The sequence below is a fragment of the Tribolium madens genome, unplaced genomic scaffold (genome assembly GCF_015345945.1).
Source record: "Tribolium madens isolate multiple individuals breed KSU strain unplaced genomic scaffold, Tmad_KSU_1.1 Scaffold_71;HRSCAF=194;Tcas5.2_LG6, whole genome shotgun sequence".
NCBI classification, from domain to species: Eukaryota; Metazoa; Arthropoda; class Insecta; order Coleoptera; family Tenebrionidae; genus Tribolium; species Tribolium madens.
Window position 1 is genome coordinate 1338933 of NW_025401041.1, and position 72089 is coordinate 1411021.

Here is a 72089-nt window from a genome sequence, read left to right on the forward strand (position 1 = left end):
GTAATTTAACTGTTTGATAGTTGCTAAGGTAGCGTTGATTTGATTGGTGTTGCCATGGTTTAACTGAGATTTAAATTTATCTCTCTGTTAAATATGTTTTCAGAAACCGGGCCTTAATGATTTTTTTCGCACTAGAGAAAAATTACAAATTGTAAGTTTTGTTTAGTGCTGGTTTCAGACGAAGCCTAACTCTCTGTAAACACAAACATTATATTCATACCCGAGAAACTAGTAGGGTCCAAGAATGTATAGTAGACTACAAAGATGTACAAGATGTGTATTTAATTATTAAATTTAAATATAACGTTATAGTTTTCTTACTGAGATTTTATTTGTGGAAGTAAACAATTTTATATACATTGAAGAGGTGTTATAACAACCTTTTTTTAATATTAATATGTACAAACATCACATTCAAAGTGACGTCAAATGTGAATGATATGTTTAAATGAGGAATCACCAAATGTTAAGTTTAGGTCATAACCGAATGATATTTTTGACTTTGCGCATGTTCTCCAGTCGAACTTCCAACCAAACAAAGGGAACGACTGCTGTCAAAAGGAAGAAGCCCAGGGCGTAGAGTTTGTAGTAATTGCAGAGGACCCCATGAAACGCAAACGCTATACTCAACCCCAAGAAACGGAAGAAAGCCGAATTGGCAAACGCAGACTCCCAGTTGTCGCTGTAGAGTCCAGTCAAAAGAGCTACGGAAAAACAGTTATGTACTCATAAGAAGTTTTATTTAGAGAATAAATAAAAATAAAGAATTTTTTTTTTGAAATAACAATAGTTATTTTTGTATTAAGTGTGTGAAATGACTGTTTTTTAACGCGAGAACATTATAATACACAGTTTCGTAAATACAGGGTGATCCAAGAGTACATGCAAGCTCTATAACTTTTTTTCTATCTAAGCTATAGACTTAATTTTTTTTTAATTGTAGGTCCGATAATGTAGCATATTTCAGAAATATTTTTATTTAATACAGGATGCCTCAAAATAAGATACAGAACTAAGTTCTGTTTTTTTTAAATGAAAACCCCCAATTTTTGTTACATTTTTGAATTTGCCACTAAATTGTCGATATAATGCATTTTGTTTCTTAGACTTATCTGTAATAGTTTTTGACTTATGTCAATTTCTATGTCAAAATAATGTCGTGCATAGTCCCACGGAAAAATACATAACCAATCGATTCCTTAAGCTTTGGTGCATTTTCTGAGATAAGGGCAAACTCAAAGTTGATGTTCCATCGCTTACTACGATTTTTTGAAAATAACAAACTACAAATGACAATAACTTGACTTTTTCTAATACAAAATCCTATATTTTATTACATCGTTGCGTAGCATTTTTTATGACCTTTTTGCCAATATAAGTTTGTGGGATCTACTTTGTAAAATTTGTGAGATTTTTGTAAAATAAAAAATATTGAATCTACAATATGTCCCCGGATTGAGTTTACAAGAGGAAAAAAAATCTTTCATTTTACGCTAAAACTGCAAAGGAACAACATTTTGGCTTCACCTGAAACGAGCAAATTTGTAATTAAAATTTCATTATTCTGATTCAGTGAAAAGACAAGTTAATTTTTCTGTTGATTTTGGACTTTTTCATTTGGAATTTTGTGTAAATTATTTAATATCTTGACGAACACCACTTTTGTTATTATTATTTTATTATTCATTTCACATTTTTCTTAGGTTACAAAATCATCTTTTTGTACCCAGATCACCTGGTGACTTAACGCACACTGCGTACAATAAATGTCGGTAAATTGGTCTATTTTGTCTGATTTGTCACAAATGATTCAGGCATGGTTGCTTATATATTGTCATTCTTATTACAAACACTAACAATTACAAACACTAACAATTCTTGACTATGTGTAATTTTTGTGGTCAGTAGCGTCGAATGTTTGTGGATAGGGATTAATTTATCCCCATTATTTTCGACCTAATAAAAATGGGTTTTCCGGACTTATTGAATCCTTCTTTGTTGGCAGGTTATTTCGGGACTATCCTGTATAAAATTACTATTTATTAGAAAATGAAGAGCTTTATAGGATGAAGAGCTATATAGTTTTATTCAAAATTTACGACACACCCAATATTTAAATAAATATATTATGTAATATGCATACCGTTACAAGAAAAAATGGGTTGATTTTAAAAAAACTGAAAACTACCAACTAGAAGTTGGTGAATTTTTTTGTACTAATATTCTTAGTATTCAACCATTATAGGATTGTTCAGTTGGGGATACCAATCAACAATTCTTGATTTTGGATAACATTTTCCGGTGAGTTAATTGTGTGACTAATTGAATAAATTAAACTTAACGTTTGCATTATAAATAAATCTTTTTGTTTTACTAAAATAGATAGAAGGAATTTTTTTAAAACAGCGATCTGCAAATTTAATTTTAAAAGTAAAAAAATAGTATTTTACTATGTTTACAGATGAGTCAGTTTCTTTTTTTATGTAATGTTAGTATAAGGTAAACTAGGATGATATGGTGAACAAAAAATTTAGCCCTGTAGAACACAAGAAATTGTTTATTTAAACAAAATAAAATTATTCTTTCATAAAATATATAGTTAACGACTTAACAGTGTCATAATCTCTTAAGGACAAAACAATAATTTGAAGAAAAAAAACAATATTTGTTTTTATCAAATTCACCATTTCACCCATGCATATGGTGCCCGAGTTCACCATTTCTCCCACTGGCCAGGGGTGAAACGGTGAATAGTGCAACAAGCAGTTCAAAATACTAGAGGCAACGAAGTCTAGCTTATGTAGTGTATAAACAGTCTAAAAAGGCAGAACATATCAAAAAATACCTCGCGGAGTAAGCTACCTGAAGCAACATCTACAAACGCCTGCACCGTATAAAAATTATTGAGCATCGGAATCAGTTTTGTACAAATTACTTACGCTTTTCAAAACGGGACTGGTTTTCAATAGGTGCTCGCTGCACAAATGATCATAAAGAACTGTCATATAGAATTACAGAGAAATTTCTCTGCCCAAAAAAGAAATAGAGTAAGTCACCATTTCACCCGATTCACCATATCACCCTGGTTTACTCTACGTCTTATTAGTAGAACCCGACGTAGAACAATTTTTTTCTACGACTATTATAGAATAACATAATATTCTTGGTTGATTTTTAATTATAGAATACTCATTTTCTCTAACACTGGCTAGAATTTTCTTACACTTGTGTTAAAATGGCCACAGGTAGCGGCTATCTTAACAGTTGTTATAATTTCTAAATTTTAGTCTGTGATTTTAGTCGTAGAAAAAGTATAGTCTCGTTTAGAGTAGCATATTTTGCACTCGTAGAACCGTAACACTCACCTTCGGTTGGTGAGACAAACTTTTCCAATTGTGCGAAATATTCCATATGCTAAGCTTGTTAATTCTGTATATTCTGTACATACTATTTTTAGTATAAAAAAGTGCAATGCATTTGTACATAATTTTTAAAACATTTTCAACATGTTATAAACAATTTTTATTTAAAATTACGGTCCTATCAATCTTATCGATATTCGGTGACTAGGAAAATTAGTACCAAAAACATTCATTAGCGCCTGCACTATTAGGAACTGGAAAGTGTTGTTTTGTCAATTTTGGGTTCTGAAACTTTAAATTTTGTTACAAATGCATCAAAATTCTTGGAACTCCTATATGATAAATTGCTACATAAAGCACAAAAAGCATAGGGAAAATTCTATATTCTATTGTTGGCTAGAATATACTAAGAGTCTTCATTGACAACATTCTCGTTAACATAATTACCACAATAGTGTATCATAAAACTGTTCCGCTAATTTTGGGACGATCTGTATAACATATCAAGTTGCAAACATTAGCGCCTTTAGAAAAATAAATAAACAAAGGTAGTATTTTGTTTCACAAATTAAAATTCTTATAACTTTTTTATTCCCAACATGCCAATAATGCCTTTATATTAGTGTCCTTTTTTTGATCACATGCTTCATTCGGTTTTGTATTTTATTTCTTTTGATTTTTATTGTCTTCTTAAATGAATTCAATGCTAATCTAATTATAATATCATTCCGTTCCTGTTTTCGTTTCCTATGAATAGTTTTCTAAGTTTCGCATTTTCTTACTTCAACTTTTATTTTCCAGATCGCTGAACAAAATTACTACCATTACAGTTATTATACTTGCTGTTAATCATAATAATAACAATTTATTATTATCTTATGTTTATTCCTATCTATTTGTTAAGTTTGTATTAAAATGAATGAAAAAGAGTTTAAGTTTTACATAGTTCCGGTAAGTAACTATTGTTATAAATAATTGCACCAATTTACATATTATTTCTTCGTATATAATAACGAGCCAACAAGGTTTTTCAAAAGTTGTCTCAGTGACTCTTAATTTTGGACAACAACTTTTTGCATTTCTGTATAATGACATAATCGTTAAACACATTGCAAAAAAGAGCAATTGTAAAGCAATTCCTCATAATGATTCCTGATCTTACTGACTAATCACATTAATTAATATTAATGTTAGCAACTTAACAATCATACACCTGTTAGGAATGTTAATCAGATCCGCAATAATTATCACATAAATCGATCAAATGAAAATTAATAAATGACTTACTGAAGTTTAACATTTCCCAAATGGCATTGCAGACACCCCAAGCCGCTGAGATGACATAAAAAAGGGCAGGATCATCTTCTATAGGCTTCCATAGTATTAGAACCATCAATAAACAAGCGTGGAACGTAAAGCCTACGGCTAAGTAAAATGTTGGAGATGCAAAACCAGAATAAAGACATCACCTACCCACGACGTAGTATCTTCTAATGGTTCTCAGAAGCATACTAAGAGTGCAAGCAGCAATAGATTGCAGGAGACCCATTGATAAGAAAACCAAGTTCAGACGGTGGATGCCCAAAGTGCAAACGACATAAGACTGAAAAAAACATTGTTTTGACCACGCCCAAAGACATGAGACCTTCATGGTGTTTAAATTTTAGATAGCGTGACAAAGATAATGATAAGGTAATTAATAAATAATTGACCGTATTATTCATATTTATTTATGTACGTAATTTAATACCTTAACTTGTTTATATGGTAAATAATTTTGATAAAATATTCTGTAAAGGTGCTAAGGGTAAAAATTTTAATTTATGTAAATTTTGTTTGAATTTATTACCTTTTGACGTAAAAGTCGAGGTCACCACTTGCCAAAATAATGATCAATTAGTAAAGCTTAATAAAGTTTTTTTTTTAAACAAAAAAAAAAAACTTTTTGCATCAAAACTTACTGGACCGGACAAAATGGAAGATTACCACTTGCAAAAAGATTCAGATAAGTCATTAGTGTTAATTTTTTATTTGTTTGTGTTTCAGTTAAGAAGAATTAGTAAATATTTCAAGGTTTGAATTCAAATAAATTTGAAAAAGTTAAACTATTCTGAGCTTCATAAAATTTTGATTTAATTAATGCTTTTTACAATTTGAATTAGATTTATTTTTGTAATTTTTTTTTTAATTTTGTAACAGCGGAGACTAAGAAAGTGTCATATGTACTGGATTATAAAAATTTTAGACTTGCAAAAAAACATTTAAAAATTTCTTAAAGAAATGCTTAAATTAAAAAAAAAGTCAATCGAAACTTTTTTTTCCTACGACCATATACGAAACTAGATCATAACGCACAATTACATATGCGCGAAAATTGGCAATATCGTKCGAGGTCGAAAACCTGTGCGATTTGTTTTCGCACTGTGTGTTAGAAATCTAACGCACAATTCACACTCGAATGTTTTGTATTTTTTCATTTAACGTATTTTTTTTGTATCCATTATAAAAAATAAATTGTTATTCAACGTATTTTTGTATCCATTATAAAAAATAAATCGTTATGAACAAAAAAAATATGTTCGTAAGAAAAAAAATTATTTATGGTCGTAGGAAAAATAGTGTACAAAACTTGCAGGAAAGTGTCTAACGCACTCGCGGTATTGCCTGCACTCGGCTAACGCCTCATGCGCAACTTTCCCGCTTGTGCGTTATTTATCACTTTCCGTGCTCGTTATGTAATATACTATAAAACACCGTGTTGCAAAAGACAGTGGGGAGACTAAGGAAATGTCTAGAAATACCGGTTTAAACAATATATGGACTTGCAAAAACGTGTAAAAATATCTCAAATATAAATGCTCGAATTTAAAAAAAAAGTAAATTGAGACTTTTCAAAATATAGTGTTACAAAAGACAATTAGGGAGACTAAGAAAATGTCAAGAAATACCGGCTTAAAAAAATTCTACACTTGCAAAAAAACATTTAAAAATTTCTTAGAAAAATACTTGAATTGAAAAAATATTAATCGAGACTTTTTTAAAACGTCGTGTTGCAAGAGACAGTGGGAGAAATTAAGAAAGTGTCTAAAAATACTGGTTTAAACAATATCTATATTTGCAAAAAGAAACGTTTAAAAATTTCTCAAATAAAAATGTTCAAATTTTAAATATGTAAATTGAGACTTTTGAAAATATCGTGTTACAAAGACAGTTGGGGAGAGTAAGAAAATATCAAGAAATACCGACTTAAAAATTTCTAGACCTGCAAAATCACTTATAAATTTCTTAAAAAAATGCTTAAATAAAAAAAAATGTAAATTGAGACTTTTCAAAATATTGTGCTAGCTTTGATGTAGTCAAATTCTGTCGCATTTGACTAAGAGTTCCATTTTTATTTTGCAAAGTGATAACCCCAAGAACCCCAAAGACCGAAAAGATATCAAATTTGATAATAAATCAAATCGTAATGTATCGCGAGCTCTTTGTAATGAATTCTATAGAAACTATAGAAATAACTAAAGAAATCGTTTAAAAAAGTACTTTCGATACGATTAATCGTGATGAAAATTCAACCTTCATAATCACCATGCAAAAATAAATATATTTTAATACAATGTTAACTAGAATAAATAAAACATAGTTATTTTCTACTCAATGTTAAAGAGTGATTTTATCAACTAATTTTAGTAGATAAAGTATTCTTTTATCGTCTAGTAAAAAGTAAAGTAAAAGTAAGTCAGTAAAAGTAAGTAAGTAAGTAAAAGTAAAAGTCATTTTTAACTACTGTTTATATTTTATCAACTAATTTCAATAGATAAAATAGTCTTTTATCGTGTTGTGAAATAAAGTAATTTTTATCTACAGTTTATATTCAAGAAATTCTGGTAGGTGAGTACAAAATAAAACTAAATATTATACACGACGATAATAGTTATTTATTGTAAGAGTGTGTTAGATAGCATTTTATCCACGCAAGAATGTTTAACTGCGAGAACGTCAGTTCGAGCGGTTAATTTTCTTAAGTGGATAAAACGCGACTAACACACGACAGCAATATAACGTTTTTTCCCCAATCACAAGCCCAAATTATTCTAAACTTAATTAAAAATTAAACTGACATTTAAACGTCACGCCAAATGTGCTTTCGGCTAAACGTAGTAAGCTGTTACGCGGTGCGCTGGTTACTAACAGTGGAATAAAGTTACTTTATTCCACTAGTGGATAAAGTGGTACTTTATACGCATCTAAAGTGTGGAATAAAACCTATTTATAGAGTGATTGTGGATAAACATTGTTTATCTACTCGTGAAAAAAGTCCACTAAAATTAACCTTTTCACTCATAGATAAACAATTTCTTCATCGTCGTGTATAATAAATAACTATTTCTTGAAATATAATTTTACCAATAAACATAACAAAAATAATGCTTCAGTTTCTGGTAATTAATTGATTTTTGAATTCCTCTCACTTTAATAAACTTTGTAGATAGATAAAATAAGAGTCACAGTAAACAACTTTTAGTCGTATATCGAACGTCTAGTACAAAGTCCAAAAATTTTAACTTTTCCATCATTGATTATAATCTTTTTATTATCTAATTTGAGTCACCTTACTAACCTTGCTAAAATCTGCATAGATAAACGCCTGTTCCAACCCGATGAATAAAGCCAACGGTGCTGCCATTTGCAGCCTCACATCTTTGAAAGATTCCTTCACCGCTCTTAAGGCCGCTAATCCTTCTGGTCTTTCCAGAGGATCTTGATAGACATAGATTCGAATTCTGTCCAATCCTACAGCACTGGCCATCGCCGCAACGAAGCATAGCCCTGCGTACACCACAGCCAAAACGGTCGAACTCTTCTTCGGTAACACATGAAAATAACTTTCTTCCGACATGTTGAAATGGAGAAGAAAATTTGGAGGACACGCCTGAGCTCCACATAGTCTCGTCCCTTCGAAGGTGTCAAATATGTCATCGAGGAAGGCATTGTAGTCGTAGATGTTGTACGAAAGAGAATTTTTGTCCCTGGAATAAATGGTTTTGGTCAAATACTTTCTTTCGGTCGACCTTAAACCGGCTGATTTTGTGCAAGTTGCGTAACAAATTTGTTCAATTTTCTGTATTCAACACTTGGATGATTCTCGAAAAAAATAGTACTACTTTACTTGTTCCCATCGAGTCGCCTTGAGTACTTCCGAGTGTTCAATCGTGCGTTGATGATCAGACGAATTCAATTGTCAATCGAAAATTAATAACAAATACAGGAAATGGATTCGAATGTTTATAGCAGTACACACTCAATGGGGTATTAGAAAAATCTATAATTATTTCTACAAATACCAAAATTTGCATAATTTACTTAAAATATTGTATTACATTTATTAAAATCGAAAAATTAAAACGTTAATATTTTTTGGAAATCAACAAATGGATTTTTATTCTCTTTTGGTTAAAGCTATTTTAAAACGAGTAAAAATTAATAGAAAGTTGTTTTATTTATATGTTGAGCATACGAAACAAAATACATTCTTAAAAATAATATAATTATAATTTTTATTTTAGAAAAGACTTTAGTACTTTTTTCCACCAAAAATCAAGTTAAATTTAGTAGTGTTTCAAAATATACAGGGTGACCCAGGGGTGCGTTCAAGCTCCATATCCAAGTTATTGACTTGTTTTTTTTAACGGTAGGTCCTATAATAATGCACATTATAGAAATATTTTTATTTTTATTTATTGCACAACACAAGTTCTATTTTTTTTTTCTTAAATAAAAACCCCCAATCACCCATTTCGTTTTTTAGAATTATTTAGAACTGTTTTCTAGTCGATTTCCCAAATTTTAACGCATCTTTTGAGATAAAGGTAAACTCTGAGTTGATGTTCCATCACCTACTACAATTTTTTAAATATGACAAATTACAAATGGCAATAATTCGACTTTGTCAAATACAACACCCTATATTTTATCGCATCATTGCATAGCATTTTTTTATAAACTTTTTTTGTCGATGTAGGTTTTGTGAGGTCTATTTTGTAAAATTTGTAAGATTTGTGCAAAATGATTTAATGATTTAATGATTTTTTTTTAAAAAGGAATCGAGTAGGCCGATGTAAAATTTGACACATCCATTCAATTTTGAAAAGAATATGTTTCAAAAAATAAAATTGTAATAGAAACAAGAGTAAATCACAAAGAAAACAATTTTAATAATCTTTACAAGAACAGGAAAGGAATAATTTTGAGAAAAGTCTACTTATAGAAAATGCTCATACAGGGTTATTCATAAATATGAAGCAATATTTGAACCTCAAAAATGACCTATAAAATGATGTTAATTTAAATAATAACTCGTGTCCTATCTCTACTGATAAGAATTTTACAGCCCTCGGAATGTGGGTATGGAAATTTGATTTTTTTGTAATAARTTTGGAARTATTTGWCCAAATATTATAAAATTTMMAACATTTCCRTGTGACAACATACCRTTTGAACTGGTAATCATGAAAACCGGATACATCCACTCAATTTCCGGTTCCAGCAGTTGCAGGTCACATTTTCTGTGTTTTTCCATTTTTTTGCTCTTTTAACACCAATTTTTTATTGTCCAAATAGATAGAGTAATCAATTTCAATTAAAAAACGCATATCCTTTAATACCCCTAAAATGGACCGTTTCAAAGATATTTTAATTTAAACTGAGGACTGCACAACGCTGAAATCAAAAAATAGGGATTTTGAATAAATGGTATCCACGGCAACCAATGACCATGGTCACATAAATCCGTGCCAGGCATCTGTTAACTTTGACGATAAATTTTTGTGAATTTTTTATGAATTAAATGCTAACTGATCCATTTGGATTTATTCTAAGTTATGTTTGGAATCTGAGGTAAACTCTTTTATTAATTATTTTCGATTAATAGTCTAATAATCGTCCAATGTCAAAGTTGACAGATGCCTGACAACGATTAGTGAGACCATAGTCATTTGTTACCGTAGATATCATCCATTCAAAATCCCTACTTTTTGGTTTCAGCGTTGTGCAGTCCTCAGTTTAAATTAAAATATCTTTGAAACGGTCCATTTTAGGGGTATCAAAGGCTTATGCGTTTTTTAATCGAAATTGATTACTCTATCGATTTGGGCAATAAAAAATTGGTGTTAAGAGAGCAAAAAAATGGAAAAACACAGAAAATGTGACCTGCAACTGCTGAAACCGGAAATTGAGTGGATGTATCCGGTTTGCGTGATTACCAGTTTAAAGGGTATGTTGTCACAGGAAAATGTTCCAAATTTTATAATATTTGGTCAAATAGTTCCAAAGTTATTACAAAAAAATCAAATTTCCATACCCACATTCCGAGGGCTGTAAAATTCTTATCAGTAGAGATAGGACACGACTTATTATTTAAATTAACATCATTTCATACGTCATTTTTGAGGTTCAAATATTGCTTCATATTTATGAATAACCCTGTACTAGATTCAAGATCAGAATCATTTTTTGAATAAGAATCCTTATTAACAGGTGGTGAAATCTGTTTGATTTGGTTTGATGTGGCTTGACAATTTTCAAGACCATCCAATGAATATTGTAAAAAACTAGAGGTTGCTTGTTGAGTTTCATCCTTTTTCGTTGTTGATGTAGCAAAGGGGACCAAAACCCCTTTTCTTAACCAGTTTTTTTTTTCCAACAACAGTTGGTACCATCACGTAACATAAAAAAATTCCGTATTTTTCGATTTTGGAATCTTCAGCTGATTCAACAAGAATAATTGCTTCATATTTATGAATAACCCTGTATAAGTCACCATCATGTTCCACACAAGCTGCTAGTCTTCTACTAAATAAGCTCTGAACTCTAGCAAGCGTTGTTTTATTAAGTTAAATGGAAGGTTTCCGCCAAATTTTACGACAGCGGCCTACTAGATTTCTCTTTTTTTTCGAAAAAAAATCAAACATTTTTTATTTTGCAAAAATCTCACAAATTTTACAAAGCAGATATGTACCACCAACTCTATATTAGCAAAAAAGCTTAAAAAAATGCTACGCAATGATGCAATAAAATATAAAGTGTTGTATTTGAAAAAGTCGAGTTGCCATTTTTAATTAGTCATTTTAAAAAAATCATAGTAGACAATGGAACATTGACCCTAAATTCACCTTTGTCTCAGAGGATGCGCTATAACTTAAGAAATCAACTGGAAAAAGTTGGTTAAGTTATTTTGAATGGTTCTGAAGTTATGAATTTTTTTGTGGGTCTATGCACGACACTATTTTGACACATAAATTGACATAAGTCAAAAATTATTGTAAATAAGTCAAATAAGTCTACGAAACAGGATGCGTTATATCGGCAATTTAGAAGCGAATTCAAAAATGTAGTAAAAATTGGGGGTTTTCATTTAAAAAAACAGAATTTAGTTGTGTATCTTATTTTGGGACATTCTGTATTAAGTAAAAATAATATCGGACGTACCATTAAAAAATTAGTTAGAAAAAAAGTTATAGAGCTTTCACGCACTCCTGTGTAACGCTGTATGTGTGTTACACATAAAGTTCCAATACTGTGAGAAAAAAAAAAACAAACAAGAAGAAATTAATTTTCATTATTAGAGGTATTTTTGAGATTTTAAGTTGACAAAGATATCGAGAGATCAATATAATTTGTAATCGAGTCATCCTTGGATCCGAAAACGTATGTCTGTGAAACCTGTGAAAGTCGAAAGGGAAAATACCATGATCAAAAAGATGACTATTTTAATAACTAAATTTATGATTCACTATCAAAAATGAAAGGTCATATTTCCTATTATTATACCGTGAGACCAAAAATTATCTTTGTCAAGGGTGGTCATGGATTAAAAAAAAATTGTTGTAGGTTATGTTATCGACGCTGTCAGTAAGTCAAACATTGATAGAATTATTTAAAAAAGATGATATAAGCAACGACAGACGTTTTCCATTCCTTGGCCAAGATAATTTTTGATCTCACGGTACCTGGGCGACTAATTTCTGCACATTTTGCAGTTTTACCTTTTGACTTGTCAATTTATTTGACGTTTCACGTTCATTTAGTTCAAAACAGACCAAAGATGACTCGCTTACAAATTATCTTGATCTCTCGATATTTTGTCGTTGTTAAAATGCAAACAGGTAGCTAGTGAATAGTATAATCTTCATTACCTAATAAACATGACAGCCACTTACCTTGTGCAATTTATTTCTAAAGTCAAATTACTGCAACTTTCAGTTTGATTTTTATCCATCACCGACGTCGAATTATCGAAAATATCACCATATTCTTGATTGTTAATATTGACAGTGTAAGTAATAAGTAGCGCAGATAAAACTGACCCAACTATAAGTCCAAAATCGTGAGCAGCTTGGAACGCCCGCGCTAATCTCCTTATGATACACGTTCTTCTTAACGCTTTCGAATCATCATCCTCTTCAGAAAACATGTAATTGATCTTTGCCGAAAGCGTCATCAAAAACGTAATCTGTGACGAAACCAAAGGCCCTAGAGCCAAACCGAGTAGTATAGCGACGGGAATAAGAACATACAATGACGGATAAAGATGTGAAGCGTAAAAAACCACAAACACGAGATACGAACAGAAGAAAACGACGTTAGTTCCTAGTTTTTGCACGATAGAAGGACCAAAGATAGACGACATGGCGGCGAAGAAGTGAACGATGGCCAGTAGTATAGATCCAATGTTGATATTGATGGGTTTGAAGTAATGCCCTAGAGGCATCGTCCATACCGAAACACTTGTTTGAAGTGCGAGGAAAGGCAAGAATGCGGCAGTGATAATCAGGTGCGTTATGCACAAAACCACCAAATTCGATAGCAGAAGTCTGCGGGAGTACGGTGGACCTTGTCTCGTCTGGGTGTTGTGATGGGTGTTGGAGCGCACCACGGCGATCAAACGACGCACTGAAGTTGCCCCTATAGAGCTGTTCAATGAGTCGCGGCGTCTGATGTTGTGAGTTAAATTCCGAGTTGATCGGTTGGAAATTGGCGAATATGTGGCCATATGCTGGAAAAAATTCACAAAATGAAAAGATTTGTTCCGATATAAGCATTCATGTCTTCAATTTGACAAAAAAATGTTAAAAAAATTCTATCTATAAACATTTCGAAGTTATGAGAGTTTAAATTTTGTACTTTGCTTCTATTTATTTCTGTTGGAAAAATAATTTTACAAGTTTTTTTGCTATTAGAAAAGAAAACAAGGAAGATGTATCCTAAATTGTAACTCTGTTTAATGTTATTTGTAGCTTTTATTGGTAAAATTTTTGTACCTTTACTAAATAATTATAAAAAACATATACAAGATCATCAATATCATTAAATAGACATAAAAAATGTCAAATGTCAAAAAATAAATGTCAATTTTTTTAACAGATTGAATTTTTTAAACATATTTTTCGTGTTCTTGGTATCTTATTTTACTTGAATTTTTTCTCTGGGGTGCGAGTTCTGACACACCCTGTACAGATACATAAACAAGATGGTACTTACATACAAATATTGTTTGAAATGTTACTATTAAAAATATTATAAAAATTTTAGTTGAGCCATTTATGTACACTTCTATTCAAAAAAAAGCGTAAACGTATTGAAGACTATTGTAAATAGGATATATTAATTAATCGTTTCCAAGAAAACGTATTACTGACATTTTGTATTTTGTTTTTGTTGCTTGATTGACTCTTTGATCGCACTGTATGCAGGGTCAAAGATTGTAAAATATTTAAGGAGGTAATAGTGTGAACTAAAATAAACAAAAAAGTCTTAATAAACATGGGTCCGCAAAGTAACGGTTTTGGAGATATCGAATGTAAACATTTTTAGAATTCTTACTAGAACTTCTCCTTTTTTGTTTAAACAGATTGTAAATAAATGTTTCAAAAAACGAAAAATTTTTGATATCTTTCAAACCCTTACTTTTCGAACCCATGTGTATTAAGACTTTTTTGTTTGTTTTGGTCCATACTATTACCTCTTGAAATATTTTACAATCTTTTTTAACACCCTCTATACCTAAGACCAGCAGATCATGGCCATGAAGTATGTTTAAACTTTAAAGTCTAACTCCACAGCTGACGGTTTTCAAAATTTCCCCGGGGTTATAATAAATATTTAATTTATTAATTAAATTATTAATAATAATAGTAGTAATAATTATTGAATTCTTTAAACTTAAAATCTTTACCAAAATCTCGATTAAAACTACAAAAAAAACAGATTTTATAAGACTAGTATTTATTATTATCAAAAAAATTTAACTTAACTATTGCATTATGACAGATGACCATTTATTTGAGTTTATCTACTGGTTGATTTAGAGCTCGCGCCCCAGAGCAAAATGCTATTAAGAATCTTACCTTTTTAGTAACATAAAATATCAGAAACATGGAAGTGTTTTAAACATTCTCTGTCAAGAAATTTTGTTATCTATTTATTTTTGAAATTTGACTTTTTGTAATATATTTTTAAAAAAAGCCACAAATAAAGTTAAACATAGTTATAATTCAGGATACAGCTTCTTTGTTTCTTCTTCTAATAGCCTGCAGCAAAAACATGTAAAATTATTTTTAAATAGAATCAAAGTCCAAAATTTAAACCCCCATAATATCGAAATTTTTCCATGTTTTTGGTTTCTTACCTTATCTTTTTCTCTGAAATGCGAGTTCTGAAATTTCATAAGAATTCCGTTTTTCATTATTTTTAATTGCGTTTATTTACGGCATATTTTATGAGCCTAATTGTTGACTAGGCTGGTGTTTAAAAAAAAACTACAAAACATACAGTTTTGTTCTTTTTCTATATAAAATTAGCAAGGATCAATATTAACTTTTTGTCTTAAACTGAAATGCAAGTCCTAGAGATACCACAATTATTTGACAATTTTAAAAACCCTAAAAGTTTTCAAAAACCTTAAAAGTTTTCAAAGTAGCAATTAGTGCCATTTGTTTATTTGATTTTATGAAATCAAAATGCGTTTTCAACTTCTTATGTTGGAATAGCCCTTAACAGCACGTGATACGTAAACCTTTTTCGTCTTACTAAATTACTTATTAAAAAATACTTAATTACCTAATGTGTTTAGAAAATAAAATTTCCTACTTGAGCAATTTAAAAAACAATCAAAAATAAATATTTAATTTATTATAATTTAGTTTTTTGCTTATGAGTTGGTGACGGGGTTAAACTGTCACTATCACTTATAGAAAACAATCGTTTGTCTTAAATTCACAATGAGCGATAGTGAAGGATGCTTACCAACAAAAGTTTAAAAGGCATCCCAAAGAAAGCAGTTTTCTATCTGCTACCTAAAAAAATTCACTGGTTTTCTTTATCTCAACCGTAGTAATACCAACTTAATAAATGTCCCTACACTGCAAAGTATATAAAAAAGATCGCAGTACGGGAAATGCTTGTTCCCACACGTTGAAGATAATCGGGAAATAACTACCTAAAAGCTATAAGTACAAAAAACTATTTCAAATTGATCAGAATATATCTTAAATGGTAAATATTTCATTCAACGCTTAATATCTACAAAATAAATTTTCTTACAGTGGGTTTCTATACTGGATGCGCCAGAACTTGCGGTCCAGAGAAAAATGTCATATATGATAGGTTACCAAGAACGTGGAAAAAATGTTTAAAAAATTCTATCTATAAAAATTGCAAAGTTATGAGATTTTAAATTTTCCACTTTGACTTTATTTATTTCTGTTGGACAAATTATTTTCCAAGCTTCAGGCTAGTTGAAGAGGAAACAAGAAACTCTGTTAAAAAAGTTATTTGTGGCTTTTATTGGTAAAATTTTTGTACCCTTATTAAATAATTATAAGAAAAACATATACAAGATCATCAGTATCATTAAATAGACATAATAGTTATTTATTCGACGAGTTTGAGTGTAAATCAGACTCTTTATTTGACCGAGTGGATTTTTAAACCACGAGTGTAACGAGTGGTTTACCATCCACGAGGTGGAATAAACACTCAAACGAGTGGAATACAACATTTTATTCTTCGAATTAGAGTCAACAAGGTTTAAACTTGCTTTAAATCTGTTAAAAATAATTTGACGTTTTGTATTGAGAAATGCTAAACAGTTGTCAAAACTTCCTTACACGGAAGAAAAACCGTAAATTTTGACAGTGTCGAAGATTAAAAAGTTTTTTCATGTTTCTGGTATCTTATCTTGCGTAAAATTTTTCTCTGAAGCGCGAGTTCTGACACACCCTGTATTATCCAAAAATTTCATCCAACTGGGAAATGCATTGTGCATTAATATTACAAAATTATTATAAAAACTAAATTTATATTGTTTTTAATATATGAAAATTTTATTAATAATAATAAAATTTTTTAAATAAACCTACTGAAAAAAAAAATAATTATTTCGGATAAACAAAAAAATTAAAAATACTGACATAATAACAATAATTGTCTCACCTCTAGCATAAAGTCATCGCAGACTATTTTGGAATCGTTGCCGTTGCTTCTAGCTTTAGTTATCCTGGCATGGCCTGAATAGCGGTGTAAAATTTTAGATTTTTCAGCTTGAGATAATGTAGAGTTGCCACCACTACAAAGATGGCCCAATGCGGGACCAGGCCGATAAGGCGAAGGACCATTTTCGGCGTCTTTTCCTAATTCGTGCAAATTTGGTAAACTGCCCATTTTTGAAGGAATTTATCACATGATTACATTTAATCTCACTCTTCGGCGTGTGATTAAATTTCTTGCTACCTTACAAGCATTCTGTTACGATCTGGAAAAACAACAGGAGATTAATGTTAAGAGAAAAATTAATAATATTTATAATGAAGAAACGATATTAGTAGTTTGCCATAACTCTAATACAAGATTTGTTGTTTTTTACGTAGCTGAACATACTTGAGGTTTACGGGAAACATCGAAGTAAGTGTAATAATGCAATGTAAAATGATTTTTACCTTTATTTTGTAAGCATGTCTCTTCCACTTGTCATTGAGTTGGTGTGCCATCTTTTGAGCGCCCTGTATAAATCTTTTCAATTGAATTTTTTGTACAGTAAATGACTATTTATGATACCACCTATTTATTTTTTTACGCAAAATTAAATTAAAAAAATGAAACATCTGGTGATTCTATTGCTAAGCATCGAGTAGTTTTTTTTTTAATAAATTGTTAAAGTTGCCTTCTGAGGTCATCATAAAGATTTTCAGAAATTAACCGATGTGGTCATTTCATGCATTGGGACGTAAAAGACCAAGAATTTTGTATAGGTACCTAAAAAGAACTTTTTCTATTTCGGTGTTAGAATAAGTCTATTCCAGCACCCAAATGACGTCATTTAATTTTAGTGACGAACTTTCTTCACAATTCATTTTCAAATGTGAAAATAAGAATAATTTTTATTTTTTCAGCCGCCTAAAATTATTCACACATAAATGTCGCCAACCGTCGCAAAATTCTCTAGAAAAAAAAATTGTTTTTTTTATTTATAAGATGATATAAAGCGGCGAAATAGAAAAAATAGTATAAAGCACTTGTTGCAGAAGGTTCTTCAAGTACTTATTTGTTCCTCAACTCGCCGCTTCGCGGATCGTTTCGGAATTTCAAATTTGTGCTTGAATAATCAGATACCTTCTGCAACTTGTACTTTAATATACAATAAAAGAATTAAAAGAATGTAAAAACTAATTATTCGTAAACGCTTAGATCCATACTTTTTATTCACCCAGTACCTATATATTATTTTGTATATGTCGTAGGCTAATTGTAAATTCAGTCGTTTTATAAAACTCCTAGTCATTTTGAAAACGACTGGGCAAATTGTAAATGAATGAATAAATGCAGGGCTTTTACAATATGACGGACAATTTTAGGCGTATTATAAAAAGCCTAATAAGGTTTCGTCTTATTGTAAAATGTTTTTAAATATTCTCCATTTGGAAAATGACTGGTTACATTCAGTCGTTTTGTAAAAGACTGAAAAATATTATTTTATAAGAGGTTTTTAATGAATAATGAATATAAAAAGGAAACATATTTCAAGAAAACAAATAAATTTTGTTAACAGTTTCATCGTACAGTTGTGGAATTAAAATTTGGGGCAGTATTGTCATTTTTATAATGTAAAACAACCTTTACATTAATAACCTCATTTTTTACTGTTGATCTGTGGCATAATAACGGGTAGACAGCAAATCAAAGCGATGATTAAATTACACTTAGTTGAATTAATAAATTTCCTAAGACAGACAAATTGTTTAATTAACAATTTTAACAACAAAAAAAAGTGTAATTGTCAAATAACTTTTTAAACTTTTTAAAGTTAATCTGTGACGCAGGTTTGTTTCAGTCGTATTATAAATTAACCATACGTACTATATAATAATATTCTGAAAACTCTGCATTTACTCATTCATTTACAATTTGCCCAGTCGTTTTCAAAATGACTAGGTGTTTTACCTACTGAATTTACAATTAGCCTACGACATATGGATTATCTAACAAAGTTCTTGTCACATTTCAGTAACCATTAAATTTATTATTTCTCATTTATAAAGGCGTATGTAACTACCATTACTACCAATATTGGTGTTTTAGGCTGTTTTAGCAAAAATAATGAAGAAAATCAAGCAGTACTCATCACATTTCTAGTTTAAATAGTAAACTCCTTGAAAATTAAGATACTTACTTGCTTAGTACCACTAGTTGTCCGAGAGTTATTTTAGCTAAGACACTCGGTGTGTAGCTTTTTAATTTTTTTTTTAATTCTTATTGTTATAAAATCCTTGATGTGGCTTTGTTATAATTCATTCTACGTTATTTTCCTTCAGATTCACAAATGATGTTTTAGAATTAAAACTTTCTTAGCATCCTCCTTGACACTATATGAGTTTGAGTACACCGTTCTCTAGCTTAATAAATGTATCTACATAAAAGTCTTTAATTGTGTCATTGTTATTAATTTACAAAGTCAGTGAAGCAGCTTAAACTGTTTCGAATGCTGATACAGGAAAAAGAAGTAAAAAATGTATTTCATGGATACTAGACTAAGTTTTATGTCTCTGACTTTTAAGTCACTTTTAATTAGCGATAGGCAAGTAAATCACTCAGAGCATGGCTAAGAAAATAAATGTACCTATGTGTTATTGTGAGCTTAAAGACATTGCAAAAATTGATTTAAAACTTGGGACACCCTGTACAAGCAAGGACTCATTACAAAACATAAATCAATTTAATTTTACTATAAATGAACCAAAAACTTAATATACAAAAGTATAAAAAATAGATTTGCATCGTCTCTGTCAAATTGTATTGATTTATAATTATTGTAAAATTTAACAAAAAAATAATATTTTTTTTTGTTGAATGGCGTCCTAGATTAAAAAAAATCTGGTAAATTTAAGTTTTACTGAAGTTAATTAAATATCAACTTAACGAAATTGACGAAGTTAATCATATATTTCACGAGTACTGTTTATTTTTTGTTGGTTTTTCTATATTTTACAAATATGTTTTTGTTTTGTCAGTCCCCAAGAACTACTTCTAGATCCGTCTCTGCACATATGTAACTTTTTCCATGTTAAATTCATCCGCATTTTGTATATAGAAATAATTAGGAATATCATTTGCAAATGAAGAATGGTAACCAGACTTAATTAATTTTTAAAAATGATAAATATTTTCAGTCACTCACTAATCTTGTTTAAATAGAAATAACTTTCAGCTCTCCTAATACCTTTTTATAATACTTTATAAGAATGGTTTGCACTTGCTCTTTGTTTTCAGTTCATTGATTATTCTAACTATTCTAGAAAATATTTGCTGTGCTCAGTGTAATAACAATATTAGTCTACAAGCTTAAAATGAATTAAAAAAAAAATAACAAACAATTGTCGTATAATTTGGTGTTACAAATGTAATAATTATTATGCACTGTTTCTTTAAATTTTTTGATATTTGAGCTTTATTTAGAGCTTGTAAGTATTGACCTTCAGAAATGTATAATACATTACTGTTTTATTTCTACTGCTTCACAGTGCAAATGTCGATATGGAAATAATTTATTAACTTTATAACCTACTTGCTACAAATTTCTCAATTTTTTGTAATTAACATACAGGATGATTCAAAAGTGTCGGACCAACACTGGAATGGTGATAGGGAGGGGAAGTGATCAAATCAAAACTTTTTATATAAACAATTAAATATAATGATAATACAAAATAAATAAACACATTTACAAACTTCTTTAATAAAACAACAAAACTAAAAAAATATTCAAAAACAACAAATAAATGATAAGTTATCATTGATAACTTTGATTTATAAATAACAAAATGAGTCTTTCTACCAGAGTAGGCAGTTGACCAAACAAGATGTCATAGATGTTTGGAAAATGGTGGTCACTTTCAGCACTTACTGTAATTTTTTTTATTCGTTGTGCATTTTAATAAACCTATTTTATTATTATTATTATTTTAACTTAACTATTAAAAAAATATACAAAATTTTTTGGTGGGGGGGTAATTTACCCCTTTACAAGTATATCTCGTGAAAAAAAAACTCAAACACTTGAACAGTGGCAAGTTTAAACTTATTACTGTCCTAATACGTACCATCTACAGGCTGGATTATGAAAAACGCCCCATAACTGCATTATTTTTAAAGATATGACAATACTTCTTAGAAGAAAGTTGAAGAGTTTCTTGTCATCTGTTGTTTGGCATAGATGCTCAATCGATGCTGCTTTCTCCTTTACCGGGAGTGACATCACTTTGAGTTTTTTAAATAAAACATCCTGTATATTTTATTATTTTTGGATTCCTTATTAAATTGTCTTTGTACAAGCTCACTATTTGTCACTAACTTTTGATTTTAGACAATATGAAAATTAAATAATGTAAAGTAAGCTGTGGAAAGAATAGAACACTTTTATTCATTTTATTTAAGACAAACAAACGAATGATAATAAAAAACTGATAAATTTTTAAAAGACGTATTGGAACGTCTTTAAAAGTAATGAAATTATGACTTGTGGTGCTGTTTATAATCCAACTTGTATAATATAAATTATTGTAATCCGAAAACAATTTTCTATTCAAACTTGATCATTTGTGATTTTGCATTGAGGATAGATGGACTACCTTCATTTAGCATAATTTTTTCGAGTATTTTTCGAGGAAGCTTACATCCAAAAATGCGCAAAACAATTTTAAAATGTGTGAACTGGATTCACAAAAGATGTACATAAAAAAAGTAATAATTGGAAACCATTAGTGGTGCGTCTCCCCTGCACAGTGTTTGAGAGTTGGACTTTTACACGTAGTAATATATTACTTTTTTGTGTATTTAAAAAAATGTGGTTTATTTTGTTACATTTATCAGTTGTCTTAAAGTGCATGCCATAAGAAATACATTGAATTGAAATAAAAATCATACTCAAGTTTTTTAAAATGTGGTCCATCTAACTCCGACTTGGCTTATGATCAAAAAATCTTATACAAAAATTGCTTTAATGAATTATAAATTAAGAAGTCATTATTGTATTAAGAAACTCAGTTTTTATGTTAACATGTGGTCACCTTGAACTTACCGCGGAATACATTAACTTTGGTGCTTCAACAAGAACGAATTTATGGTTAAATTTTATTACAAAAAGATAATTGTCCCGTAGAAATACATTATAACATCCCATGATGAATAATTTGAATTTTTGACATAATTTGAAATTCATCATCTTGAAAGCCTTGAAACAATACAGTCACGAGATGTGAATATAGTATGTATAGTGAGTAGCCCAAAGGAAAATCTATATGTTTTACAATTTATTCTAGATTTAAGTGTGTTTTTTTTTCTCTTCTATTGTGACTTGCAAATTATTAGTCAACTATTTAAATTAATTAGTAAAATAATAAATTATTCAATAAACGTGGCAAAAAAATGTAAGAAAGAATATACTCTTGTTCAGACTACACTAAAAACTTCCGCATTTTCTTGAATATAATGTAGCTAATTAAAAAAAGTGTTTTAATTTAAAGAGTGCATTCACACTAATTCGAATGTCATCACTACAAATCAGAATGTATCGTCAATTTTTTACCACACGGGGAAAAATTCTATTTAATTTATAAACCTAACATTATTACTCGTACTATCTCCATGATTTATGAGAGCCCTACTTTTGTCTTTCTGAAAGTCTGTTTGTGGCGAATTACATTTACTTTTCCTTTGAGATCCTTACAATAACGACAGTTGTTTTCTCGAACAATAATAATTGAAATTACTTAGTTTTAAATCATCTTTCGTCTTTTAAAAGACAAACAACAAAAAATTTTGCGTTTTTGAAAATATAGGTATCCATAACCTAAAACTCTAGCATAAAACTACGATTTTGATGCCAAAATTGTATACAGGCTGCGCRAGAACTCCTACCCTAGAGAAAAATACGATGTAAGGTAACCAGGAGCATGGAACAAATGTTAAAAAAATTCTCTGTTCGAAGTTCTTACTTGAAATTTTTCTTTGGGGCTCGAGTTCTGATACACTCTGTATACAAAACTATTTACTTTAAGCAGCGTATTGAAGAGAATAGCGTGTTCTAGGTTTTTTGTCAAAATCTTAAAAATCAAAACAATTAAACGTTTCGTTTACAGCATATAAAGTTTATTAGTTTTTCAACACGGCAGGTGATTATTGTAGTCTAACAGAAAAAAAAGTAGATCAGTCTGCTTTAAGGAAGATTTGAAAAATGTGCCAGTTTACAAAATAATTGTAATCAAAATTTTTCTATAATGTCGCGATTAATTTAACATTTAACAATGCAAAATAATAATAAAATTTTATTTATACAGAGTGTTCCGTTTTTATTGTTACAAATTTGAACAGGTTAAAGAATATTCAATTTTAAGACAAAAGTTTCCTATAAACATATGTATCAAAAAATATTTTGTAAATTAGCTACACCCCTTGAAAGGGGTTCGTTTTTAATGGGGTTGTATCGAAAAAACGTAAAATAAACTCTTTTTTGTGAAAACCTATGGAATTTAAAATTTTGTTGCTGACAGTGGCAAGAAACTTCAACAAAAATAGTTAGAGTTCTTTTAACCCTAAAAATATACCAAACAATATATTATTTTCAACTTAATTTGCTAATTTACTTGAAAAAGGCAAAACTAATCTCTTTTTCGACCCCTAATCTGGATATTTTCGCAAAATTTTGTAAAAAAAATCAGTTTTGGCTCAAAAACATTTTTACTTGCTTGAAAATAAATGGAAATAATACAGTTTTTTGCCTAATTAATTTTTGGACATGTTTTGATCAAAAACAATTAAAATTTTTACTCAAAAATAAGCAAAAAACACTATTTTCTATCTAATTAGGAAATTTCTGGGTTTACTTGAGCAAAATGTCGCAAAAAGCGCATCTTTAACTGAAAAAGTCAAAAATAATGTTATTTACGACCAAATTTGGTCATTTTTTGCTAAAAGTTTGAAAAATCTTTTAACTCAAAAACACGTTAAACGTTTTAAAAGGTGCACCAACTTGGTGGTTTTTTGCTTATGAATAGATTTTTTTGAATAAAAGTAGGTATTTAGGTCACCAAAATAAATCCAGTAAAACAAACTAAAATAGAACGGTAATTTGAATCTAGTTTAGTGATTTTGTGGCATATTTTAGCGAAATTTTACGAAAAAAAAGTTTCTAGCTGAAAAACGTTTTTTTACTCTCTAAAATGTCAAAAATAGCATAATTTTCGATCTAATTTGGTAATTTTTGGGCTTTTTTGATCAAAATTTTGTACTAAAAAGATTAAAAAATAATTCAAATGGCAAAAATATCATTTTCGATCTAATTTGGTAAGTTTTGGTCTGTTTTAGAGAAAAAATTCAGTTTATTAGCTTAAAAAAGCAAAAATAGCACAATTTTTATTGACTTTTTGACTGATTGAAATTGCATTTCTAGCTGAAGAACTTTCTAAAACACTTGAGAAAGTAAAAAATAACATCATTTTCTATTTAATTTCGTGATTTTTATCTTGTCTCGATGAAGTCTTATTCAAAATTTGAGATATTTATCTTAAAAACATGCGTAAACGTTCAAAAAAGCAAAAATGGTTTGATTTTCGACTAAATTTGACAATTTTTTTTCGGTAAAAAATACAACAAAACAAGTGTAACAGAATATTAAAAAGAAACGCAAGAGACCTTTTTTTTGTAAAAAACTATGGAATTTTGATTTTTTGTTTTAGAAGGTAACAAAAAACTTCAGCCAAAATAGTTATAGTACTTTTATCCCAAACCCCCCCAGTTTAAGACGCCCCTAATTAAATTTTTTTTGTAATTTTATTTAAAATGGTTTTTGAAATATTGGACAAAATCTATTCAAATATGCACCCTTTTCAGAAAGTGTAGCTCCCTTACATAGTATTTTTCAATACATGTTCATAGGAAACTTTTATCTTAAAATTGAATATTCTCTCACCTGTTTAAATTTGTTACAATAAAAATGGAACACCCTGTATTTTGTAAAATTAATCTGGCCGGAAGTGTTGTAAATCTCTGTAAATTATCACCATTTCTCGAAAATACTTTTAGTATTTAGTCAAATGACCAGACAATGCAATTAGAGCGCGACAAACGCAGAAAGTGCAAGTGCAAACACTTTAAATTGTACGCTTGAGAGGTCAAGAGGGCGCAGTTATGCATTTTTATCGGTGGTGGATATCAAATGACCATGATCCAATTCCTAGATCCCCATTTCATTTAAACCCATTCCAGTGAGTCGATCCAAAAAAGAAGTAATTTGCGACAGTTGATGGTTGTCGAAGAAGCATAGCACAGGTCAAGTTTCGGTGAAGGCAATTTACCTTCATAGTATGAAAATGAAAGTCAATGTCAATGATCTTAATCATATGTGCCGAGTGTCTGACATAAGTTATTCGCATTTGCCGGAAACAGTTTTATCCTTCTCTCTAACATACTATTCTGTTTCGAGATAAAAATCAAAAACTTAAACACAGGTCGTTTGCATCAAAGTTTCTGACGTATACACCACACCCGCGCACACCTCTTCGCCAAGGTCGATTCAAACATGCGAAAGAAAAAAATCTAGTTTTTAGAAAGTACGAATGAATTATTTATAGGGGCACGTTGCTTGCGAGTGCGTCTTGGTCGGAGATGTCAGCAAAAATGGAGTTTTGACGTTAAAAATATGCATATTTTATATTGCGATTTATGTCGTCAGTGATGTCATCAAATTTCATGTTGATTATTTATTTTTGCATTTGATCAAAAATTCAGTCGTATGCAGTATCAACAGTCTGATTCTCAATGAATAAAGTCGTCGATGGGGAAACCCAAAGAGTAACCCGAGATGCAGAAGCATTCGAAGAACGGTGTTTGTGTTGGGTCAGGCCGAGTGGAAATTCCTAATAATGTGTAGTTAGTAGAATTCTTCAGAATTGAGTAGTTTTAGAAAAATTAATAACAGAGGAATTAAATAAAATGATGTATTATTGTTGATTTAACAGATTGTTAATCTAAAATAATTTGTATGGGAATTTTTAATTAGACGTGTTCATATTTAAAAATCTAATTAAACTTTTTTTATGACCACATTTAATAATAATAATACTCCTACATAAACAAAATACATACCTGTATAATATACCAGGTGAAAAAAATGTATGGAATCAAACGTTTTTTGCTTAAACTATTTATTTTTTGGAAAAACTAATTGAATGATAAAGTAATATAAAAATGTGATGGGTATCAAGAATAAACTTTTTCAATTTTTTTTTTTTTTGGTTTTTGAGTTCTTCAACATAAATCGCTATTTTGACAAAAAATCGCATAACTCCTAAACAACACATTTTTTATATTACTTTAATTTTACTTTCTGGAGGCAAACTCAAAACGAACATTTAGACATCAATTCCAACAGGAAAAAAACATTGTGAGAGTGAACTGTGTAGATTAGGTATTCCGCCTATTAAAACCCTGTTTTTACGACAATTTTGTCCAACGACATTTTGCTTCCGCTGTGTTTTTTTATGTACGGCCGCAGAAATTTGTATGTCAAACGGGAATAATAAATAGGTAAATAAAATTACACTCGAGATGAACCGTTAATTTAAAAAGCGTTCCTTACGCTCTTGACACCAAAATATAGCTGTTATAAGACTAATAGTTGTATAAAGCATCGCCGTCTCCATAGAAATAATCTTTTTCTCGCCTGGGCATTTTTTGAGTTCAACTGATTCCCGTTGGGCGCTTTAATCTGGGGAAATTTTTTGACATATCCAGTTTTTTAGCTTAAAAGGTTCAACCTCATAATATCAATTCTGCTTGGCGTATCTGGTTTTGTTGTATCCTTCCTTCCCAGCATTTATTAATTGCGTTATTTTTCGTTAATAATTCAAAATCATTCAGTTTTTCCTTAGTAACCCCCGTAACTAAGAAAAAATCGGAATCACTGCACCAATGAATTATTTACGAAATACCCAGGCGGGATAATTGATACATTTGATTAAGGAGGCGGTGGTATAAAGTATTCTATTAAAAATATGAAAAATTTTGCGTAGGTAATAAAATAAATATTTCTTGCTCAACTTTTTTTTTTATCAATATATTTTGCATTAAAAGAAGATACATGATTCAACATAATTTGTGTCACTACAATATGGTTTCTAAGAATAAGCCGAAAACATTATTGTCAGGTGACCTATAATATAAAACCAGTTTTAAAAACTCATTGTATATTTTCGAAGAAACTATCTAAAAAGTTATCAAAACTACCTGCTAGATTTTACACACTAGAAATTTTATATTTAGTTTTAGAACAAGCAAAATTTTAGTGTCGTGATTAAATTCCTAATAATAATAGATACTGCTCGCTTATCTCAGTTTATTAAATTTTTAGTTAAGATACTCGTAGATGTAATACCTACACATTTTATGTAAAATATAATATATATTTTATATAGGGTTATTAAATGATTCTAACATCGAAGTAACATGGAAAACAAAGAAAAATTTGCCGCTTCTCAATTTATTAAATCCATTTATGAATTAGGTATATTGATAGTTTTACTATTAGAATATTTTGTAAAATATTCTCTTTTGCAAGCTAAATTGGAATAAGTATTTTCACTTAACAATTACTCTAGTTTACAAATAATAACTTGTTGAATATACCTTTAATCAAATTATTATTTTTGTTTATTACTTTTAACTAAACAAAAATAATTGTTATTTTTTTCTTATCACGTCACAGTTTTTTTTGTTACGAGCTATAATTTTCCTGCTTTCTGCACAAATGCCTGCCAATTTAATTAATAAGTTAATAAAAATAAGTTAATTAAAATTCAAATTGTTGCTGAATTATTGCAAAAATTATCATCAGATGGGTCTAAATGGGTCTTAAAATACATTTCATTGACTCGCATTTGGACTTGTTTTCTAAAAACTTAGGCATCATCAGTGCGAGCGTTTTTATCAACATCTGAAGGGTTATAAAAAATCGGCACAATAGTTTTTGGGACGAAAATATGTTAGGAGATTACTGTTGGACTGTTATAAAGAAAACTAATCCAAAAAAGTAGAAAAAACCAAAGTAAAATAACTCATTTGTAACTTGTTGTTTAGCGATTTTAATATTTTTGTTAATTACATATTTCTTAAATGTGACGTGGTAGACTTTTTTTCATACTTTTTTTGAACTCAGTGAAAAATCTATAAAAAATTAAAAATAACTCTCAACTAAGATGTATAAATCGTGTAAACTAGTGTTCCTATCATCCACAAATCTCCGTTGACATAATGAGACGCAATAATAATGAGTCTATTCTCCCTCAAACTATTAAGTTATTCTTGCATCAAAGTCAAAGTTTCATTAAACCTTAAGAATCACAAAAGGAATGTTGTCACTTGCAATTAAGAAAATACAAATGCAAAATAAATAAACGTCTACAAACGCAAAATACATCTTACCTAAATTGGCCACAGTTATTCACAGTTACAATTATGAAATGTATTGAAATAGTATTGACTATTCAATTCACCTCTCTCCAGACATTTACTATCATATCTTAGTAACAACAAATTCAAACCACTATTCCACTTATGATAAAGTACAGCTGGATATTCCACGAGTGGTTGCAGTGAATATTTTAAACTAACTTCGTTTTTTACCAGTTGCTATAAAAATAAAATCATGTGTAACGCAAATTTGCCATTTAGTTCATTGAATAGTCTGTACAATACAATTTGTTGTCAAAGATTGTGGAATATTTTTATTCACGGTTATTGCACTTGCAATCACCATTCGTGCTGCGCACTCATGGTGTTCATACAGCGAATGACCATAAAAATATTCGACAATTTTTGACTACTCGTATTATAACTAATAATAAAATGATCAAAAACTTTAAAGACGACTTCGACATGATATTAGAATCGCATATAAAAAATAACTATGTATTTAACTTTAAACATAGTATTATTGCAAAAACAATATAAACAATACCAGAACAACTTCATTCTTTATGAGCACTTGATGGGTTTTGTCACCTGTTTGCAAATGAATAATTACAGGATGCCCGCAGGTGTATGGCTATTTGCCATGGTGACTTGTAAACTTAAACCTGTATATTTGATACTTTGAATAGAATTTTAAAAAGTATTTACAATTTTTTTAGTACGTAAGTAAGGTGTAAGTGAGTACCGCTGCAGGATACCAAATTAGCTTTTTGTAATGCAAGATGAATCAAAATGACCTTTTTTTGAAAAAAGAGTAGAGTAGAGTACCTACATGCATGGAAGTCCAAATATACAGGGTGTCTCAGCCCGCTAAAAAAGTCCATTCGTGACCTTAAAATGGTAAAATTAAAAAAAAGTGTATAGGAGATGCATCACCTAAAATTATTTTCAACCATACAGCATGTCCCAAAAATAAATGACGATACAAACTTGTGGTTTTTTTTAATGAAACATCGTATGTTTCTTGCTATTTTTGGATGTAGTCTTTTAAAATAATGTTTTTACGCTGAACTTTTATTAGTCGATTTCGATTCGTTTTAGAAATAAGACGTTTTTTTTTGACGAAAACATTCCCTTTTAAAATTTATAACAAAAACTAAGACTACTAGATTAAATAAAGATTAATAAATTAAGAAGTTTGCTAAAAGTTAAATAACTTGAAAAATTTAAATGGAACACCCTATTTTTTATTTTTGCATCTAACAGACTGATAACTTGTCTATCTAGAAAAGTAAACTTTTAATGTTTGATAAATGAAAAGATATTTAACATTAAATATTAATTGTAGCAACAATGCTTATCAATATCTGAGCAACCATAGTAATTCTACCAGGGATCACTTATCCGTTGATTTACGGGGTTTGTTTGATAAATGTGGTAAAATTCCTAGTTAAAGAAAAAATTATTGGTAACAATATTTTTTATTTTTCAATATAATCTTCATTATGATCTATGCACTTCATCTAGGAACTTTCTAATTTTTTTAAACCATCGGAAAAAAAAGATTTTTCGAGTGCTGCAAAATATTCAGTCTTTGTTTGAATGAAATCTCTCTTCACCAAGCAAAATTTTTAGATTTGGATGTAGGAAGAAGTCACACAGTGCTAAATCTGGTGAGTAGGGTGAATACGGAACTAACTCAAATTATAATTCAGCGAGTGCTGAAATCTCCCCGTTTGACCCCGTTTAAATTCGTTTATCCAGAAATAGATAGTTTTCAACAAAGGTGCAGAGTCTCCATGTACTTCCGCTATTTTTTTTTACCTGAGCGGCTGTCCATTGTTTAAAATAAAAATGTTTTATCACAGCGCGAAATTCGTTTTTTTCGATCCTCGAAATTTGTTCAAACAACTTATTTTTAAAATTCTTTAACTTTTCAACCAGGCGTCACTTTTTGTTGAAACTTTGGCAGACTTACTCTGAAAGATGACATTAGTGCGGTTCGCCAAATTTATTGACGTATAGCTTGTTCCAAATCTGGTGGCGAACTGACGTTGTCAAAAATTACTGAATTTTGACACTAAACATATGTTTACTATTAAAAAAAATATTGTTCATAGGCGTCGTATGAAATAATATTTCAAAACCACTGTTATTCTGTACAAAATTATAATAAGTAGGTACTCGTACATAAGATGAAGAGTGATGAACAAATTATTAAATTGTTAACGCATGGAAAGAATTTTTAAAAATGATATCCCTAACAATCCTTTTCTTCAAAATTTTTAGAGAAAAAAAGTACGCCCATGTATTTTTTTTATCTTAACCAAGTGTCTTTTCTGTCACTGTCAGTTCGCCACCAGATTTGGAATAAGCTCTACGTGGTCATAGTTTTTTACCAGACATGTCAAACAACCCTCGTATCTAGAGATTGTAAAAGTCGTTATAAATACCGAAATTCGAATTATTTTATTGTAAAAATAAAGAATAATGAATTCAATTTAACACAATTATTGATTAATAAGTGATATTTCTTCCATTTCTTGTGCACTTTTTGGCTGCTGAAACAATAGTAATTATTATTTTTTATGTTTAACGTTAAATATAAATATATTTTTCGTTATTGATTATAAACACCTAAAAGTAAATAATTTTAGAAAGACAATTTAATGATCTTTTAAATGCAAAAACAATAAATAGGGTGTTCCATTTCAATTTTTTAAGTTATTGAACTTTTAACAAACGCCTTCATTTTTTTATCTTTGCAAATGCAACACACTAAATAAATGTTACAACCTTATAACTTGTACCTTCTTCTTTGCGGTAGTAAAATAATATTTCTATATGTCTTAGTTTTTGTGTACCTAATAAATTGTTAAAAAGTGCATGTTTTTGTCAAAAAACCCGTCTTATTTTTAAAACTAAGCAAAACCGACTAATAAAAGTTTAATAAAAACATTGTCATAAAAATCTACATCCAAAAACGCTAAAAAACATACGGTGTTTGATTTAAAAAAACACCATTTTGTAGTGTAACTTTAGGCTAGATTAGTATGTATCAATGTCCTATATATATTTTTTTATTTTACCATTTAGAGGTCACTAATGGACTTCTTCAACTTGCTGGGACAGCCTGTATGTCATCACTAAAGCAACATTAATTTTTAAAAATCATCCAATTAAAATCTAAAATAAAAAAAACAAAAATTTACAGGGCTATGGACGATTGGACGTTTATATTACTAAATAAAAAGTCACCTATACGTATACAAAACATTTTACTTGCTTAGCCTGTCTATTTGTAACCATATTTAGTATTTGGTATAATATTATTATTATTTCTATAGGTATTCTTAATTTTTTATATTTAGTTTTAACAAAGAACAAAAGCAACACCACAATTTCCATCTGTACTCACCTAAGTATCGCTAAGCATCCAGTTCCATTTATTTATCAATAATAATGAGCACTAACTCACAACTATTAGGCACATTTCGCAATTAATCTCATAAGAAATAAGGTGAAAACAAATGATGCTCTCTTCTGTAGCGCGAGATGACAACACGAGGATTGTTCGCGGCGTATTTAGCGAGGGTGTCAGGGTTGGGTTGTATTTGGTTCATGGCCAGATGGGCTGTGCGATGCTCCCCGTCTGATCGATACCGAAGCGTCGTATGAAGCAAGAGGGTGGCAAACACCTGTCCCACATAACAAACATTCTTACGGTCTTACTAATCACGTTGATTACTTTTTCATTGGCGTCGCGTCGAGACGCTGGGATAAGGTAGTGATCCTTGACACATCAGGACTAAGGTGGAAAAAATAGCATCAACGGCGCAGATTGTGGTTTTTATATCTGCGTAGTAAAACTAATAAAACAAAAGAGGTACAAACTAGGTATATAATAATCACTAAAAGTGCTGGTAATTCCAATTTTTTTAGTAGTAAGTAAATAATTATTGAAATAGAGAAATTTACAACTTGGTTTAATTCAGATAAGTCGGCGAGTTCATTACAAATAAATGATAAAAGTCTCGTAATAAACCAGCAACTTGACACTTCTTAATTTTTTTATTTATAGAATATACTTTATCATGTATATAGAATATAGTATATCATGAGCGTTGTAAAAATTTCATAAATGTATGTCTTGCATAGATTGTTATTTTTAATGAAATGTCTAAATAATTAGGATTATACTTCAGAGAGTTGGTAGAATATTATAAAGTTGCTCACAAGGCTGTTGTTAATGCTTATTCTTAATTTATTCTAGAAAAAAAAAGTTTTAATCACAGTAATGTAAATAAGTATTCCACTACTAATTTATAATTTTTGTAATACGCATGTGTGGTCATTTTGACCGATAAGACATGATGGGTGAATCTGATTTAAAATCGTCGAAATGGAGCAGTGTACTCCCCATAAGTCAGAGAAACTGCTACAAAAGTAAATTAATACTAATTTAGCAATATATTATGCATAACTTGACAATTTAAAAGAGAAAATTAGTGGTATTTTTGTAATTTTAAAGTTGGATTAGCGCCCAAGAGAAGTAATGTTATTACTCCTCATAAGATTTAGTGATGTGTTTCCCAACCTTTAAAAGATTAATAATCAGCATATTACATTAGTGATTGTGAATAATATACTATTACAAACCGCGCAAGGAAGAGCTTCATTGCAGCCGAGTGTTGGTTAACTGTGCGAGAGCGAAGATCAGTTAAAACGCAAAGCTGATATGAAGCCTTCCTTTAAGGTTTGTATACTATTTTATTCGCAATCATTTAATGTTAAAATATGATTTCTAACACATTTAAGCGGGGCATTACAATATAAAAATTATAACACTGTCAAAATGATAATTCCAAAAAATGACCCTTAATCCTTTATTTAGATACTTTTTGAATATTATACATGTTTTATGGCCGTATTGGTAAATAAAGAATATCAAGAAGTGACAACACATAATTTAATTATTTGTAATGATCAAAGTTATACAAACTATTCTTCAAGTTTGTATTTTTTTTCGGGGTATGTAATAATTATTCCCGGCTAGTTTCAGTAAACATCTAGTTCCCAGTTGTTTTTCATGCTATGAAATTGACAGATTGCAATATGATTGCGAATAAAGTCTATTGTCACGTGACTAAATTGAACCAACCTGATTTTTAGATTCATGGATTAATCGCGCATTAACTTTTACAACAAATCAATTTTTAATTTGCCTTCTATAAACTGACCATAACACAGGGCGACAAAAACAAAGTCATGTCGTGACAACTTGACAAATTTTATATCATTTTGTTCGTCTCAGTGAGACAAATCAAATGCACTAAAAAAATTTAAAAAGTCCACACACTTTGAACAAAATAATTTGTTTCTAATTTAAATGAATTGAAAATACTTTAACTTTAAAATTCAATTCCTTCAAATAAAAACCATTCTAAAGGGATGGACTTGCCCTTTAGAATGATATGCAATTTGAAATTGAATATTGGCAAACTTTTCTTCGAACACTGTTCGAAAAAGTTCGAAGTAATCTAAGAAAAACCCTACCAGTAATTTTTTTTTCTTCGTCACCATCGTGTAGAGCATCTTTTTATTAGTAAGAATCCAAATTTTTAAAATAATATACCGCGAGTAGTTTTCAAGATATGATTTTTTTTAAGTTAAGGTTTGCTATTTAGGTATTGCGCCATGCATGTTAATCTTACTAAAAATTACATTTTTATAAAAGTACTTGTTTTAAGCATCGCCGTCTCCATAGAAATAATCCTTTTCTCGCCTGGACATTTTTTGAGTTCAAGTGATTCCCGTTGGCGCTTTAATCTGGGGAAAATTTTTAACAAATCCAGTTTTTTAGCTTAAAGGGTTCAACCTCATAATATCAATTCTCCCTGGCGTATCTAGTTTTGTTGTATCCTTCCTTCCCAGCATTTATTAATTGCGTTATTTTTCGTTAATAATTAAAAATCATTCAGTTTTTCCTAACCCCCGTAACTAAGAAAAAATTGGAATCACTGCTCCAATGCATTTTTTACGAAATGCCCAGGCGGGATATTGATACATTTGATTAAGGAGGCGGTGCTTAAAACAAACAAAGAGTACCTGTGTACTAATTAAAGCAAATAAAGAGTGTTTTTGTTCTAAAAATGATCACTGATCATTGAGCAAAAAGGATCTAGAAGTTTAAAGCAGTAGCTTTAAACAGAAGAGCAAATCTTTTTCAAAGTAAATCACTTTCCATTCAGATTCCAACGTGTTCACTTTGTTCTAGCTTTTTGAACTTTTTTTGAAAATGTTCTCAGCAAATGCTTTCTCATCACTTTAGAATGATGTTAAATGCAATAAGTCAGTTGCTTCGTGTGCAACTGTTATCACAACTACTACCAACAAGCTAACTGAAGCTGATCATAGAATGTACCAACAAAATAAATCAGGTGACTTATTGCATTTAACATCACTCGAAAGTAATGAGAAAGCATTTGCTAAGAACATTTTCAAAAAAAGTTCAGAAAGTTAAAACAAAGTAAACAAGTCAAAATCTGAATGGAAAGTGACTTGATTTGAAAAAGATTTGCCTTTATATTTAAGACTCGTGTCTTAAACTTCTAGATCCTCTTTGCTCAACGATTAGTGATCATTTTTACAACAAAAAAACTCTTTATTTGCTTTAATTAGTACGCAGGTACTCTTTATTTGTTTTAAGTAAACAAACAGTTTTCGTTTATTCTAATTAGAACAAAGAAGGTGCAATTGACCATTTTTAAACAAAAGAAGAGTCTTAAAACAAATACTTTTATAAAAATGCAATTTTAAGTAAGATTAACATGCATTTCTCTGATATGGCGCAATACCTGAACAGCAAACCTTAACTTCAAAAAATCATATCTTGAAAACCACTAGGCATATTCTTTTGAAAATTTGGATTACAACTAATAAAGAGATGCTCTACACCACCGCCTCCTTAATGAAATGTATCAATATCCCGCCTGGGCATTTCGTAAAAAATGCATTGGAGCAGTGATTCCGATTTTTTCTTAGTTACGGGGGTTACTATGAAAAAACTGAATGATTTTTAATTATTAACGAAAAATAACGCAATTAATAAAAGCTGGGAAGGAAGGATACAACAAAACAAGATACGCCTGGGAGAATTGATATTATGAGGTTGAACCCTTTAAGCTAAAAAACTGGATATGTCAAAAAATTTCCCCAGATTAAAGCGCCAACGGGAATCAGTTGAACTCAAAAAATGCCCAGGCGAGAAAATGATTATTTCTATGGAGACGGCGATGCTCTACACGATGGTAATGATGAAAAACAAATTACTCGTAGGATTTTTCTTAGATTATTTCGATTTACTTGGAACTTCTTCGAACACTGTTCGAAGTAAAGTTTGCCAATATTCAATTTCAAATTTTTTATCATCCTAAAGGGCAAGGCCATCCCTTTAGAATGGTCTTTATTTGAAAAAAATCAGCCTAATAGTTATTGAGTAATGATTTTTTAAAGTTAAAGTATTTTAAATTCATTTAAATTAGAAAAAAATTATTTAGTTCAAAGTGTGTGGACTTTTTGAATTTTTTTTTAGTACATTTAATTTGTCTCACTGAAACGAACAAAATGATATAAAATTTGTCAAGTTGTCACGACATGACTTTTTTTGTCGCTCTGTGTAATTCACCAAAATCTTTTAATCAAAAACAATTAAAAAAAATATATTCTAACAAAACAAAAGCAGATGTAACAGTTATTTATGTATTAAACGAATGAACAATTGTTTTAATCCCGAGAATGTAGGTAAATATCGACTTCGACCGAAGAAAGCCGAGGGCATTTTAATTTGAAGGATTAACGATGTGTATTCCAAAGATGCACACAAAACTTTTCTCCCTAAAGCTTAAATTAACAATAACATAAGAAAATAATAAATTTGCCAAATAATGTTATATATTTGGCAAAATATTCACTTCATTCAATAACAATTTTTGAGTGAAAATTAGTATCAACAAGTTTGTTAAAAAATACTCAAAAAAATCACTTCATTCATTTCCAGTTTACTTTAAGAGTAAAAGTCCGAACTTCATTTATTTTATTCCCGAGAAAATAAAGTACCATATTATTGGTCAAAAACCTCCCTGTTGAGAGCAAATAGTTATTTACGTATCAATGGAATTATTTTTTATCCTGAAATTAAGATTAACGATGTTTTTTTCCAGAGATGCTTAGAAAACTTCTCTTCTAACAGACTAAATTAATAGTAACATAAGAAACTGATAAAGTTGGCAAATAATGACAAAATTTATCAAAATTCAGTTTCAATTTTAACAGTCAAAATCGATATCAAGAAGTTTGTTTATGTCAAAAAACCCTCAAGAGATTTAATTCATTTAATTTCAATGTATATTTCTAGTTTTAAAAGAGCAAAAACCATTCATTTATTTTATTCCCGAGGAAATTAAGTACCAGATTATAATTCAAAAAGTCAGGGCCGCCGCTAGAGATTTTGACTCCCGCGTGCACATTTGAATTTGACGCCCCTTGTTAATTTGTTAAGAAATTATGGGTATACTTATTTTATTACATAGGTATGATACCTAAAAATATATAAGAGCCAATAAATAAAACAAAATAACAAAAAAATTATTTAATCAAAAATAATTAAATTTGTGATTTTAAAAACGCAAATAAGGAAATAAAACATAACATCATAGAAACTATAAATCCTTAAAGAAATTGTATTTTCCTCACTTTCATACTTGCAAACTCTGTAACCAGCTCCTTTATATCTACATTATCTAACAGCTCTTGTTCAATTGCAATAATAGATAAGTTGCTAGCCTAGACTGAACAATGGTGAATCTTAAATAATTTTCAATTTAGAAAAGATCTTTTGCCAGACGAAACTGAAACTGGTAAGGAATGTAAAATTCTTAATGTAATTGCTGTATTAGGAAAAGTAGAAATTAAATTATTTTCAAAAAGAAATTGTAAGATGCACATCTTGAGTCATTTAAATCCAACAAGCCGTTTGAATGGCTCACGGTACATCTTACAGTGTTCGAACTCTAATCTCTATAACAGGAAACGGTCACATGACTAGTTTTTTCACATAACGTTTTGTTTTTTTTTGTTTGATTGTATTTCTCTTGCAGTTTTTTTTTGTTCACTGCGAAATTCAAAATGTCTTTCTTTATTAAATTTTGTTACCGTTTTGGCGCCCCTTAACTCTGGCGCCCGCGTGCGTCGCACGCCTTGCACCCCCGCTTGGGGGGCTTGGCGGCCCTGCAAAAAGTGTCACTTTATTCCCCGAATCGAAAATTGCAATTTCATACAATTTTTTATTTGAAAATAAAGCTGTTTTTTTAACTACATTTAATAAAATTAATACACAATAATAATTAATACACATTGCTAAAAATTTGGTACCTACTGCGATTGGAAAAAATTATTAATTTCATAAGTAAAATACAAATCTGCACACTTATTGTATAATTTTTAATTCTTATTTAAAGCAATTTGATTGTAATCATTCGATAAGAAGAAACATCAGGCAAAAAGTAGAAATTATTTTGAACTTAGGGCCAGTTTCATAATAGAATTTAAAAGAGCTTTAAATTAAATGTCGTTTAGATTGTGCTGATTACTACAGACTTGTTGACAAAAATGTCACATTCTAAACCAACATTAACTTTAAAGTCCCTTTAATTTGATTATGAAACTGGCCGTTAAATATTTACAAATTATAAACGTGGTCACATCTGTTTTTTTTCTGTCACAAACATCTAATTTGATCACATTAATTTTTCAATAAAATATATCAAATTTCAACTAAATCACAAACAAATTTACAAAAAGAAACCTACCACTACTTAAAAACTACACCAGCATTTAAAAAACTCTATAACTATTATTTTAATGTGAATTTATTCTTGTAGAATGTAGACAGAATGACAATCAATGTCAACTGGAAAACTCTCAAATTTTAAACTTAATATATGCTTACTACAATATTTTAAACATAAATATTATTTTTTTTTATTTTGTTTTCGTAGTTGCTCCAAAAACTCCTAACAAAATTATGCCATGACAAGATTTTATTTAAAACGCATATACTTGTAATAACAGTTATTTTCAACCATTATTATTATAAATACATAATATTATATTTGCATTGCTATATTTATCAATAATAATATTCAGCTGCGGAAATTAATGCATTGGCGTCAATTTATTCAACTTGTGATTGTCTTGAGACTCGGTTTTCAATGTCGTTTCGCTTCAAGAAAGAGGTTAAATTAAAATCATCAAGCGGTTCTGTTTTAAAAAAATAATGCAAAAAATATTGGAAATTTTATATATTTACGAGTACACACACACAAAAATATATTCGTTCACAACATTACGTCATTTCGTTTTAAGAAAATTCATTGCATTCATCATAAACAAAACCTGTCGGAGAAAGTTCCTTGACGTCAATTCTGTGATTTCAGTGTGTTACAAAAATTGATTTGCGTCAAATGTGAAATTATGTTATCCAATTTAATCATTTAATTTAATTTCAGTTCACTAAAGTTTTATGAAATATTAAAAAAAAAATCTGTAACATACATACAACCACGCAACTAAAAGTCAATAAGTGTAAGATAATATATTAACATTTTTTTTAGAAAGTACAAAGAAAACTCATTTTGTTTCCATCTGACAAAAACACTTTTAAAGTAACACAGTCAAATTTTATTTTGCAATTTTATAGGGTCATAGAAGACTTTCAACTAAGTAAGCACAGAAATGATTTCTGATTTTTTTTCAATCCTTTTTTGGAGAAAAAACAAAACTGTCAGTTTCGAAATATCATGTAGGCATTTGGTTTCCTATATTGTCAGATTTAATTTATTGTTGAATTTGCTAATTTGTTAAATGTTTTGTACACTATAAGACACAAGTTGGTAATTTTTTTCAAGAGGTTCAATGTTGCAAGATCTGGCGTTTCTGCTAACTAATTTAAATTTAATCTTGAAAAAATGAAAAAAGTTCAAACAATTTTTTGTCATGGGAACTTTTAATTTAATTAGATGTCCTTTATCACTACTCAAGAGATGGTCCCACACTTTTGAATCACCCTGTATAGTTTGAGTGTTTAATTGTGTGCCTGTTTCTGTTATAGTTATGTTGTATGCAAAAATATTTTAATAATAATAATTTTAATTCTCGAAGAATAGATTTATTAAATTGTGTGGAAATGAGTAAATTATTTAAAAGACGCAAATTTACCCATCTCTTAAGGCCGTACTTGTTCAACCATTTCGAGAAACTTTGTCAATTTGCATTTATTATAACTTGCGATTTTAACAAATAAATATACTATGACCAAAAATAATAGTTAGAATAAGAGTAGGTATTAAAAAGTTACTACACTGAACTAGAACAATTACACTGGACATTTTTTTTCTAGCTGTTATAGGTTCATGTATAGCTACAATTATGGTTCAACTGAAACGTGGCATAGTAATAATGATCTCTACTGAGTTAAGTTTTTTATGGGAAACATTTATTTTATATAATTAATATTTTAAATACATTTTTAAACATTTTATTTAATTTTCTAAAAATAGCTTAATTAGAAAACCTTTATGTCATTCGGTCGAACAAATCGTATGACCTCTTCTGTCATCTTGTCTTAATAAACGACAGTATTATACAATAGTAATTATTTAACACACGCATACCCACTTTTTAATATTTTTCTCATTATCGATTTCAACCTTTTTGTTTTTTCCAAAATAAGCATTAAAAAAATAATAAAACAAATTAAGAATTTAATTGTAATAGTAAGTAATACAATGCGATCCAAAAGTCTTTCTATCAAGTAGACCGCCATCATAAAATATTATGAAACTTCTCAAATCATTATTAAATACGAGGTGATTTTAAGGTATGTGCAAATATTTTAACATGTGATAGTATACTATATAGTATAGTAGGATACTATATAGTATAGTAATAGTATAGTATATTTTAATATGTGATAGTATAGAAGAGCTCAAAATAACTAAACTTACCTTATGGGAATGTATACTATAGAGTGTTAGAACTCGCGCCCTAAAGAAAAATTTCATGTGAGATAAGATGCCAAGAATATGAAAAAACTTTTACAAAATTTTGTCTATCAAAAAATTTTGACAATTATTTTATGACATTTGACATTTTTTATGTCTATTTAATGATACTGATACTCTTGTATATGTGTTTTTTTATAATTATTTAGTAAAGGTACAAAAATTTTGCCAATAAAAGGCACAAATAACATTAAATAGGGTTACAATTTAGGAAACAGCTTTCTTGTTTCCTCTTCTAATAGCCTGCAGCAAAAAAAACTTGGAAAATTATTTTTTCAACAGAAATAAATAAAGTCAAAATGCAAAATTTAAACTCTTATAATTTCGACATTTTTATAGATAGAATTTTTGTAACATTTTTTCCATGTTCCTGTAAAAGATGTCAAAAAATGGCAATACATATAAGTGGAGTTTGAACAATTTGACTACTTTATCCCAAAGTTTACACTGCTACTTATCGGTAACAATTGAAATAATGAAATTCGGTCCTCTCTTATAATCACACTGTATAATAAGTGCAAATCATCTATCACAGTTTCATGTCAGAATTTATTGCAAAAATAACGCCTACGCAAACTTGATAGAAGGACTTTTTGATTTCATGTATTGTATAAGAATGATCAAATAAATTTGAAATCGAAGTCGGTCGTGAGAAACAAAATTCGAGTCTTTGCTTGGTTCAAAACTTTGTATTATCACCATTTCATTTGTCAGACTCAAAATAATTTTGCCAAGTTTAAAGTAAAGTTATTATCTAAGAGCCGTTTTACATTTTGTTAACAAAATGACCTTGTTGTCTCATTTTTTTGTATGTTGTGACATTAAATACAGAAAATAAATCAGCTGTAAAAATATCCACATTTAATATTGTATGATCAAATATTGCGTGTTGCCTTTTTACAGTAATTTTATCATAGGAGCAGGTCAAGGATAGAAATTACTGTTTCAAGAGTAACACAAAAACATGTTATACCTATTAAATTAACAGAATTAAAATTTAATTGTAAAAAACTAGTTAAATTAATGATTTGATATAAATATTTAAAATCTTATTGGAATGTAGAAAACAGATTTTGAAACCCGATTCCTTACGTTTTTATTAACTCCTACAAGTAAACTACCAGATGAAAAAATATTTAATTAATTAAGAATAATAAATTTCAAATAAACGAGATAATGCTATAAACATATTCTGCATCAGACACCTTGACATAATACTGATATTTCGTGATAAAGGGTTGCTGTAGCAACAAGTTTCCATTGCAATTACGACATACTTGTGCAATAAAAAAAGTGAAAAAAAACGTTTACTGATATTTATTAATTACCTACATTGCGTACAACAAACTAAAAAAACAAAAGAATAAAAAAATAGGAGTATATTTTATTGTACCCTTATTAATATTTGAATGTGCTAATTTCATTACTAACATTTCAAACTTGATTTTAAACAACATATTTTTTTTTACTTTAAAACTTAACCAAAAACCAACTTTTATTTATACATCCATTAAAAAAGAATAAAGCACCAGTGATTATTTATTAAAATTATGCATCTTTGTCTGCTTGAGATGAATTTATGTTGGTTGTTACAATATCTAACTCAAGTTTCAATATTTGTTGTAATGCAATGAGATTCTAGAAACATAATTTTTTGTAACTGCAGAAATAAAATAATAAAAATGAGTGAATAATAATACTTGATAATTATTGTGTTGTTCTTTACTCTCAATCTGAATACGTTTGTGGATGAAATAGTATATGGTAGGTATATGTTATTTGGAGTAAAAGTGAGTTTATGTGTTTCAGCTGAATTATTTGCTTCACTGCGTTCGATAAAATAAACGTTCATCTTCTCCACATAAATTATCACTTTTACTCCTAGTAACATAATATACTATTTTATTAATACAATGATTACTTTAAGTTACGTTTAAATGTAAAATTAATTTAAAAAATAATTTTATTATATAAAATTTTGAATTGTTAAAAAATGTGATGTGACAATCTGAAGTCATTTTGGGAATCCTAGTTTAAAATTCTGATCCACCAAAAAATTTCAAAACATTGCTCAACCTTTGCCAAAATGCTGACCAGTGAATTTTTATTCATAAATTAATAAATATTAAAAGCAATTGAAAAAAAAAGTTTTAAATAATAAAGAAAAACTCCAAGAAACTAACATAAGTAATTTAAATCTTGATATTGTGATTCCTTCTAATGTTTTATCTTGTATACAGCGGCTCTAAAAGCAATTTATTTTGTGCAAAAATTAATTGAACTTTAGTTACAGTTATAAGTAAGGTCCAAGGCAGAGTAGTTATTAAGTTATTATTAAGTCATTTTATATAATAGTTTTATTACGTAGAGATAGAAATCCTGTAAATATACATCTAATAAGATATAAATTTAATGTTAACAGCAATGTTCAGTTCCACTTCTTGTTCTATGAAATACAGAGTGGTTATAAATGATTTTCATCTAGCCAGCTTTGGATGTAACTTTATTTGTGCCGCTCTACTTTTTTGAAAGCTCTAGTTCTGTCATTAGTGTCACTTATTAATTAATAATAAATTGTTGTTAATTAAACTTTTATTGTTTCAACTAATTTCCAATAATAATTGATAATAATGTATACTTTGGAAGAAAACAAGTTTATAATTGAAGTCTATTTTCGAAGTGGACGCTTAGTAAACGGCGATTTTTTTAATTTTGAGTTAAAACAAGTAGGTACCCCTTTTTCGTAAAGCGGCATTTTTTATTTTACATGGAAAATTCACAGCTGGCTAGATGAAAATCATTTATAACCACTCTGTATTATAAACATCCTTAAAATTATAATGAAAACTAAAGGAATTAATAAATTCTGATTTGTTTATAAGTAAACTAACATAATATAGTACGAAATATATTAATGCTTTATGTTATGGCAGCTTTTAGTTTCATCATCAGGTCGGATAAATTTAAAACAAAATTTGAAATTTCTATAAAAATTGATAAATGTACTATTGGGGACAATAGTTTGTAGCTTAAAAAATTATGTAAACTAAGCATTAACGTCTAGTTAACATTGATGACAATTTCAAATTATTGACTTTTTTCTTGTCAAAAATATGGCACTTTCCACCGTTCAAAAAATTTTTTTCTCTTGCTTCTGAGGAATTGTTCATAAGCCAAATTGCAGAAAGATTGGGTACAGAAAAAAGTACCATTATACGGGCTGCGCTAGAATTCCCAGAGAAAAATGCCATGAAACATGGAAAAAATTTCTATCTATAAAACTTTTGAGTTATGAGAGTTTAAAAACGAGCAAAGTAGAAATAAATAAAAAATAAGGTTGAACATCCTAACGCTTGCTTTACAACTTTATGTACACTCAGAAAATTTGAAAATGACGTGTCCATAAACCACCCTAGTTATTTGGGTCCTCCTACCTAACCGCAGTTATAAACCATCTGCGAAGAGAAAGTAATAAAAATGCTTTTGAATTTAGCCTCAACATTTCTTTTAAGTACTTAAATGTTTTCATGGGATTTTATTTCATTAATAATAATTGTTATAATTAAGGGTGTGTAAAATATGTCATACGGTGTGTTAAACTGAAACGAGCAAATTTGTAACTTTAAAACGTCATTATTCTGTCTCAATAGAAAGAAAAGTATTTTTTTTCTTGCTTTTGGGATTTTTTTCTGCTTTTTAAGTTTCATCACAATAGCGGCTTTATTTTTTCGACAAAAATGTAACTTTGACAATTAATTAATTAATTATTGTAACCGGTAATAGCGGCAAAACAATAAAATGCTGCAAAGATTTGTTGCTCTCATTATAACTGAATATTAATTGTTTTTCAACACTACTTCTACGAATCGTAAATTAATTTTGAAAATCCTACTTCCCGTTCGTTTATAAAAGCTGATAATGAATAGAACTGTGGAAGTGTAAATTGTTGATATAATTTGTGACACTTTATTGAATATTTTGGTTGTTTTCATTTTGGTTCTTACAATATCGAACCTACACATTAGTAGGTATTTCTGTGAAAAATAATAAAGCTTCAAAGCGAGCCTTCATAGAATTATATTTATTATTTCAACTGGACGATCAGGTGAGAAATGAAATGAGGAATTCGAAATTATACGATGGGTCCATCCAATAGAAAATTTATAGGGCAATATAGTTTTTTCAACCCAAAGTTCGCGAACAAATTTAAAATAAAAAAATTGTCGCAGCACGTTAGTAACGTTTGAGACCATTTCCGCCACTCACAAATTTGCCAAAATTTGGAGGATTGTATGCATGGACCTCATGAATGTTTAGCCAACAATAGATATCATACACATTACTGATATTAATTAGTAATTATGATAAATAAAATATTTGTAAAATCTAGTTTTGCCTTTTATTGAAATAAATAAAATTAATTATTTAAATTTAAAACAATTTTTGTCTTTAATTATAATAATTATTAATAAAATAATAACTGATGCTTTGAAGTTTTATTATTTTTTATGAATGATAGCAACAAATCTTTTCAGAAAGTTATTGTTTTGTCAATAACTCAAGTGATTTTGGCAAAGTAATTTGTACCCAACTGTACAAGAATTATTTATGTTATCGAAATAACAGAGAAAGGATGTGGTTTAGCAAAGACACGTATGAGTATTAGATTATTTTGCTATCCCTTAACAATATTAATTTTATAACTAAAAATACATTAATTTCATAAACGTGTAAAACGTAAAAAAAATCAACTTTTAATAACCCTTTTTCTTAGTTTGTAAAATAAGATGTTTTTGTAATTTCTACCCTCAGAGCAGCACGCTGAGACAAAAATAGTAAAAACAGTAATTAGCCACCTATAATTTAACGAGTAATAGATGACATAGCTAAAATATAAAATAGTCCACTAACGACTCCGTTATTACAATTTCGCCGAAACCTCTTGATGTAATTTCCATTCGTTTATCTCTTCCGTGCCAAACTTTTGGGAATCCATTGTTTCGTCATCGGGCATTTTCCAGTCAATATAAATAAGACCCCAACGCAATTTTAGCTTTGGAGTATTGCTATGGAGTGGCTTTCAGAGTAGGTGGGAGTCCGGCGTTCACTACTATTTCAAAACCGGACTCCTGAAGACCTGTTGCAGTTCAGCAGGTGAAACCGTTGGCGAATTTGCCCGCCTGGAGTTACATAGTGCGGTTCCGGTTAAAAGTTAAAGTGAGTGCTGAAGTGCCTCAAAACACGTAAGTATTTTTGAAATTTTTTGAAACTTATGATAAAATCCTGGGATTTTCCTTTAAAAGACCATAACGAACTTTTACCATGACTCTAAAATCCTTGAACTCGAAATAGTTTCGGAAGTAGTTTGCAATCGGTTGACATTGAAGGAGAACAGACGAAAAGAAATATCTAATTCTTCGGTTCAATTGCCAATTTGACCTTGACATTGATAATGTAAACGGAACGAATCGTACTTAAGTAATTTACGTTACACTTCACTTAACCGATTTCGGAAACATAATAGACGATGTTTAGTGTAAAAAATCGTTGCAAATTTTTATCACGCCCTTGAAAGACATTGTGCAGTTTTTTTTCCAATGTCGGGCTTTCTCTTTGTGGTACTTAATGCATTTCTTGGGGAAAATTACTACCATGAACAAAGACCTCGACATTCGTTCTCTGTAATTTACTAATTTTTGTGTTACATCTCAACGCAGATATCCTATTATCTTCTGCTTTGGTTGACTGGATGGTAATTTTTCACAACATTTTTCCTTTATTTTTATATTCTTCGATAGAAAATTCCTTATTTGCAGTTATTTCCCGTCATATAAAAGAAGAAATAATACAGGGTGAGTCAGAACTCGCTCCCCAAAGGAAAACTTTAAGTAAAATAAGAAACCAGGAACAGTTTTTTGACATTTGACATTTTTTATGTCTATTTAATGATTCTGATCATCTTGTATTACAAAAATTTTGCCAATAAAAGCCAGTAATAACATTAAACAGAGATAATTTAGAATACAGCTTTCTTGTTTCCTCTTCTAATAGCCTGTAGCAAAAAAACTTGTAAAACTATTTTTTCAACAGAAATAGAGTCAAAGTGCAAAATTTAAACTCTCACAACTTCGAAATTTTTAGAGGTAGAACTTTTTTAACATTTTTCCATGTTCCTGGTATCTTACCTTACATGACATTTTTCTCTGGGGCGCGAGTTCTGGCACATTCTGTATAATTTATAAAGCAAATAATAATAAAAGGAAAATCCGTTTGTTTCCACTGACTTTAATCCCACACAATTAATTTTACTCCAACAACAATATTGTAAATATTTAAGTACAACGTAACTAATGAATATTAATTAAAATGTATTAACTAATCTGATATAAAATTACATTTATTTTCAATATCTTCATTTTTATTCTACACCTACACCATCTGTTTTCGCTAAAATAATTATTTTCTTTTAATATTATAATTTTTAACATTATCGTTACACCATAACATTTCATATTTTTTAACTAAAATTTAATTAAAAGACAAAAATGTTTTTCTTTTAATTTTTTGTTTGTTAAAATGTTCTGTCGACACTTTCCAACACAAACAATTTTGCCAACAAGGAGCTTTATTGTTACATTTTTACAATTCTTCCATTATTGGTACTTCAAATTCTTTTAGTAAGTAAGACATATAGTCGTCATTCTTATTAGGAACAGTTTAATAGCATTGCCTTGAAAAACATTGATTTTGAAAGTTTTGCTATTTTTATTTAATTTCAATTTTGAATCTCAATTGTTGTTTCAAAATATTTTCACAATATTATAAAATTCTATTTTCCTTTTTAACCTTTCTTGATCATAAAAACACACAAATCAACAAAATACTTTTATGCCCGATCAGTCATTTTATTTCACAAGCTTTGCTCTCAGCAATTTGCCTGATATTTTTTTTTCATCACACCATTTTTTAAATGTAGTGTTTTTGGCCCCGTACCTCAATTTTAATTTCTCAGAAATTATAAATCAGTTAATTAACAAATCGAAAGAGCAAAAATAGTGTAAGTATCTCGGGAGTTAGTGCTACCGGTCTCGGGTAAATATGGGGATATCCGGTAAAAGGCACTTACCGTCCTTGATACTTATTATACTTAGTATATTTTATTATAGCCAACAAAAACTTCTATTCGCAACATCAAGTGACACTTTTATACACAATAATCAAGATATAAAAAAGTATAACCGTGTTACTATACTGATTTCAAATATATTATGACTTCTATAACACACTAGTAAGTTATAAGTGTTGCAACCAATAACACACTAGTGTTTTATACTAGTACTTTATGAGGCGTTAGAATAATATGTCCGATCTCAATCGCAAACATACATAGGGATTTAACATGGTATTGTTTAGTTTTATTGATTCTTGCTCGCCAATATAACCTACGTGATGGTACCTAGATAAAAGATAAAATTATTTTGCGTCAAATAATTCCAAAAATAAGAATAAAAATGGTAAATGGTATTTTTACTTTAAGGTTAACTTTGATATAACATAAGTTTTACTATTAGAAACACCAAAATGAAGTTAAAGACTAACATTTGGTGAAATAAGTATGCGGTACTTGTCAAAAACGTCCAAAGTTTTTTACAGTTTATTTATAGTTAAGTAAAAATGAATAATTACTCCAATGCAGAATAGGTTTCTGTGATCAAAACGTATTTGATTTTCTTTATTACTTAATACTTTTTGTGGTTTTTAATAAAAACCAAGTAAATTCTTGATTATTTAGATACCTGCTTATTTTATTATCAAAAAAATTATAAAAACACTTAAAAATCACATTCAACATTATTTCTTTATATTCGAGTTTGAGACCGGACGCCCAGTAGAAAGAATTTGTTCAATTATTTATTATTTTTTATTATTTAGTATTAGCACATTTACACTAAAAGGCTCCAGGGTACCGAATGAGCTATTGACAATTGGTGTACTGAAAGTTGCATAGTTTTTCTAAACCTGCTTTCTGTGGCAACTGGCAATAAAATGCAAATAATGTAAACAAACAGAATTTTACCATCGATGTGTTTCTCTTATTTCAGAGATTTACGTTACAAAGAGTGAAAAATCAACGATCCATAATAATGCCTAGGTACATTTTTTATAGGCTTGCCATATCATAAAGTTGCAATTACCTACCTAAACAAAAAATTTCAATATTGCTGTTGCGTCTTTTTGATAAAAAAAAATGATAGTGCAGAATAATAACACTAATAATTATAAAACTCCCCGATCCGATATAAAAACATTTTTGCGCAACTATTACTGGAAATTTAATTGTTTCAGCTATAAAATACCGAAAAAACAAAAACAGTACTTTTCAGCTGAAAACTTGAAAAATTATATTTTAAATCGTGATCATTCAAATTCAATAATGTAAAACAGTTGGTCAAATAAGAAATGCAGTTGCATATTTTGATGTTTTAAATATAAAGTTCCTACAGGAGTTGTTTTGCGTCGAAGTTATTCACGAAAGTTTGATTGTGAACGAACCATCGTATTGAAAGTTGTATTTGTATTAAAAATTGTGGTCCGTTCACAACACAGCAAAATTTAAAAAAGACTTGTTATACACAAACTATTATAAAACGTTAAATTTGAATTCTATCTATAATACAGGTGTGCTAGAACTCGCACCCCAGAGAAAAATGCCATATAAGGTACGATACTAGAAATATGGAAAAAATGTTTAAAAAATTCTATCTATAAAAATTTCGAAGTTATGAGTGTTTAAATTTTGCACTTTGATTCTATTTATTTCTGTTGGAAAAATAATTTTCCAAATTTTGTTGCTACAGGCTATTAGGAGAGGAAACAAGAAAGCTTTATGCTAAATTGTAACTCTGTTTAATGTTACTAAATTAATGTTTACTAAATAATTATAAAAAAACATATACAAGATCACGAGTATTAAATAGACATAAAAAATGTCAAATGTCAAAATTTTTTAAACATATTTTCCATGTTCCTGGTATCTTATATTACTTGAAATTATTCTCTGGACCGCGAATTCTGACACACCCTGTATAAGTAATTGTTAAAAATAATTATAAATAATAACTGATAAATTATAATTTTTGTTTTAAATGAAAAAAAAATATTCTCAATATGAAAATTTTCTAATTCTAGAGCAAGATGTTGCCTTTCTTCGAGAAGCTCAGTTTTCTGTATCAGCCCTACGTCCTGGCAATAGTCTCCATAGGCTATGTCTTAGGTGAACTTGGCCACTACCTAATTGGCGTCACCTCGAAAGTCATTGCTATGGACCTCCACTTCGGCGACATCGCTTGTCAATTCAACAGCACCGAATTCTCTCTAAGCGACCTCCCCGCCACCTGTGATACGGCCAACAGTTCCGAAATCTGCTTATCTTATAACATCAATGGTACTCCTTACTGTGAATGGAACTACAATGGACTGGGAATAGACTACCAGATTTTAGCCGGGCCAACTTTTATGGTCGTTTTCACTGTTGTGGGCGTCATACTCGGAATCGCTGCAGATAAATACAACAGAGTACGCATTTTGGCCATTTGCACCATCGTTTTTTCTATTGCTATCATTCTCTGTGGGGGAGTCACAGAATACTGGCAATTGGTCTTGTTAAGGATGATCATGGCGGCTGGGGAATCTGGCTGTAATCCTCTGGCAACTGGATTACTTTCGGATATATTTCCGGAAAAACAACGAGCGTTGGCTATGTCGATTTTCAACTGGGGGATCTATGGGGGCTATGGTATTGCATTTCCCGTGGGGCGATATGTGCCTCCACTCAATGCCTGGGGTTTGGGGTGGAGAGTCACTTATTACGGGACTGGAATTGTTGCTTTGATTGTGGGAGTGTTAACTTGGTTCACGCTGAAAGAACCTCCAAGACAGTCAATTGGAGAAGATGCTGATCATGACCCAAATGCGAAAAAAATCACTATTTGGACGATTATTCTTGATCCTAGGATAATCATGCTGTGTTTGGCTGCTAGTCTGAGACACTGTGGTGGCATGTGTTTCGCATACAACTGCGATCTGTATTATCAACAATACTTCCCAGAGTATGATTTAGGATGGTGGTTGTTTGCTGTCACTATTATTGTTGGGAGTATTGGGGTAGTAGTTGGTGGAATCGTTTCAGACGTTTTCGTTGCCAAAATGGGAATCCGATCAAGAGTTATGGTACTTGCCATAAGTCAAATCATTGCCACACCTGGAGCCTTCGGTAGTGTTTATTTCAATCCGACTTGGGCTATGATTTTCTTAGGACTTTCTTACTTTTTCGGTAAGTTTATAACAAAACTCTTGGAGACTTTTCTCGAATCATAAATTTTCAGCTGAAATGTGGTTCGGAATTCTTTTCGCAATTTTGGTCGAAATAGTGCCTTTGCATGTGCGATCTACTACTGTTGGAGTCTTTCTCTTCGTCATGAATAACATTGGAGGAAACTTACCTATTGTTGTCGAACCTGTCTCCAAAGCCATAGGATACAGAGAAAGTCTTTACATTTTCTACGCCGGTTTTTACGGAATAAGTAAGTATTATTATTGTTGTATTATTTTATTGTTCAACACTGTCAAAATTTACGTTTCTCCTGTGTAAGGAAGTTTTGACAACTGTTTGGCATTTCTTAATACAAAACGTTAGATTACACTAGCCGAGATGATTTTCTTAACAGCATAATTTTTGGTACCAGTCTTAAAACACACTATTTGATTTATAATGGTAAAAATGAAAAAAACGTCTAACATTTCTCATTTTAATTATTTTTTTTTGATAAACGTTAACCTACGGCATTATTATAGGAAATTTCATTCTTTACTACTGATTTGTAATCGCAAATCAATTTATTTTCCGTTTAAGCAAGTAATTTTGACATTTTTAATTTTGACATTAATAAAAATGAAATTTATTCTATATGTATCTAAAAACTATTGTAAAATTGTATAACACTTAGCTGTCGAAGTGCATTTTCCAATTCGATTTCTTTCAACAAAACTTTAAGGACTCTAAGTGATAAAAAAGAGCGTTTTCATCAAGATGGCAGTGCCATGACAAAAAGGTATCAAAGTAAAAAAAAAAGTCCATTAGTGACATTTAAATGGTACAACTAAAAAAAATTGTATAGAACATTGATAGATACTAATCTAGTGCATCACCTAAAATTATTTTCAACCATACAGCATGTCCCAAAAATAAGTTACGATACAAACTTGTGTTTTTTTTAAATGAAACACAGTATGTTTCTTGGCATTTTTAAATGTAGCCTTTTAAAACACTGTTTTTACGCTGAACTTTTATTAGTCTATTTTGCTTAGTTTTAGAAACAAGACGTTTTTTTGACGAAAACATGCACTTTTTGAAAATCTATTACACAAAAAGTAAGACAAAAAATTTTTCCTACTTCTACAAAGAAGAAAGTATAGAATTTAAATCTGTAGCAATTTTTTAGTGTATTGCATTTGTAAAGATTAATAAATTAAGGAGTTTGTTAAAAGTTGAATAACCTAAAAAAATTTAATGGAACACCCTATTTTTAATTTTTGTATCTAATAGATTGATAAATTGTCTATCTAAAAAAATAAACTTTTAATGTCTAGAATTGATAAATAAAAAGATATTTAACATTCAATATTAATTGAAGCAACAATGCCTATCAATATCTGAGCATTGTTGATCCTATAGCAACCATAGTAATTCCACTACGGATCACTTATCCGTTGATTTATCCAGAGATTGTAAAAGTGCTTATAAATACTGAAATTCGAATAATTTTATTGTAAAAATAAAAAATAATGGACTCAGTTTAACACAAATGTAAATTATTAAATGATATTTCTTCCATCTCTTGTGCAACTGTGCATTTTTTGGCTACTGAAATAATAGTAATTATTTTTTTTAATGTTTAACGTTAAATATCTTTTTATTTGTCTTCGTCTTTGTGTAATACATTTTTAAAAAGTGTATGTTTTTGTCAAAAAAACCGTCTTATTTTCAAAACTTAGCAAAATCGACCAATAAAAGTTTAATAAAAATCTACATCTAAAAACGCTAATGCCATTTAAAAAAACACAAGTTTGCATTGTAACTTATTTTTAAAACACGCTGTATAATTGAAAATAATTTTAGGCGATGGACTAGATTACCTTTACTTCGCATAACAAAAACAAAAAGGAAATTTTAAAAAATATTTCTTTGTTAAATTTGTGTTCAATTTATTATGTATCTAGTGGTTCATTTTGTGTAATTTAAAATTAGAAATGGTTTATACATTTTTTTTAGTTCAATCTATATCGTGAATATGAGTGATTACTTCAACCACAAAAATAACAAAAAAAAACCCTACGTGATGGAGAATTTTGGTGATCACTTTTAGATTTTCTGAACAAAATTACATAGAATACAGGTATTTTTATCTAAATTTTTATTTTTATTTTTATCTAAAAAAATTAAAAATGACGCCTAGTGTTATTTTTAACAGATTTAAAGAAACTCGTCTTCGTGTAAATTGGTTCATTTATTCCACCTCATGAAAGATAAACCACTCGTTAACACTCGTGGTTTAAAAATCCATTCGTGAAATAAAGCGTCCGATTTACACTCAAACTCGTCGAATAAATAAGTAATATTTGACAGTTAAAATTTATGACATTTGATGTAGGCGGTAACAAATTGCTTGAAAATATCTTAAACTGCATTAGTATTGCATAAATACTAAACTGCATTTTGTGCAACTGTTTTCAGTTGCATAAAATGCTCATTATGACACCGAAATAGAAAAATAAATTAATAACAAAATTGCTTGCAGGTTCCATTATGTTCCTCCTCACAATTTTCATAATGGATGGTCCCAAACCACAACCAGAAGCCACCGCTCCTAAAGATGGGGGTCATGACAATAACATTTTCACAACGGCTGATGAAACAAACCTACCAACAATAACATCAATGGTTGCCAACACAAAAAATAATATTCACGAAACGAGCCGACTTTGAAGAAATATTTGACTGACTAGGATGGGATAAATCTTAGGCCGTATTATAATTATAGGCCATTAAGCTCTCTACGATAGAAAGCTATTAATTATTAAGTATTATTAGATTATGTGCGTGTGCTTGATTAGCATAACGATTTTGTGTTTCATAAACACATGAGGGACGTACAAAGATTGTTAAGCATTGTATTTTTGTTGCATGAATTTACAAATAAATAAATAGAACAAATTTTGTTTTTAGTAATTATTATCTTCCTCATATTGGATAGTTTATTCAATTACATTTCTAGTGAAATTAAAAAGAAATTATTTGAATTAGGCACCAGTTAATTATGTAATAGTATATTATATAATATATATAGGTGCGTCAGAACTCGCGCCCCAGAGAAAATTTTCAAGTAAGGTAAGATACCAGGAACATGAAAAAAATGGTTAAAAAATTCTATCTGTCAAAAAATTTTGACATTTGACATTTTTTATATCTTTTTAATGATACTGATGAGCTTGTTTATGTTTTTTTACAATTATTTAGTAAAGGGACAAAAATTTTGCCAATAAAAGCCACAAATAACATTGAACACATTTACAATTTAGGATACAGCTTCCTTGTTTCCTCTTTTAATAGCCTATAGCAAAAAAACTTGGAAAACCATTTTTCCAACAGAAATAAATAGAGTCAAAGTGCAAACTTTAAACCCTTATAACTCGGAAATTTTTATAGATAAAATTTTTTTAACATTTTTTCCATGTTCCTGGTATCTCACCTTATATGACATTTTTCTCTGAGGCGCGAGTTTTGGCGCAACCCTGTATACATATAATAATAATAAAGTACTATTTTTTTTTTGCTGGTGGAGGAAGAGTGAATCAAGAACACGACATGACCTTCATCTGTTTTTGACATTTAACAGACTGTTAAAATTTGCGTTTTTGATACTAAAGTAACAAATCAGTAGTCCAGCGTTACTTTAATCGCATTTGTTAAAGTGAGATAAAAAGCGTGACCGGCCAAATACCTAGCGACAGAGCAACGAGGCTGTTTACAAATGTTGAAAAGAGATAGCTATCTAGTACGTTTTTCGAATTATTTGATCCACACGCATAAATAAAAAAAACGGACTTTACTAAAGTCATTGATGTTTCAGGCTTTTTGACGTTTTGGAGGTTTCGAAAAGTTAAATTTGATTTTAGAGCCTGCTTTTCAGTAAAATTTCAGAAAGTGTCAAAACACACCCTCCTTTTTACTTGCCGTTCTAAATTTTATGAGTACAGAAAAATGAGCAATTAAACCAAAGAACAACACTATTGTATTATCTTACATATTTACACTATTACTATTATATACACTATTCTGAATAATCCGAATCATCTTTGTCGTAATCGGGATCCTCTTCCTCTTCTTTAACAGGTTTAACTTCTTGCTTAGCTGATTTTTGATGAAATACAAATGAAATGTATGTCGCCATGTCCCATATCTGCTTAAGAACCTATAAAAAAACGAAACATTACAATAGTTTCGAGAGCAGTTATAAGAAATATTTACCATATCCGCCAATCCTTTTTTGTCCCAACAGTGATACCAATGCGTCAAATCCGATGTACAATCTGCCTCATCAGGTGGATTTTTCGTTTGTATTTTACATAAACACCGTTTACATTTAAGTCTTGCATGTGTGTCCGAATCCGTTTCCTCCAATTTAAATAATTCGCGCAATTCTGCGACGCTAAAGTGCCTCGCTGTTTCTCCATTATTGTCGACGACAGTCGAGCTCAATGCTTTTTTGTGAGCTTGCCTTTGGAAAATTTTCTCTTCAATGGTACCCGCCTGTAATGGAACAATATACTTATAAAATCAAGCAATATCAAATATTAAAACTAAATGTAGTCTTTATTATAAGAAAACAAACATGATGTTTGCATTTGAAGTAAGTTTTTGGCGTAATATAAAAAATGAGTAGTACCTAATAATTAAAAAAAAAATAATTCAATTTTGATCAGTATAAAATGATAAATGATTAGTATAATATAATATTTTGCACAGTAAAAATCATAAATGCCAAGTAAAAGATGCACAGTATTTGATTGTAAATTGTTCAGTAAAAAAATCCAATTTGTACCCACAGTAAAAATAATAAACGCTCAGAACCTTTAACCAAAATTAGCAAAACAACATAAAATTTAAGGAATTTTCAATCTTGGTTACATAACAATGTATGGCCCCTGCGCAAGAATGTTATTTATTATTATTGTAGGTTGGTATATGTATTAGCAAGGGCCTCTGCGCACGAATGATTTTAGCAAGAGTTGAAAACTGTGCACAAATGGTAATAATCAGTCTAATCAGCATACGCCAATCTATGCCCTGCTGTGCTCTTGATATCACAATTTTGTTTTTGAACAGTTTGCAACATTCCAGTTTTGCTCGGAAACATTTTGTTTGTAGTAAATGTGCGAATAATAAATTAATTAGTTTTGCTAGTCATTCATTATTGTCTTTATTATGCATTTATTATTTTTACTGATCACAAAAATACTGACATTTTAAATAATACACTGTGCATTTAATTTGTTGCCATAAAAAATTGTGTGCCCTAATTTGGGAGGCGAAAGCACAGTAATCAATCTATTGAAGGCGTTAAATTTTACTTTGGAAGAGGTTTTTTGAAATGTTTTGGCAAATTCGGATTAAATGGACAATTTTCTACAAAAAATGTCTTTTTGTGTTATTTTTAAACGAAGTTAATTCCGAAAAGCAACACACGCAATGAAGTTTTTCATACAGAGTGCGCCAGAACTCGCGCCCCAGAGAAAAATGCCATGTAAAGTAAGATATCGGGAAAATGGAAAACAATGTTAAAAAAATACTATCTATAAAAATTTCGACGTTATGAGTATTTAAATTTTGCACTTTGACTCTATTTATTTCCGTCGGAAAAAATATTTTCCAAGTTTTTTTGCTACAGGCTATTAGAATAGGAAACAAGGAAGGTGTATCCTAAATTGTAACTCTGTTATATTATTTGTGGCTTTTATTGGCAAGTAATTATAAAAAAAACATATACAAGATCATCAGTATCATCATAGACAAAAAATAAAAATAAATGACAAAATTTTTATACATAAAATTTTTAAAATGACAATTGATTGGTCAAGGTTACGTCTAGATCATTATTTTAATTGGTGATAAACTATATTGTTCTAAAGTAATGTTAAGGTGAATGATAACATATAATTAATAAGAATCATTATTGATTAGATAAAAAAATTATACTGTTAGTGAGTAAACGGCAATATGATTTTTGTTAACTCTAATTCTTTGTCGATTCTAAATGGTTTTTGTTTTAAGTGAAATACTTTATTTAATTACCTGAAAATACTTAAGATGATTAGATAGAAATGAAATTCTTATTAATTCGATGAGCTTAAGATAATGCAATGTTTTTTATTGTTGTGTTAATTCTAGAAATAGTTTTTTCCGTATTGTAAACAATTTTCATTAGTAAATTGTTCTAAAAAATAAAATAAACATGTGATTATCATAAAGAATATTGACACTTGTTTATTATCACAGTTATTCATTTGTTTAGTTACCTATTTTTGTAAAATTGTCTTTATTTGATTTTTAGTTATCTAGTTTTCGTATTTTCTTAATTAAGGTTTAGTTTCTTTCAATGAAAATTAATTATTCAACACAAATAAGACAAATTGAATTTTTGTACTGTAGTCAAAATATACAGCACGAAGAGCTAAGAATGCTTCTAAAAACACTGCCAATTGGACTGAAGTTGATAAGTAAATAGCTTTAAGCTACTTAAAATATTACTTTATTGCTCTAAAGATTTATACCTAGTTGATTCGATTGTTTTTGATAATGCGTAGTAGTGTAAGAAAATACAAGTACATAATCAACGAACTTATATTTTATTATTTGTATAAATGTTTTATCAATTATTGTAAAATGCTTATTATTATCCCATTATTACACTAAAGTTAGTGTTGTTGCACTTTTGAGCTTTAGAACTGATATTTTCAGGATAATGAAAGGTAAAACACATTTTTGTAATTACTGTACAAAATTCATCATTCTCAGCCTTATTTCATGATCTACATGTTTTTATACAAGGTGCGCCAGAACTCGCGCCCCAGAGAAAATTTTCAAGTAAGGTAAGATACTAGGAACATGAAAAAAATGTTTAAAAAATTCTCTGTCAAAAAATTTTGACATTTGACATTTTTTATGTCTATTTAAGAATACTGATGATCTTGTATATGTTTTTTTACAATTATTTAGTAAAGGGACAAAAATTTTGCCAACAAAAGCCACAAATAACATTGAACAGAGTTACAATTTAGGATACAGCTTCCTTGTTTCCTCTTTTAATAGCCTATAGCAAGAAAACTTGGAAAATTATTTTTACAACAGAAATAAATAGAGTCAAAGTGCAAACTTTAAACCCTCATAACTTCGAAATTTAAATTTAAATTTTGCACTTTGACTCTATTTATTTCTGTTGGAAAAATAATTTTCCAAGTTTTTTTGCTATAGGCTATTAAAAGAGGAAACAAGGAAGCTGTATCCTAAATTGTAAGTCTGTTTAATGTTATGTGTGGCTTTTATTAGCAAAATGTTTGTACCTTAACTAAATAATTATAAAAAAACATCCAAGATAATCAGCATCATTAAATAGATATAAAAAAAACGTCAAATGTCAAAATTTTTTGGCAGATAGAATTTTTCAAACATTTTGTCCATATTCCTGGTATCTTATCTTACTTGAATTTTTTCTCTGGGGTGCAAATTCTGACACTTTGTATTTTTAAAATTATAAAGACTATTAAGTGGCACATTAAAAAAATAAAACTTGTTCCTTACCGCTAAAAACCTATAAATGTAGCAAGGTTTTTGTTGTCCATCTCTCCATACTCTTGCCATAGCTTGATCATCATTTGCTGGATTCCAATCCGGATCAAACATAATCAATCGATTTGCTCCAATCAAATTCAAGCCACAACCTCCAGCCTTGGAACTCAACATAAAAATAAACTCTCCGGATTCCGGGTCGTTGAAATTTGCGACCACTTTGGCTCTTTTTTTAATACTCATTGTTCCATCAAGACGTACATAGCGATACCCTCTCTTTCGACACAACTTTTCAAACAGATCTAAAGTTTGTGTATAATTTGAAACTAACACAATTTTATCATCGTAGTTGGTTTTTAAATTCGCTAAGAAACAATCGAGAAGCATCAGTTTGCCCGACAATTCCGGCATTACATCTTTATCACTGTGATTTGGAGGAAACAACTGACGAGATTTTTCGAAACCCTCACCACCTTCAAGAATTTTATCCAAGATCAAATCAGGGTGGTTGCACAATTTTTTCAATGTTGTAATACTCGCTAAAGCGCTTAGAGACGCTTTAACTTCAACATCATTTAAGACCGATTTTCGTAAACCTTCTGAATTGATATAATTCAAGTAGATTTGTTTTTGTAATGGTGTTAGTTGACAAATAACAATCATTTCGAATTTCACTGGTAGATATTTAGTGAGGAGATTTGAAGTGCGTCTGATAAGACACCGATTAACCAAGTCTGATAATTCCTTAAGACATTCCACAGCTTTCTGTCTTTCTGAATCAGTTGCGGTGGAGTCTTGTCCCCGTAGAATTGGATTTTCATACTTCTTTTTAAACTCCTGAGCACTTCCTAACAACCCTTCATTAACAAAATGAACCAAACTGAAATATTCTAATAAGTCGTTCTGAATTGGTGTACCGCTCAACAAAACTCTCCTTTTCGCCTTGAGCCCCATCAAAGCTTTGTATGTCTGATTCTCACAGTTTTTTAGCCTGTGCCCCTCATCACACAACACTAATCCAATCTCACTACTATGCAAAATACTTGCATGCATTCGAAATGTCTCATATGAAATAATTAATACAGGAATAGCCGTCCGTCCAAAACCCTGCATAAACTGTGTCAGTTTTTTCTTCGCGTCGGGGCCCCCATCCATAATTACGGAGTTTAACCTGCCTTTGAGCCACTTGTCAATTTCATTGCTCCAATTACGAACCAGGGAACTGGGACACACGATGATAGCCTTGTCAATGGTGGGCCTGCATTCAGGACCCTGGCGCACCAGAGTCCACAATAAAGTAATGCATTGCAAGGTTTTGCCCAACCCCATCTCATCGGCCATTATGCAACCATATGAGTTGGGTATTTGGACGCCAGTCACACAGTCGTACATGAATTTAACACCTTCGCGTTGATGGGGGCGCAAGATGTTACTCAAAGTAGGGTCGACAACAACATGAACAAGAATGGGGGCGTCACTTTTGATTTTTTCGTGTTCAGATTGCTCTGGAGGCGAATAGAGAACGAGAGCGTTTGGAGTGTTGGGATCATACAAAGGGCGGCGAGGTTTGCTTCGACGCATTCCCAAGGTTCGGGTCGAATTGCATCCTTGATAATCAGGAAGAGGGCACTTAAAGGGAGCGGACAGTTTTTTAATAATTTCCTCCTAAAATAGAACTTTGAGTAAAGTTATTGAAGAAAAAGAAATTGACGTACATGGTTGCTTATGTAAACTTCTGTTGGGTTTAATTCTAATAAAGGTTTGCGTATTTTTGAGGGATTTTCAGTTGATTGATTCCGAGTTCGTTTTGTTGTAATAGGTTCACTTAAGCTTGCTTGCTGTGAAAGATTTTGACGTTTTAATACTTGACTTGGTGCCAAGCTTCGTCTCTAAAAAATTAATCACTTAAAACTGAATGACAAAGGGCTGAGATTCTATTTACCATTTTGTTGTTTTTATAATTTGTAGGTTGGGAATTGGCGGCGAAGTAATTTTCGAAAATTTGGTGCAAAATCGACGCCTTGATTTGAGTGAAGCCGTAGCAAAAAAATCATTCAGCGATCAAATGAGTGTTTCAGATTTATACTTTTATAATATTACTTATGTATCATGTATTACCTAGTTCACAACACAACTTTCACGAGTATAAACAAAAATATGAAGGTTAGCTTCCATAATAATTGGATAAATTTCTTGATTTGGTACTGCCAACCTTAGGTATAAAATTTTCCAACAGTAATTTCATGTGTCATATCTGTAATGTTTTGGATATTATTTTAGGTGATAAATAAATAAAAAACATTACCAAAGATGGATTTATCAAAAATGACGAACGATAAAAAACTTTATTTATGCCGTTGGTACTTTAGAGGTGAGAATTTATGCAAAATATTGCTCTAACCTAATTTTGTTCCTTCAGCTGGATTAGCCTTCTTACCGTTTATCTGGACAGTTAACGCAATTTGGTTTTTTCAAGAAGCTTTCCGAAAGCCCGAATATGAGGAACAGAAAGAAATACGCAGATGTGAGGTTTCTACAATGTTTAAAAATCTTCTAACTTTTCCAAATTTTAGATGTTATTTATTCAGCAATAGGATCGTTAATTTGGTTTGTGATTATTGTGACCTGGGTAACAATATTCCAAGTGAACCGTACGAGTTGGGGCGAATTTGCAGACAACATTTCATTTATAATACCATTAGGATCCCCATAAGTCAAAATACAAATCAAACACTATTTATTCCAATTGTCAACTTTAATAGAAGTTCGGTATACCTTTACTTATATTTTTACGACATATAATTGCAACTATTATATCACAATAAAATTTAATAATTTAATTAAAATTAGGCTATTTTGTGTTGTTACTTAAGAACATAACAACACTAACTTAATGTCATTCTATACGCATTTCTCTTCTTATACTTCGACATCTGTGGATTTCATGTTTAACTAATCGTAATAATAAAATTAAAGCTAAAATGTCAGATATCATCAACATGATGAATACATTGGACCATCCATAGTTTGATACAAAGCCAGCCAATAATGGTCCAACAGCTGCACCTGTAATTTTTGCATTTTTAAAAGTTCATTACATTTAATTTACTACAAACCGATTGAACCAGTTCCGTCAATAATAGCAGTAACTGTAGCTAATGCCTTCGAATTACCTTCTAGGCTGGAATGTGTGCCTAATTCGGCTGAAACGGCAGTTGTAATTAGAGCGTAAGGCCCATTCACTAGGATTCCGACGACTATCAGTAATACCATATTTAAAGCCAAACTGTAGTAGCTTAGTTTTTGATAAATGTACATCTGAAAAAAAAATGGAAAATGTACTTAATACAGCGTGATCAACAATGACTGAGTCTGTTGGCAATGAAACAATTGAAAAGTATTGGTGTTTTTTTTTTGTCTAGTAATTGGCACTGACCGGATGTTTTAACTTGACGTGACATTAAAAGAAAATTAGGTTATGTGCCACCTGTGGTGTGGCTGGCACTCGTTGACAGCCAAGATATACAATAAATGTTGAAAATGTCTGTTTTGTCAACTTCCTGGCGTGTATTTGTGCCCGCATCGGTCATTGGTATTCGTGCCGTGCAACAGCAAAAATTAACCCTTTCTTGGTAATCTGGGGGATGCAAGGATTGGATCATGGAGAACTTGTAAGGGTAACGCTTTAATTTTTTCTTTAAGACAGTTACACAGCTGTCATATGATAAGCCTCTAAAAAAGGAAAAGGAATGATGGGATTTTTACTGGTAAGGATTACTAGGCCCTTAAAGGTGCCTTGTAAACAACTTTGGATGTTTGTGGTTTAGATAAGGATCAGACCTGTCTGGAGTGAAAGCTTTCTCACTGATTTTTGAGGATCTTCATCCATTCTACTTCTAATGTCCTCGACTACATCTTCCGTAAGGATAGATGGTCTACCGACGGGTTTGGGCTTCTTTACATCACCTGTTTGTAGGTAACACTGGACCAATTGCATACAGTGCTGTCTAAATACAGGCAAGGTGACAACTTCTTCAGGGAACATGCCCCGAAATTGGTTGAATGCTTCATCCGTAGAATACTCCCAACCGTTATTAACATCGTAAATTCCGGTACGAAAATAGGCCATCCCAATAAAAATGTCGTGTTCCAGTGTAAAAACCATTTTAATAAATAAAATGTTATAAAAACGAACCTTTGACGATAAATTTGAAATTTGCCTGTCAAATCTGACAACCGGAAATGAGTTTAAATTACAGTGGTACCAAAATCATTCAAATTTTCATTGTTACCAACATTCATTGTTGATCACGCTGTACAATCATTGTAACATGTGTCTGAAGAAAAACGTAGTTAAGAGTGCTGTGAAAATGTCATCAACGTATGTCTTGCCTAAATTGTTACGTTTTAGAGGATGTCAAATTATTTAAGTTATACCACAGAGGGTAGGCAGAACAATATAATGATGCTACCGAGAAAGCTGTTATGCTGACTTTTAGTTTGTCCTAGAAAGAAATTGGTTTTAATCAATATTTAACACAGTGGCGGTAGAATTTTAATCAGAAAAATAATTATTTTTTTTAATATATATTTTGTTTGTAAACTTATTTCGTTTTATTATGTTTAGGTATCTTGAAACAGTTGGTAGGTATTTTTTTATATTATAAAATTAATAAATAGCTGAAATTATGTATCGATCATCGCGAAGAATTTACGCCAGGTCTTAGACCATACACGACGTATGTACAGTTACGGAATTAAAATTTCGGGCAGTATTTTTCTGTCACATCAAAAAGTTCACTGTAAACTACCTTTTACTGTCATGACTGACATTTGACAATTAAACTTTTCTGTTGGTGACGCTATTTTTTAAGTCAAAATGACAAACATGACAAGAGTAAAAAATGAGGTTATTAATGTAAAGGTTGTTTTAGAGTTTACATTATGAAAATGAAAATACTGCCCGAAATTTTAATTTCACAACTGTACCTTCTCTTTTTTCTTGTGAGTTTTTTTCTGTGCGCCTCTTTCCGATTACCATAAAATTACAGTAATAAGCAACAAACAACTTTATCAAAAATTATTTTCTAATTTGCAAATAAATAATATTGCCAAAACTGGTAAATTTGACAGATAACTGACAGTTATTTACAATATTCAAGACATACGTTTATAAAATTTTCAGAACTCTTGACCGCGTATTTATTTACATAGAATCAAGTAACGAATAAAAGCAATTCGTCAATTTTTATTTAGAGTATAAAAATATAGTCAATTTTATTTTCTTCTTGAAAGCTATAAAACTTATATTACGAACTCACCATTGGGGCCGCCATTGCCAACATCCCCACACACGTAGTGGCGGACATTCCGCTATGATCGCTTATAACCCCTGCTGCAATGGCTCCCACAATACCTCCAACATCGAAAAGAGTTGACAAATCAGCACTTAGGGTAGCGCCCATCTTCACTAAAAAAAAAAAAACAATAGACAGGGTATTCCAATTTTTACTTTTCGCTAAAAATAGTTTTACGTATTCAGGGCTGTTAAAAATGTCATAACGATCGAGGGAGTTGTTTGAGGCCTGACCCGAATATGTTCCTAAATCGTTGGGACTACTTTACGGTGGACAGTTATATTCGTTTTCATATTAATGCGCATTGAAAGGGATTATTTTAAGGTGGCAACCATGCGAAAATTCAAACAATCCTAATCTCAATCTTCCCTAAAAATATTTTTTCAAATAAATGGTGTACACCATGTAGCAAAAATAATTACAATTAACAACATAGGATAGCAAACATAAGGATTTTTGTCATTATTGATATGATTAAATTTCTTCTGAATTACATTTAATAACACTTTTTGTGTAAATCGGCCTTTAAATTAACTTGATGCACATTAATATGAAAAAAAGTATACAGGGTGCGCCAGAGAAAATTTTCAAGTAAGGTAAGATACCAGGAACATGAAAAAAATATTTAAAAAATTCTCTGTCAAAAAATTTTGACATTTTTTTCGACATTTGACATTTTTTATATCTATTTAATGATACTGATGATCTTGTATATTTTTTTTACAATTATTTAGGGACAAAAATTTTGCCAATAAAAGCCACAAATAACATTGAAGAGAGTTACAATTTAGGATACAGCTTTCTTGTTTCCTCTTTTAATAGCCTATAGCAAAAAAACTTGGAAAATTACTTTTCCAACAGAAATAAATAGAGTCAAAGAGCAAACTTTAAACCCTCATAACTTCGAATGAGTATTTCAAGGTCTTACGAAACGAGTTTTTTATACTACATATTTTTTGTAATTTGCCCTTCTACCTATGCCGTTTTTAAACACAAATTTTTACTTTAATTGATTTAGGGATTAGTGCGACATTTGGTATAATGTCTTTTTTTTTAAAAAGTCTTTTTTTTTAATTTTAAAAGTCAAAATTTGATCTAGTCGCCTTTCGACTATTTAGGCATCGCACATATTTTTTAATATGTCTATTAGAGAATCAAAACGGAGGCAAATTACAAATAGTTATTTTTGTTACAAGTACAAGAAAATAACCCTTTTACGTACTATTTTATTGAGTTCGAAAAAGACTCATTTTAGGGAGTCAATATTTAAGCATTTAAGCGTTTGTGCTTTAAGGATTTATTTTAACACAACTAAAAGTATTAATTTTTTTGCGGGCGGTAAAACTTGTAATTGTAATTCCATGAATAAAAAAATTCTTTTTCCACTCACGTGATTCTTTTACGTACAACGGTAACCAGTACAAAAACGTATAACTGACGAGTTTTGAAAAAAACAACGAAAGTGAATATTCAATCACCCCGGGAATACGACAGGCTCCTAGGAAACCAATGGCGGTGTCTCTGGAAGAAGCATCATTTCCAGGCAATAGACGAGTCCTTTCGGTGAGTCTTCTTTGCACTTCCTTGAAAAAAAAAAAAATTAAAAAAAAAACAAAGGTTGTTTGTGAATCGTTTTCGTAGAGACGGTTACTAGTTTACGTTGTTAAGCACATTTTTTCACGTTGTAATTGGTTCAGACATTTCACTATTTCTTGTTACCTAGACAACTTTAAAATTTCAGCGTGCTATAAAGGCCAAATTACGCACGCTGCAGCGTGTTTTAATTTAGGATTATGATAGAAGTATAATACAAAAAGTACGTTATGAATACGCTGATGCATATTTTTTTATCAATTTTGATATTATTTCGACATACTTCTTTACAATAATTTCTGAATTTAGTAAAAGTTCTGATTCAATATTAGTGTTGCAAAAAATCTTGAAGACAACACGAGTTTTATAGTTTAAAAGTTTCAGCATATTAAATTCTCGCTCCCTCCGGTCGCTCGAATTTAAACTTCGATTTTTAAAGTGTTTAGTTGTCTTAACAGCTATAAACAAAAGATAAAGCCCTAGGTATAAGTAAAATATAAAATATTTAAATGAGATTAAACGTTAGGCTTTTATTAATTTTATACCATGCGATCAAAAAAAAATAAATTAGAGTAGGCGGTGATTCAAGCCCTTCAGATGGCAATCCTGATTTTTGACATCAAATGTCAGCGGAAACTTTGACAAGTTTGAATTTTATTCCTTTTGAGTGAAATAATGTTTGTTCACTTTAGAGCAGAAAATTTTTATTACTGTACAAGAGGAAAACGGTAGATTGTCATTTTTACTTTCAGTTTGTGTGGAAAGAGATTCACAGCTAATGTGTTGCCAACTGTAGAATTTAATCGACGCCTACTCTAATTTATTTTTTATTTGATCGCACGGTAGATGCCAATTATCTCTATACACTTTTTTTTCTAATTTTGACAGTCGCATTCATAAAAATTTGTTTCTTGAAAAGACTTTAGTAAAGAGCCGCAGACGAAAAAACAGTGATAAAACCTTGAGACATCTTTTCTGCATCCGGAGTTAAAAATAAACAAAACAAAACAAAAAAAGCATGCACTTACAAATTCATCTAAGGACGCGTACTGAATATTGTGTGTTAAGACGGCCTAAAATAATGTTTCGTGATGTTAGTTTCAGCGTAAAAGCGACAGATTAGTATTTTGTAAGCTAAAAACCTACCTCTTCGCCTAAAATAATATCGGTATCGTCGGTTTCGCAACTGATTCGTGACGCATTATCAACATCAGCGACCCGATCTTGCAATTTTCTATACTGTCGCTAAAGAGAAAAAAGAAAATATTCGAAATTATTGCCAAGTGTCGTTTTTTACCCCGTTTTGGGTTCGTTCTTCCGGTTCGGCTACGGTACATCCGACGTCACTAGGATTCACCACCAAAAATAAAAATAAAACAAATCCTACAACTCCAACAATCAAACCTGGCATTATGAATGATAACGACCAGTCAGTTTCAACGTATTCTGCTGCTATTAGAGAGCCTACATATTTCATAATTAGACGAAATATTTTGTAGATTCGCACTTAATTACCTAAAATATTGCCAATACTAGTGTGGGAATTCCAAAGACCGAAAATCAGTCCGCGTTTTTTCTTTCCAAACCAGTTGCTCATTACGGTAACAACTCCAGGCCAACCAGTTGTTTGAGCAACACCGGCAAGACCCTAAAAATATTTATCTTGAAACCTCACGTCTCCATTAAAAATATAATGTTTCACGATTTCAATATCTTTTACTCCTATTACTTTACTATTATTATTTTTATTTTATTACAAATTACGTTTAATTACACAGGGGGTTTCACATAATTTTACGAGGCCTGCAATTGTAAAATGCATAATCCGTTACAAACTCGACTAAAAATAGTGAAAAATTGCAGTCTTCTGTAGTTGTATTCCTTTGAAATAAATAGCAATAGCATGCAATAGTAAAATAATGATTAATTTGATAACCGTTACCAAGGGTATTCGAGTATAATGACGGCTATTATTCACTAAGGTAAAGTTTATCGAGTCGTAAACCCATTGGGTGGTGATAAAAGACATCTAACTGGGTTAAAAGTTTCAAAGACAAAAAAATTGTTTGAACCTTTTTTCACAAGATATAGCTTTTCAAAGATTAGGTTTTGAGTTAAGTTTTTGGCCGTTCAAATTATGTAATCTTGAATTAATTGGGGGAAAACGTCAGATTTTACAAGAGTGTAAAAATCTGTAGAAAAAAAATCACCAATTTGTGTCTTACGGTGCAAAAAACATGTAACAAACTAACAAATAATTCAACAATGAATAAAATCCAACAACATCGGAAACAAAAGAACTAAGATGCCTAAAAGATAATATGGAAATTGACGGTTCTGTTTTTCTCAAAAATTCATTCATTTTTATGCTTAGCTGAAATTCGAGAGTTGGTCCGACACTTTTGAATCATCCTGTATACTGGTGTTGGTGAACGCAAAGTAGAAAGCGCAAAGTTGCAAGTTGGTGAAATAGGGCCCTGGTAAACTTATGTGAAACACTTTGTACATACAGGATGTCCCAGCGAGTTAAAAAAGGCCATTAGTGACCTTTTAATGGTAAAATAAAAAAAATGTATAGGACATTTATAGATATTAATCTAGTCCATAGCCTAAAATTATTTTCAACTATACAGCATGTCCCAAAAGTAAGTTACGATACAATCTTGTATTTTTTAAAATGAAACACCGCCGTATGTTTCTTTGCATTTTTGCATGTAGCCTTTTATAACAATGTTTTTACGCTAAACTTTTATTAGTCGATTTTGCTTAATTTTAGAAATAAGACGTCTTTTTTTTGACAAAAACATGCACTTTTCAAAAATTTGTTACACAAAAAGTAAGACAGCTAGAACAAATTTTTTCTTATTTCTGCAAAGAAGAAAGTACCGAATTTAAAACTGTAGCAATTTTTTAGTGTTTTGCATTTAAAAAGATTAATAAATTAAGAAGTTAAATGTTAAATAACTTGAAAAATTTTAATGGAACACACTATTTAAATTTTTGTATCTAAAAGATTGATAAATTGTCTATCTAAAAAAAAAACTTTTAATGTCTAGAATTGATAAATGAAAAGATATTTAACATTCAATATCAATTGTAGCAACAATGTCTATCAATATCTGAGCGTTGTTGATACTATGGCAATCATAGTAATTCCACCACGGATCACTTATCCGTTGTTTTATCCAGAGATTGCAAAAGTCGTTATAAATACTAACATTTGAATTATTTTAATGTAAAAATAAAGAATAATGAATTCAGTTTAACACAAATGTGATTATTAAGTGATATTTCTTTCATCTCTTGTGCAACTGTGCACTTTGTGGCTACTGAAACAATAGTAATTATTCTTTGTTAATGTTTAACGTTAAATATCTTTTTACTTATTGATTATAAACCTAACCTAAACCTAAAGTAAATAATTTTAGAAAGATCTTAATATCTTAAATGCAAAAACAATAAACAGGGTTTAATTAATTAATTTCATTTAATTTTTTTAGGTTTGAACTTTTAACAAACGCCTTCATTTTTTTTTATCTTTGTAAATGCAACACACTAAAAAAATGTTACTTATAGTTTGTACCTTCTTCTTTTCGGTAGTGTTTTTGTGTAATGAATTTTTAAAAAGTGTATGTTTTAGTCAAAAAACCATCTTATTTTTAAAACTAAGCAACATCGACCAATAAAAGTTTAGCTTAAAAACATTATCATCAAAAAACGCTAAGAAACATATGGTGTTTCATTTAAAAAAACACAAGTTTGTATTGTAACTTATTTTTGAGACACGGTGTATAGTTGAAAATAATTTCAGGCGATGGACTAGATTAGTATTTATCAACGTCCTATATACAGAGTGCATCAGAATTCGCGCCCCAGAGAAAAATTTCAAGTAAGATAAGACACCAGAAACATGGAAAAAATGTTTAAAAAATTCTATCTGTATTAAATTTGACATTTGACATTTTTTATGTCTATTTAATGATACTGATGATCTTATGTTTTTTTTTGCCAATTATATTCGTAAAGGTACAAAAATTTTGCCAATAAAAGTACAAATAAAATTGAACAGAGTTACAACTTAGGATACAGCTTCCTTGTTAAGAAAATTTTTTTCTTCAAAAAATTTTCTATGTAGGTTTCACTTTTTCGAACAAGAAACCCTCGATATCTCGGCCATTTGAAGTCGTATCGCGATGAAACTTGTACCAATCGATTCTACGTCGAAAAAAAAAGTGAAATTTTTGTCTGTCTGTCTGTCCGGATTTCTGCGAACCGCGATAACTCTTCACAGAAACATTCTTTTTCGATGAAATTTGGCCAGTAGGTGCCCCTCGGCCGCCTTAAGAACCCTATTGATTTTGGAGCCGATCGGCTGACGGAAACGCCTGTTATCACTAAAATTCGGGAAAAGTGAGGTTATGACCGCATATTACACACCTCTAACCAACACGGCATCGCATAGGAGACCGGTTAGAGTTAGAGTGGGCGCCGTGGCGCGTTAATCTTGAATCGGATGAGCCCCATCGGATGCGTAGCTTTCGTGAGCCCCACTTGGGGGCGCAACCCCCTTAAGCCCCACTCAGGGACGCAGCCTTCGTAAACCCTAATCGGGGGCGTTGCCCTAGTGAGCCCCATCGGGGGCGCAGTCCCCGTGAGCCCCACTCAACTGAAAAATTAGATTAGATTGACCATTAAAGAAAAAATTTTTCTTTTCGCCTTTTTTCATCGAATAAATGCAAATTAACGATCAATTCACATCAATTCCCGTAAAGAGCTAAGCAATTTAAAAAGCAACAAACCATAATTACAAAACGGGGACACACAATATAAAATGGCCCGAAGGGCCAATACAGCGTCACAGACCAAGGTAAGCGAAGCGTAACCTTGTTTCCTCTTCTAATACTCGGTAGCAAAAAAAAATTTTTTTTCAACACAAATAAATAGAGTCAAAGCTCAAAATTTAAACTCTCATAACTTCGAAATTTTTATAGGTAATTTTTTTTTTAAAAATCACTAATGACTTTTTCAACTCGTTGAGACACCCTGTATGTATGTAAAAAATAAATAGTTTCGATATATCAAGTATTACAATAAAAATATTGCTTAATAACAAAATAACAGAACAACAAAAATTGGTATTGAAGCAGTTTTAAGAAATATAAAATGATTTTTTTTGATTTTGTGTGACATTAAATGCAAGTACTGACCCAATTTTATCTGTAAAAATTTGGATCAGCAGAAAATCTATATTTTGTGTTTTTAGGTAAATACAGAGAAACGTTATAAATGTTATGTACTTAGATTTGTATGTAACAAGTGTTAAATTTGGTGCCATAGTTGGCGGTAATGAGTGTATTGTGAACGGATCACAATTTTTAAATATCAACTTTCAATACGATGGTTTGTTCACGTTTCTGACGCCAAATTTAAAACAGACAAAATTTGGACCATGTAAAACCTTTGTATTGTACAACTATTTAAATACTTACTTGTACTATTATGTAATAACTTAAATTATGTATATTATAACTTTTGGCAATACCAAACAAATAGCTGAATATGCCAGACATTAACATCCCCAGACTTAGAAAGTATCTCAAATTAACTCTTTCGGCAACAAATCCTGAAATAAACATAGCAATTGCGTAGCAGAATAAAAACGAGGAATCCAACTCTCCCAATAGTTGTGATGCACTAGCATCAGATCCATCTAAAACAAGGAAATAATGAAGGAAATTCAATTCAAGTCGCTCATATCATCTTACTAAAAGGCGCCCAATCGCACCAATGCGATTTATTCCCAGGAATCACATCTGGTGGAGGCGTTAGACCACTACAGTTTTGATGTAAAACAGCCTTAACTACTGAAATTGGTTTCCGAGACAAGTGGTAACTCATGTAGGCCATATAAGTAAGGAACACAACACTACCGCGGTAGCTGGAAATAAATAAAAGTAGAATTTTTGTGTCTAAGAAGCTGTGGCTAGTACCATAATTCTCTGTTGAAATGCAGCCTTGGACAGCATCTGTCGGTCAGTTTTTGTAAAAATCTCACGCCCCATGGGATATGTCTCGAGGACAAGTAACTCATTTTCCATTTACGATAGCAGATGGAAAACTGATGTGTGGCAACAAAGGCTAATCTTGCCACGCAATAATGAAACTAAACATAACCTTAAAATTTTTGTGTTGAGTTTTACTTACCATAAAATTAAAAATAAAAAGTTGTTATCTTAATCGTGGATCATTATTGTTAAACTGATAATTTATGTTCCAAATAATTGGTTTTCGAGGAAATAGATTATAAACATTCAAAGCAACGAAAACGTCAACGTCAAATGTTAAAAGCTGTGTTGCCAGCTCAAAAAAACAAAATTCACTAGACCGCAGAAGCACAGATTAACTAACAGATCAGATGGGACACTCTTCCATCTATACAGAGGTAAGGTACTAGATGCTGTCATAAGTGCCAATTTAGGCGGAAACTCTCCGGAAACATTTTATAAATAAAAAACGTGGGTTGAACAATTCATATTACATACTTTTATACATTGAAACAACCAAGAAATAGTTCAGAAACGTCTCACAGGTTGGTCAAATAAAGGCAAAAGTGGCAAAGTAATGGTAATGTAGGTAGATAAAGATGTGCATGGCCCAGTTCACAAAGCCTGTGCGTGTGGTTTGTAAATAACTTTCAAGAATTTTTGGGCAATGGTTTTCGGAATTAAGATACGGTTTT

General features: G+C 30.2%; 5 protein-coding genes across 10 annotated transcripts; 2 read left to right on the plus strand and 3 right to left on the minus strand.

Annotated features, from left to right (window-relative positions):
- Positions 1 to 272: 272 nt before the first annotated feature.
- Positions 273 to 31935, minus strand: LOC123008436 (UNC93-like protein). 2 transcript variants are annotated; one of them, XM_044404231.1, is made up of 7 exons: positions 31792 to 31935; positions 16851 to 17169; positions 12578 to 13413; positions 7981 to 8389; positions 4836 to 4965; positions 4650 to 4787; positions 273 to 704 (listed from the first exon to the last, which is right to left on the minus strand). In XM_044404231.1, exons 2-7 carry the CDS (start codon positions 17076 to 17078, stop codon positions 478 to 480), a joined length of 1968 nt encoding a protein of 655 aa, XP_044260166.1. In that variant the 5' UTR covers positions 17079 to 17169; positions 31792 to 31935; the 3' UTR covers positions 273 to 477. The 2 variants fall into 2 exon arrangements, 1 of the variants encoding a protein (XP_044260166.1); XR_006412954.1 differs by having other exon boundaries at positions 565 to 704; positions 4832 to 4965.
- A 13647-nt stretch (positions 31936 to 45582) lies between these two features.
- Positions 45583 to 53768, plus strand: LOC123008500 (putative metabolite transport protein HI_1104). The gene is made up of 4 exons (XM_044404330.1): positions 45583 to 45738; positions 49685 to 50828; positions 50881 to 51078; positions 53353 to 53768. The coding sequence occupies exons 2-4, from the start codon at positions 49691 to 49693 to the stop codon at positions 53538 to 53540; spliced, it is 1524 nt and encodes a 507-aa protein (XP_044260265.1). The 5' UTR covers positions 45583 to 45738; positions 49685 to 49690; the 3' UTR covers positions 53541 to 53768.
- A 1055-nt stretch (positions 53769 to 54823) lies between these two features.
- Positions 54824 to 60596, minus strand: LOC123009431 (DNA repair and recombination protein RAD54-like). 2 transcript variants are annotated; one of them, XM_044405741.1, is made up of 6 exons: positions 60519 to 60565; positions 60343 to 60420; positions 60116 to 60289; positions 58413 to 60065; positions 55083 to 55364; positions 54824 to 55026 (listed from the first exon to the last, which is right to left on the minus strand). In XM_044405741.1, the coding sequence occupies exons 2-6, from the start codon at positions 60343 to 60345 to the stop codon at positions 54886 to 54888; spliced, it is 2253 nt and encodes a 750-aa protein (XP_044261676.1). In that variant the 5' UTR covers positions 60346 to 60420; positions 60519 to 60565; the 3' UTR covers positions 54824 to 54885. The 2 variants fall into 2 exon arrangements, with proteins under 2 accessions (XP_044261676.1, XP_044261674.1); XM_044405739.1 differs by having other exon boundaries at positions 60343 to 60596.
- A 13-nt stretch (positions 60597 to 60609) lies between these two features.
- On the plus strand, positions 60610 to 61246 carry LOC123009433 (gamma-secretase subunit pen-2). Its single transcript, XM_044405746.1, has 3 exons — positions 60610 to 60771; positions 60820 to 60924; positions 60974 to 61246. Exons 1-3 carry the CDS (start codon positions 60711 to 60713, stop codon positions 61111 to 61113), a joined length of 306 nt encoding a protein of 101 aa, XP_044261681.1. The 5' UTR covers positions 60610 to 60710; the 3' UTR covers positions 61114 to 61246.
- On the minus strand, positions 61143 to 71713 carry LOC123009432 (glucose-6-phosphate exchanger SLC37A2). 4 transcript variants are annotated; one of them, XM_044405744.1, is made up of 12 exons: positions 71555 to 71713; positions 71341 to 71493; positions 71116 to 71288; positions 70840 to 71060; positions 66866 to 66998; positions 66648 to 66814; positions 66497 to 66595; positions 66379 to 66423; positions 65148 to 65340; positions 63722 to 63870; positions 61517 to 61718; positions 61143 to 61466 (listed from the first exon to the last, which is right to left on the minus strand). In XM_044405744.1, exons 2-12 carry the CDS (start codon positions 71439 to 71441, stop codon positions 61297 to 61299), a joined length of 1653 nt encoding a protein of 550 aa, XP_044261679.1. In that variant the 5' UTR covers positions 71442 to 71493; positions 71555 to 71713; the 3' UTR covers positions 61143 to 61296. The 4 variants fall into 4 exon arrangements, with proteins under 4 accessions (XP_044261679.1, XP_044261680.1, XP_044261677.1 ...); XM_044405745.1 differs by having other exon boundaries at positions 71341 to 71488; positions 71555 to 71711; XM_044405742.1 differs by having other exon boundaries at positions 71341 to 71513; positions 71555 to 71708.
- Positions 71714 to 72089: the final 376 nt, after the last annotated feature.

What these genes read in the sequence shown, in the direction of transcription:
- LOC123009433 (XM_044405746.1), top strand. Translation starts at nt 60,711, where the DNA reads ATGGATTTATCAAAAATGACGAACGATAAAAAACTTTATTTATGCCGT. An exon ending in ATGCCGTTGGTACTTTAGAG is followed by an intron (nt 60,772 to 60,819) that starts GTGAGAATTTAT and finishes TTGTTCCTTCAG; the next exon opens with CTGGATTAGCCTTCTTACCG. An exon ending in ACAGAAAGAAATACGCAGAT is followed by an intron (nt 60,925 to 60,973) that starts GTGAGGTTTCTA and finishes TCCAAATTTTAG; the next exon opens with ATGTTATTTATTCAGCAATA.
- LOC123008500 (XM_044404330.1), top strand. Translation starts at nt 49,691, where the DNA reads ATGTTGCCTTTCTTCGAGAAGCTCAGTTTTCTGTATCAGCCCTACGTC. An exon ending in AGGACTTTCTTACTTTTTCG is followed by an intron (nt 50,829 to 50,880) that starts GTAAGTTTATAA and finishes ATAAATTTTCAG; the next exon opens with CTGAAATGTGGTTCGGAATT. An exon ending in CGCCGGTTTTTACGGAATAA is followed by an intron (nt 51,079 to 53,352) that starts GTAAGTATTATT and finishes AATTGCTTGCAG; the next exon opens with GTTCCATTATGTTCCTCCTC.
- LOC123009431 (XM_044405739.1), bottom strand. An exon ending in ACATTTATAGGTTTTTAGCG is followed by an intron (nt 55,365 to 58,412) that starts GTAAGGAACAAG and finishes GTTCCATTACAG; the next exon opens with GCGGGTACCATTGAAGAGAA. An exon ending in AAAAAGGATTGGCGGATATG is followed by an intron (nt 55,027 to 55,082) that starts GTAAATATTTCT and finishes GTTTTTTTATAG; the next exon opens with GTTCTTAAGCAGATATGGGA.
- LOC123008436 (XM_044404231.1), bottom strand. Translation starts at nt 17,078, where the DNA reads ATGGGCAGTTTACCAAATTTGCACGAATTAGGAAAAGACGCCGAAAAT. An exon ending in TTAGAAATAAATTGCACAAG is followed by an intron (nt 8,390 to 12,577) that starts GTAAGTGGCTGT and finishes CATTTATTCCAG; the next exon opens with GGACAAAAATTCTCTTTCGT. An exon ending in TCTATGCAGATTTTAGCAAG is followed by an intron (nt 4,966 to 7,980) that starts GTTAGTAAGGTG and finishes TGTTTTTTTCAG; the next exon opens with TCTTATGTCGTTTGCACTTT.
- LOC123009432 (XM_044405742.1), bottom strand. An exon ending in ATATTATTTTAGGCGAAGAG is followed by an intron (nt 66,424 to 66,496) that starts GTAGGTTTTTAG and finishes ACATTATTTTAG; the next exon opens with GCCGTCTTAACACACAATAT. An exon ending in TGACGGAACTGGTTCAATCG is followed by an intron (nt 61,467 to 61,516) that starts GTTTGTAGTAAA and finishes CAAAAATTACAG; the next exon opens with GTGCAGCTGTTGGACCATTA.